The sequence below is a fragment of the Tuber melanosporum genome, assembly GCF_000151645.1.
Source record: "Tuber melanosporum whole genome shotgun sequence assembly, scaffold_31, strain Mel28".
In the NCBI taxonomy this organism is placed as follows: domain Eukaryota; kingdom Fungi; phylum Ascomycota; class Pezizomycetes; order Pezizales; family Tuberaceae; genus Tuber; species Tuber melanosporum.
In genome coordinates this window covers 611003-680317 of record NW_003298986.1, presented here as the reverse complement: position 1 = coordinate 680317, position 69315 = coordinate 611003, and the positions used below count along the sequence as shown (strand labels likewise).

General features: G+C 47.7%; 11 protein-coding genes; 5 read left to right on the top strand and 6 right to left on the bottom strand.

The window, feature by feature from the left end:
- Positions 1–14767: 14767 nt before the first annotated feature.
- GSTUM_00007088001 (uncharacterized protein) lies at positions 14768–16245 on the top strand (the record flags this gene model as incomplete). XM_002839155.2 has 2 exons in its annotated part: positions 14768–15427; positions 15534–16245. The coding sequence occupies exons 1-2, from the start codon at positions 15087–15089 to the stop codon at positions 16243–16245; spliced, it is 1053 nt and encodes a 350-aa protein (XP_002839201.1). The 5' UTR covers positions 14768–15086.
- Positions 16246–18214: 1969 nt separating this feature from the next.
- Positions 18215–19335, top strand: GSTUM_00007087001 (uncharacterized protein; the record flags this gene model as incomplete). Its single annotated transcript, XM_002839154.1, has 2 exons — positions 18215–18896; positions 18971–19335. The coding sequence occupies 2 exons, from the start codon at positions 18215–18217 to the stop codon at positions 19333–19335; spliced, it is 1047 nt and encodes a 348-aa protein (XP_002839200.1).
- A 768-nt stretch (positions 19336–20103) lies between these two features.
- Positions 20104–21488, top strand: GSTUM_00007085001 (uncharacterized protein). XM_002839153.2 has 4 exons: positions 20104–20350; positions 20422–20540; positions 20613–20797; positions 20859–21488. The coding sequence occupies exons 2-4, from the start codon at positions 20474–20476 to the stop codon at positions 21309–21311; spliced, it is 705 nt and encodes a 234-aa protein (XP_002839199.1). The 5' UTR covers positions 20104–20350; positions 20422–20473; the 3' UTR covers positions 21312–21488.
- Positions 21489–24174: 2686 nt separating this feature from the next.
- On the bottom strand, positions 24175–25962 carry GSTUM_00007084001 (uncharacterized protein; the record flags this gene model as incomplete). XM_002839152.2 has 3 exons in its annotated part: positions 24175–24550; positions 24612–24735; positions 24922–25962. The coding sequence occupies 3 exons, from the start codon at positions 25960–25962 to the stop codon at positions 24339–24341; spliced, it is 1377 nt and encodes a 458-aa protein (XP_002839198.1). The 3' UTR covers positions 24175–24338.
- A 4-nt stretch (positions 25963–25966) lies between these two features.
- Positions 25967–27744, bottom strand: GSTUM_00007083001 (uncharacterized protein; the record flags this gene model as incomplete). XM_002839151.2 has 7 exons in its annotated part: positions 27150–27744; positions 26958–27041; positions 26743–26904; positions 26222–26687; positions 26111–26175; positions 26050–26060; positions 25967–25990 (listed from the first exon to the last, which is right to left on the bottom strand). The coding sequence occupies exons 1-7, from the start codon at positions 27271–27273 to the stop codon at positions 25967–25969; spliced, it is 936 nt and encodes a 311-aa protein (XP_002839197.1). The 5' UTR covers positions 27274–27744.
- Positions 27745–38206: 10462 nt separating this feature from the next.
- On the bottom strand, positions 38207–39717 carry GSTUM_00007082001 (uncharacterized protein). XM_002839150.2 has 3 exons: positions 39291–39717; positions 38614–39236; positions 38207–38545 (listed from the first exon to the last, which is right to left on the bottom strand). Exons 2-3 carry the CDS (start codon positions 39069–39071, stop codon positions 38440–38442), a joined length of 564 nt encoding a protein of 187 aa, XP_002839196.1. The 5' UTR covers positions 39072–39236; positions 39291–39717; the 3' UTR covers positions 38207–38439.
- Positions 39718–39750: 33 nt separating this feature from the next.
- Positions 39751–41337, bottom strand: GSTUM_00007081001 (uncharacterized protein; the record flags this gene model as incomplete). XM_002839149.2 has 6 exons in its annotated part: positions 39751–40109; positions 40162–40289; positions 40352–40423; positions 40453–40575; positions 40610–40975; positions 41179–41337. The coding sequence occupies 6 exons, from the start codon at positions 41335–41337 to the stop codon at positions 40034–40036; spliced, it is 924 nt and encodes a 307-aa protein (XP_002839195.1). The 3' UTR covers positions 39751–40033.
- A 4-nt stretch (positions 41338–41341) lies between these two features.
- Positions 41342–42326, bottom strand: GSTUM_00007080001 (uncharacterized protein; the record flags this gene model as incomplete). XM_002839148.2 has 5 exons in its annotated part: positions 42037–42326; positions 41706–41941; positions 41574–41607; positions 41447–41502; positions 41342–41350 (listed from the first exon to the last, which is right to left on the bottom strand). Exons 2-5 carry the CDS (start codon positions 41937–41939, stop codon positions 41342–41344), a joined length of 333 nt encoding a protein of 110 aa, XP_002839194.1. The 5' UTR covers positions 41940–41941; positions 42037–42326.
- A 9251-nt stretch (positions 42327–51577) lies between these two features.
- GSTUM_00007079001 (uncharacterized protein) lies at positions 51578–52005 on the top strand (the record flags this gene model as incomplete). XM_002839147.2 has 1 exon in its annotated part: positions 51578–52005. The coding sequence occupies one exon, from the start codon at positions 51578–51580 to the stop codon at positions 51740–51742; it is 165 nt and encodes a 54-aa protein (XP_002839193.1). The 3' UTR covers positions 51743–52005.
- A 27-nt stretch (positions 52006–52032) lies between these two features.
- GSTUM_00007078001 (uncharacterized protein) lies at positions 52033–54062 on the bottom strand. XM_002839146.2 has 4 exons: positions 53855–54062; positions 53469–53740; positions 53303–53353; positions 52033–53238 (listed from the first exon to the last, which is right to left on the bottom strand). The coding sequence occupies exons 1-4, from the start codon at positions 53950–53952 to the stop codon at positions 52085–52087; spliced, it is 1575 nt and encodes a 524-aa protein (XP_002839192.1). The 5' UTR covers positions 53953–54062; the 3' UTR covers positions 52033–52084.
- Positions 54063–65986: 11924 nt separating this feature from the next.
- On the top strand, positions 65987–67638 carry GSTUM_00007076001 (uncharacterized protein). XM_002839145.2 has 7 exons: positions 65987–66170; positions 66238–66344; positions 66406–66667; positions 66739–66830; positions 66916–67050; positions 67113–67131; positions 67208–67638. Exons 1-7 carry the CDS (start codon positions 66098–66100, stop codon positions 67429–67431), a joined length of 912 nt encoding a protein of 303 aa, XP_002839191.1. The 5' UTR covers positions 65987–66097; the 3' UTR covers positions 67432–67638.
- Positions 67639–69315: the final 1677 nt, after the last annotated feature.

Here is a 69315-nt window from a genome sequence, read left to right as displayed (position 1 = left end):
AGAGTAAAGAACAAAAAAAAGAAAATAGAAATCAAAATATCGTCGCAAATAAGTTCGTCTTCGTCGCCATCCCCCCTTGACCACCTGAGGTGGGTTACTTTCTCGATAGGATTTCGCACTGGGAAAGTAGAATCCCGCATGTCCTAGTTGTTGGAATGGTTACTTCAATGTGACGGAAGCATGTTGAGTATGGCAAATTGAGACTTGGAGCACTGCATATAGAAACCTCTGATGGGTATAAGTATGGCCATCTCAGGCACTAGAGAAATAAACAAGAACGAAGTCAATTGCATTCGTAAGAAGCCACTGTCTTTATCTCCAACAGCCTCTCTGTCTCACAAGTCTTTACTTCTCTTCATTTCCACATTCTCAGTTACCTTCCTTGACCAACAACACTAGTCAGCAAGTGGATGGCGAGTGATATTTGATGTCGGTGAAGACCCACCTCTGTTGACCTGCCCATTCTGTATGTAAAAAGATTTGAGAATAAAACAGCACCCCAGAGGCAAACTGAGTCGATTCGCTCTCTCTTGAGCCGTCAGATAAATTCGTAATTTCCTTCCCCTCCCTTTGGTAACTCCTATTGCCAGCTGCCGACATCCCAACCCCGTGTTCATAGCGGAAGGGAAAGTCCCTTATGAACCCTCCGAATGGGTGTGGATGATTCCCAAGCCTCACGCTGCAGGGAAGACTTGTTTCTTGGGGGATTGACGGGGTGCCGGAAGGCATTCCAAAGTCCTTTTCTTCCGTCATGATGGCGGACCGACCGGCGAGATGATAGAAAGAAATTGCTATTTACAACGATATCCCTTGAGATGCTTTGGTTATGCGTCCGCTCTATTCCCGGAAACTCGGTTTTGCTCCCAAGATGCCTATATCTCTTCGTTTGGTGCGAACCCCGGTGGGCAATCATGGGTTCAGCCACCAACCCGTAAGTGTCCCACGGGCTGTGAAGAGAGTGGTCAGCCGGGAGACTGGTCGTTGAATGGTACAACATTCGAATTACACTAGCCCTCTAATGATGATAGAGATATATTCGGGGCTTCGGGGGTTTTGTGAATCTCGTTCTAGAGTATCATACTGGCGCCGGTAGATACCCGCAGCGCACTCTATTTCTTTCATGTTAAGGGAAGGCTGTGTGCGTAGGGGGCGATACACGCGGAGAGTAATCGCTGTCATGTCCTACAGGAGGGGTGGGATGGGCTTGCAGGAGTTACGGTATGCAATGGAGAAGGATTTGGTAGGTTACAGAGGTTGACGCCGTGGCAGGTCGGTCTGTGTAAACGTCCCGCTCAGTTGAGGATGGAGAAGTGAGTGAGTATGATAGTAATTCGGGTGATTCCTGCCACCCAAAACTTGCGCAAGGCTGCAGCTTTCCAATCGATTATGTCTCGCTGTCAAGACCTCCAACCAACCCCCCCCCCAAAAAAAAAAAAAAAAAAAACAACCCCTATATTATTCCCTTTAGTGTTCTCAATAATATAGAGGGGTTTTTTTTTTTTGAATTAATGTTATCGTGGCGGAGGCGTACAGTACAATCATTTAAAAATAGTATCGCCTCATGCAGGTTTGGATGGCACGAATCATGTTGAACCCACTTAACTATATTGTTCAGATCGCAATACCTATTTGTAATCCGCTGGAGGAAACGCAAAAAAAAAGAAAGGATCTAGGACACGGAAAATTAAGGGAAACTATGATATCATACAGGGAAAGGAAATCTATAACGCAAAAAACGAGGAAACAATCAACGAAATGCAATAAAAGCTCCAAGGGAAAGGATAAAACGGGAAAATAAACCCCCGTCTATAATACACTCAAAGAGCCAGAAGAAAACAAAAGGTTCTTCACCCGAAAAAACATCATTAAGGATCGGAATATTTCCAAACACACGACAAATGCTATGGAGAGAGATTTTCAAGTTCAGGAATAAGAATTAAAGTGGGCGGAAAGAAAAGAGCAAGTAAGGGAGGAGAGGGCTCCAGGGGCCTAGGAAAGAAGTAGAGGAGGGGGTGAAAACAAAGGTGTGAGGTGCAACTAGGGGCGCGATGCGAGGATATAATCGCGGTCAGAGGTTTGGAGGGGGGAAAGAATCCCATAACTCGTCAACAAGACCGAGGTTGGGGCTTCTAGGCCTGCAGTAATTCGCCACTCCTTCGCCACTCCTTCAGATCCATCGGTAGATGCATGAAAGAGTGGAAAGTGACCATATTTGTCCGGATGTAGGGGTTGGCATCCTACCACCTTAATAGTAGATTCACCATTATTAATATGATACGTGGCGCCCCGTCCCAGCAGCCAGGATCGCAGCCCAGGAAGAAGGATGAATTTCACGCGTGGTCTGGCTGTCAGGGTGGACGTCTTCCTATTCCAAAAGTTGCCCAACTACTAACACATGTCCCTTACTTGCGGCCCACGAGATTGGTGTCCTGCCCTCGCAGTACTTTTTCGATCCAAAAGCTGTCTAACCACTGACTCGTGCCCCCCAGCTACGGCCTTGGAGAGGGGTGTATATCCCTCGTTGTCTACCCCGTCGGGGTTAACGTCTTCCCGGCCCAAAAGCTTCTTAACCACTGATTCATGCCCTGTAATCGCGGCCCAGTGGAGGGGTGTACGGCCCTTGTTGTCTGGTTCGTCGGGGTTGACATCTGCACGGTCCAGGAGCTGCTTAACCACTGACTCGTGTCCACTATAGGCAGCGCCGGAGAGTGGTATATTGCCCTCGATGTCTGGCTTATTGGGGTTGACACCTTCACACCCCAGGAGCTGTTTAACCACAAACTCACGCCCACAAAGTGCAGCCCAGTGGAGGGACGTCCTACCCTCGCTGTCCGGCATATCGGGGTTGACGTCTTCTAGGTCCAAAAGTTGCTTAACCACTGGGTCGTGCCCATTAAATGCAGCGCCGGAGAGGGGTGTTTTGCCCTCATTGTCTTGTTTGTCGGGGTTGACGTCTTGCCGGTCCAAAAGTTGCTTAACCACTGAATCGTGCCCTGTTATCGCAGCACAGTGGAGGGGTGTACGGCCCTTGTTGTCTGGCTTGTCGGGGTTGACATCTGCACGGTCTAAAAGCTGCTTAACCACTGATTCGTGCCCTGTTATCGCAGCACAGTGGAGGGGTGTACGGCCCTTGTTGTCTGGCTTGTCGGGGTTGACATCTGCACAGTCCAGAAGTTGCTTAACCACTGGGTCGTGCCCATGAAATGCAGCGTCGGAGAGGGGTGTCTTGCCCTCGTTGTCTAGTTTGTCGGGGTTGACGTCTTGCCGGTCCAAAAGTTGCTTAACCACTGAATCGCGCCCTGTGATCGCGGCCCAGTGGAGGGGTGTACGGCCCTTGTTGTCTGGCTTGTCGGGGTTGACATCTACACTGTCCAAAAGTTGCTTTACCACTGACTCGTGCCCATTAAATGCAGCGTCGGAGAGGGATGTATGGCCCTCATTGTCTGGCTTATCGGGGTTGACGTCTTCCCGGCCCAAAAGTTGCTTAACCACTGGGTCGTGCCCATTAAATGCAGCGCCGGAGAGGGGTGTCTTGCCCTCGTTGTCTAGTTTGTCGGGGTTGACGTCTTGCCGGTCCAAAAGTTGCTTAACCACTGAATCGCGCCCTGTGATCGCGGCCCAGTGGAGGGGTGTACGGCCCTTGTTGTCTGGCTTGTCGGGGTTGACATCTACACTGTCCAAAAGTTGCTTTACCACTGACTCGTGCCCATTAAATGCAGCGTCGGAGAGGGATGTATGGCCCTCATTGTCTGGCTTATCGGGGTTGACGTCTTCCCGGCCCAAAAGTTGCTTAACCACGAACTCGTGCCCATTAAATGCAGCCCGGTGGAGGGGTGTCTTTCCCTCGTGGTCTAGCATGTTAGGGTTGACGCCTTTCCGGTCCAAGAGTTGCTTAACCACCGACTCGTGCCCTTTCATGGCGGCCCAACAGAGTGGTGTCTTTCCTTCGTTATCCGGGGTGTCGGGGTTGACGCCTTTCCGGTCCAAGAGTTGCTTAACTACCGACTCGTGCCCTTTCATGGCTGCCCAGCAGAGTGGTGTCTTTCCTTCGTTATCCGGCGTGTCGGGGTTGACGTCTTCCCGTTTTAAAAGTTGCTTAACGACTAAGTCTCGCCCTTCCATCGCCGCCCACAAAAGTGGTGTCGTGCCGCAGCAGTTTTGCTTGTCAGGGCTGATATCCCCCCGGTCCAAAAGTTGTCTGATCAGTGATTCGTGCCCCTCTGCTGCAGCCCACGAAAGTGGTGTGTCGCCGTCATTATCTGGCTTGTCGGGGTCGATGGATTCCTGCTCCAGTAACAGCTTCACCGCATCCTCATATCCACCCCTCACCGCCCATATGAGTGGCGTTATACCCGCAGAATCCCTTTGGTTAGTATCACAGCCATTTATTCCTAACAAACCAGCCATAATCTCAACAATCCCAAAGGATGATGTACAGTGCAATCCACTGAACAATGGAGGAGCATTGAGTTCAGCAGAATCATAGGGTCCCAATATCTGCTCAAAATGTGATTTAGCGGCTATATGGCTCTCATACTGGCCCAAGAGCCCCATTGCAAGCGATCTCGCGTGATCCGAAAGTTCTCTCTTTGCGTGGGTGCCCCAATATCTGGAACAATATTTAAGGAAAGGCGTGCTCGTGAGACCGGGCTGAGGCTCAGCGGAAAGGGACTTGATCTGGTCTGAATTCAGATAAGTCAAGCAAGTTTCCGCCATTACCGAGTGGGCTCGGGGGAAAAGGTGGCGAACAATGGAAAGGTACTCTCGAAGGGTGTGGTGGATTAACCGTACGGTTGAGGCTTCTTTATCCACAATGATCAGCCCTTGACAGCATGCGAGCAGTGTCTCTGTCGCAGGGACGTTGTCGCTATTGAAATCCGTAGATCCAATCTCCACAGCAAGCGCATGACACAGTTCATCTCCCCCTAATGGCCGCTCCGAATGACATATCCACATCAAGGTGGCCATGGCAAGTTTCGCTTTCTCCTCGTCTTGAGCCCCTATCCGCTCCAGAGTTGCCCCGTATGCATTTCCCAACCCTAGCCCATCCTTCATCCCATTGAGCCTCTTTCTCCTGCGATAGATTGTTGTTTCTCTCAGGATTGCCTCGACCTTGAGCGAAGCGAGAAGGAATCTAGATTTGCATTTGTCAGCAGATGGCTTACAAAAGGTTCCAGGATCTTCCGCCACTACATACGATTCTGAGATCTCTTCGGGAATGCCCCTCAGTATATCATCCTCCAACCCACGATCCATCACCTCCGGAGTTGTGTCCTTCCCCAGTCTTGCGCGCAGATATGTGACTATATCACCATCCCTGGGCTTTACCAATACACTTGTTGCTCTCTCACCCAGCTCCCTCTCCATCGCTCCTAGGATGTGTGATCTTCCGGTCATGAATATTCGAGTGTTTGGTGACCTCTGCAAAATCTGTCCCAATGCACCAAGAACTTCGTGTTGATACTTTGGAACACATTCATCAAGAGCGTCAACACATATAAATGAGCGTCGTAATGATGAAACAGTCGGGAACATGTTCACAATGTCGGGAAGTTGTAACTTTCGCCCACCAATCACCTTCTTCTGGCCCCGAAATTTTCGCGTGATTTCCACAGGAATTGCTTCCACCCCACTAAGAAGTTGTTTTAGTAGTGAGCCCAGCATATTTATCGGAGACTGCTCCTCCCGGGAAGCGAAGTCATAATAAAAACAGGCGACTGCCATATCTTGTTCCATGGCCTCGTCGCATAAATAGTCTACCACCACGGAACTACCATCACGACTTGTCAGCAGCCACCTTCCCCTCCCCCTCACTCGCGGTCCCTCATACCTCAGGTAGCTCTTGCCAACCCCCGGACCGCCATAACAGAAGAAGGCCGCATGGTCGGATTTTTCTTCTCCACTCCCATTATACCAGCTTTTGAACTCTTCAGTTTCCAGGAGCCAGTCTCCTACACTCTCTACCCGCTGATCGCAAATGTCTTGATGCCGCACCTGGGGCTCTAAGGGGGACAGCCAGGCCAGGAGTTTGGACTCATCATCGACAGTAGTAAAGGTAAAATTATTTGTATTTGACACGTTGAAAGAATTGATGTTGTCGGTAAAAGCTCTCGACATTTTCGCTTTCTCGTAGCTCGGAAGATTGTAGAAAAGAGATTGTTGAAGCGCAATAAGGTACTGTACCCGTACAAGCGAGTTTTCAAGATAAAAGCGGGGCTCCCCACCACGCCCCGCAGCCACCCAATCGCAACCCAATCAATCGACAAGGAATTTGTGAAACGGTAAATTCAGATATGAATTCGGGTGCTAGGTTTCCAGAATGCATGTTAGGGTTCTAATTGAACACCGTTTAGTGCTAACAGCCGAATACACACTCGAACATAAAGCCTTCGGTAAGACTCTAAGGGTACCAACTTATTGTGATCTCTTGCGCTGGCAGAGTAGCGCGGTAACCTCCCACTTACCATCAGCTACAGTAACATTCCCAGAGCTTTCCCCGCTATCTCAGGCAAAAGCTTCTGCAGTTGTTACTTCTAGCAGAGTCATTTCCTCCAACTCAAGGGCCAACTTTACTCGAGTATGATACCAGTATCATACATCCGCAAGGGCGGGCACCGGTGAGAGGGGGTAATTTACAGAAACCTGTGAAATCTCAGGGATGTGTGGAGAATACCCCACCCTACTGTAATCGTACCGTGCACTACACGAGTGCTCGTACAAGTACTGTACATCGATGATGCGAATTAATTCAACATGTTAGGGAGAATGGAAATTAGATTGAGGCGAGTCTCATAACAGGTAATCGAGCGCAGCTGGCAGGGCTACTCAAGTTAAATTACCCGAAATTTCACCACGTTGAGAGGTAAGTTAAATTCCACAACATCTTATTGCAACCGGAGAATCTAGACTATGCGTAATCCTGAATCCGCCCTAAATTAGAATGGTCCCCAATCCAACCCCGTGACCGGAGGTTCCTTCAGCATTTAGGCATTCCTGCTGAGCTAATCCAGGAGTACTATCAAACTCCCGGGAATAATCTGGAGCATAGAGTCATAAAGTACTATGGGAATGAAGACGCGGTTACTGCCTTTTATGCATACCATCATCAGCGCACCCTAGTCGTGCTCGAGTAGCTTAGATAGTTTCGTGAGTTGGCTGTTGTTAGAGGCGTTGGTGGAGGTGGTAGTTGCTGAGAGGAAAGTGTGTTTTTCCTCAGAACGACACCCCTATCGATGAGCAGGACGACTACCAACACCCCCCAGGAAAAGGGCCGCGGCGGGAATTGATTTTATTTCCCAATTCCTTGTGTATCCCCATGCCTGCGCGGACCGGTTCGATAGAAGAAGTTACTTATACGGTCGTGGACGTTTGATCGTGGACGTACGGGTGCACACCCAGCGACCGCTTTTTTCCGTTTCCGAACCCGGGTTTCCTTCTCTTAGTATGATATAATACTTAAAACTATTAGTACGTATGATACCCCTCCTCATCAAGAACAAAATACACCCGTCACCCTATTTGCGCATACTACTGTACACAGGCTATACAAGTACCACTTCCCGTCAAACTACAAATCACCACTTTTCGAGCTATCAACAAACTCTTGGCTCCGCGGGTTCATGGAATCATCATGGGTTGTCACTCTTCAAACTATCGCCTAACGGTAGATACATTCCTGCATCACCTATAATCAAATTCGTGGAACAAACCAGTTATGAGACTTGATTATGGAGGCAATAAGGGCTTGGAAATGTGGAGATAATAATAGGATACAGTGGAGGGACAATAACCGCGCAGGTATCCTATCTAACGAAGAGGTGAGAGAAGGGGCTTAAAAGAAGAATCCATCACTATCAGTGAATTTTTTTGTCGTCCCCGCCGTAGAAACTCTGTCGAGGAAATACGAGAGTTTTCTATGGTGATTCCTCAAGGCCCACAGAGAATACCAAACCTCCCTTCGACCTGCTCAGGCCTCCCAGGCCGTCCAGAGCACGTAATCAAGTGCCTACATGATGACAACTGATTCACTAATTAATGATAACCCATGCCGCTCCACTCCCGCGACATCGCACTGTTGTCTCGCCAGAATACACTCCGCACCATGAGGCAACAACGAAACATTTATGTTGACAAGGGATCATCCCCAACTCCTAACACCCCCATTCCGAATACCCAGACAAAAACAAACTAAAGAAACCAATAAACAAACTGAAACCACAGACCAAGTAAACCCCCAATTCATGGGAACGGCGATTAAACCTGCACGTCAAAATGGCCCCCCCCAAAACTCACAAGAGTCAGCCACAGCATATACAACCTTGACCCTAGCACCCATAGAAAGGGGGAGGGAAGAAGTGCTGTATGCAGGATTGCCGTAGATGTATCGCAGTTTTCTGAATGCCCATTGTGGATGTAAAATGGTTCGAGAACGAAATAGCATGCCTAGAACAAAATTGGGCCGGAAGCTCCACACTAACCTTTTTCCACCATTGCAATAAATAACCCGATACAGCCAAGACAGTTCAGGATGCATGAACACCGTCTATTATTTTTTTTCGCTCGGCCAGCTTGTCATTATTGATTTAGCCGTAGTCTTTCCCTTTACTATGTATTTCTTCTCCTTTCCTGTTACAACGCGTTCCCCCGAATCGCCAAATAAACTTGCATCTCGATTCCTACCCCCTCCCCGGTAGCTCAGGTTTCTGCCCCCTGCATCCCGACACCGTGTTCATATGAACGTGCCAGTTGAAAGTGGAGGGAATGCTGGTGTTGCAAAAGGAGGTAATGACCGGATTGGCGGTTTCACAATATAAAGGGAAGAGACTGTAGGGGAAGAGAATAAAGAGGTTGGATTGAGAGTAGAGATGTTTGCTTGATCTGTCTTAATGATTGTTCTTGAGAAGAAAAAGAAACGAAAGAAAGGCAACAAGGAAGGAAATTTATGAGGAAAAGGGTTTCAACGTTAGCGCACTCCACTAATCAGTACGGAGGTACAGCTGTATCATACCTCCGTACTTGTGTGTCCTAGTGAGGATACTTCCAACAGTGCTCTTGAATCCTCCGAGTGATAATCTATGATTTCAACGACTCACACAGCAGGGGAGACTTGTTTACTAGTGAGCAAACAACGTACCGGCAAGCATTCTAAAAGCCTTTGGTCCAATCACAGCAGCAAACCAACCAACCAACAAAATTATAAAAAACAATTGCTGTACCGGGTATTTCCATTAAGACTTCAATTATGCACCCAGTGTTCTATGATCTCATTTTTGTTCCTAGAATACCGGCACCTCTTAGTCTACTGTCGAATTCTGGCCCTCCATAGGCTCAGCCGGCAGCCGGCTTTAGCTCGTGATACAAATTCCAAGCAAATTAACTTATCAATATGATATTCCGCGCGCCAGGAAGAGAATAATAAGCTGAGAGGTCGAATTGTTGCAGAGTATGAAATCCAAAATTACCCTAGCCCCGATATAATTCAGGAAACATATTCGGGGGCTTCTAAAGCTTCGTGAGTGTTATTCCGGCGTATCATATGACATGATATCATACTGGGGTTAGTGTGTATGATACCGGTAACGGACCTTATTTTTATTTTATTTTTTTGAAGGGTTAAGGGATAGCTACTCACACTAGAAGCAATATACGGGGAGAGCAATCGCTGTAGTAGTTATGATAGCTAACGTGGAGAGCAGGGTGGGCTCACAGGAGTATCATACCAGCATGTGAACAAGAACAATTGGGTATGTTACAAAGATTGAAGGCGAAGTGGGCAAGCTTATATGAACACTCCGCCGAAAGGAGGGCAGAGATATAGATGAGTAGTAATTTGGGTTCTAAACCGACCTAAGTCTATTGTTCAAATAATAACATCTATCATTGGGAGGAGAAAACCGAGAAATAAATAATCGAAAACATATGAAAATCAAAAGATATATCACACATGAAAAGGAGAACTTGTAAGTTAAAATAGAAACAACGATTGATGAAACGGGGTAAAAGCAGTAAGGGCAAAAATAAAACAGGAAACCACCCCCCATCTCTATACTCTAACCTCCCGAAATAGATAATCAATTCTTTATTTGATCCCATCATCAAACATCCAAGAGGTTTCTAAGCCATACAGATACCCCACATTCTAAAGACACGACAAGTTGCGCGCGGGGATATTTTCTAGCTCAGAAATAAAAACTGAGAAGAACAGGAAAGAGTAAGTACTCTTGATATGGTTAAGAACCCGGATATCATCAAAACGCTGGTAAGTCCGAGATATCAAGGGAGCAAGAGAACATGCAAAAAATCAGCTTCTAGATTAGTTTGCAGTGTCTCAGTTACTTAGGAACCCGCCCCCCAAATCCTGGAAACCCTTTAAGAGGTTATGGATTTCATTGTCAAAGTCGCTTTTTTTGGCCATTTTTGGTTGCATCGCTCCAGGTGTCCGGTTTACTAATCTCCCCAGAAGTAAAGAAAGAGACGGCGGTAAGACCATATGGTTGACCCCAGAGGTGTAGGGAAGAAGTATAGAAGAGGGTGGAAACCAGAGAACAAAGTACGACTATAGGAATGATGCGGGGATAACGGATATCGGCAGCCAAACAATCGAAGAGGATGAAAGAAGCCCGTAGCCCGCGGATCCCAGAGAAGGCTGGGCTTAGGGGTTCCCAGGCTAGCATTAGATTCACCACTCCTTGGTGTCCATCAGTAGATGCATAGGGAAGTGGTATTTAACCGCATTTTTGTAGTATAATATTACAGGGGTTGACATCCTACCATCCAATAGTAGATTCACCTTTATTAATAATTATGATACACGGCGCCCCGGCCCAGCAGCCTAGCCTTCCAATGGTTCCAGGGTTTCTTGTGCTAGCTCGGGCCCTTAGTTGGACCCACGAGAGGCGGTCCCCACCCTTGTATGATAGTCTAGCTTGTCGGGGTTGGCATCTTCCTGGTCCAAAATTTGCTTGACCGCTCTCCCAGGCTATTAAATCGCAGTCCAAGAAAGTGGGGGCCTCCCCACGTTGTCAGGGATGTGGGGGTTGACGTCTTCCACCATAGACCCAAAGTTTACATCAAGCTTCCGCTAAAAGATCTAGAAATTACAGAAATGAGACCTCCTCTACTATGATAGCAAAATATTGTAATCTCGCCCGACATATGAAATATACTGTAATATCTTCTGCCAAAATGAGATGTGAGATATGCGAAGAGAACTGAGGGTATTGGACCATGACCGTATTTTAACACAGCACCCCCGATGCCCCCTCAACATGAAAAACACTCTGCGACCTATGTGTACGATATTTAGCACCATCTCTGCGCAGCTATCGGTGTGCGACAGCACTTGGAGCTCTAATAGTGTCGTCATATGAAGTCACTCGCCTACCTATTACCAGATTCGGGCCATTACCGGGGAGACCAGGATCGATAAACAAAACTCCAACCCAGCCAGAAGGAATTTCACATCATTGTGATACTATTGGACGTAGCGTGGACCTTTCCCTAGAACCCAATAGCGCATCACCTTCTACCCCAATACCCAACAAGACTCTAGCGTATGATACACCAGATCTCAAAGCTACAGTTTTTCTCCAGCTACTGCCATTCGGCATGAATAATGCAATACCGGTAACCTGCTCAAGTGCGGTGAGCCAGCAAAATACAGCAAGCCATGTTATCCTAGAAAGGCCCTCCAGACCTCTACCTCCGCAAGCCTGGCAAAGCCTACTGAGTCACTGTGACCAAGTGGTCCAACACATTTATCTTCCTAACCCAACCATCATTAATATCTACCTCCACGACCACTACCTCTCCAACCCCCGAAAGTTGGTATCCACAAAGCCCACACACTAAAAACCCCCATGTGAAGGATAACCGGCACACCACACAAATCCCCCACCCGGCGCTGTGGGACTCGTAAGCGCGTATATTAGGCCGCTTCTAAGACCTTACCGAGCAAACCCCTTCAGCGCAACACCCCGTGGCCCCCTTGCGCCCCAACCCCCGGACACCAAGAAAACCAATATCGATCGATGTATTGACCATTGCCATGCAGCCGGTTCCCGATCCACACAAGCGCAGGCACGATAACAAGCATATAGATTTGACCATTGTTGCATCAATTGGTAGGGTGGTGCAGACGGTTTGTGGTTGCCAACGATAGCGTGGTTTCATCGCGGGGCGAACAGGACTGGCGAGCTTTATACTGTACTCTGTGATTTGAGGAAGTTTTCCGAGTATGCACTTGGACGAAGGGCTGTTCTTGATGTGAATTTTAAGTTGGGGTTTGGGAGTTTCTGGGCTGAGATGAGTTGGGTAGGTTCTCCTTGTCCGTGAGAATTGCTGGTGTGAGGGGGCGAGCGGTCGATGTACTCCAGGCTCTGGGAATATCAGAGATCGCGGAGGTAATCCAGAGAATGTTGCCTTGATGGGGGAGGGTGCGGGTCGAGTTAGTCCCTTCCTATCCTCCACATATTGTCAAAGATATGGCACCAATTCCCCCAAACTCTCTACCCCCATATCCCTTTTTAAGCGTGCTATCCTCTTCCCCGGTCCCGCCAACTTCCTCCGTGTACCCGCCCAATACGAAGCCTCATCGTGCTATAAAAAAAGCCCCAATCGCACCCCCTGCCAAGCATGCTAAAAAGTTCCTAGAAACTCCAGTAGAGGAATTAGGCTAGCTCACCTCCGACACCGGAACGGCAAATACCAGCAACGGGCACACGATCTCCAAAACATTAACCCGCTACCGAACTGATGCAACAGTCCGCTAATAAGCAGTTATCGCGACGAACGGGCCATGACACAAAACGGCGGCTGGATAGAAAAGTACCAGCGCCGGGCAGAAACACTTCGGAAGCATCCTAGCAAGATACCGTCAGTCGGAGAGATAGACGAACTGTTCGGGGCACTCGAGATTAGCCCGCGAGAAAACAAGAACGATACTACCTGCAAATACCACGCTTTCGTAGGAACGTACTGGTCTCGTTTACCCGCATGGAGGCTCGTGGACTCCTGGGCTCGCGCGGGAAGAAGTGTTTATTTCGCACAATTCCATCATGCTATGGATGTTGTATTTGGACTGCGAAATTTCGACAGGTCCCCGCCCAGAGCTGGTGGATATGTTGCTCTAGGAAAGTTGGCAACCTCATGGTCGATGTATGATGTTATGCGTATGATATGATGAGGAGCCGAGGAACAGGGAAAAAGGAGTTGAGGGGATGGGTGAGCATGAGTGGGACGGATGTTTGTGGAGAGGGTGCGATAGGGCTGGATAGGGTTTGGGAGGCCGCGCAAGAACTCCTGGTGGGGACGAAGGCAGTGGAAGAGTGGTAGGTCGTGATGGGCTAGCTAGAGTTGGATGGACGAAGTATGATATGCGGAAACCATATAAAGCCACTTCAAAAAATTCCGCATCATGATAGTTTGTAAACCGGGAGCTATCATCTGGTTTTGGTTATGAAATCTAAAAACACAAAGTTCACCTACAACTCTATTCCCCCTGCACTTGAGAATAATTTGTATCCTATCAAGATATATAGCGATTGTGCCCGGAAAGAAGTGAAGAGCCCTGTGGATGTCCGGCCAAGCGAAGCTCGCTCCAGCACGTCAGAAAAAGTTCCACAGAATCAAAAACGTGACTAGAATATCCCACTGTCCCTGAACGCTAGCAGTAGATTCCGAATGATGATCACCTACCAGTATCGGTATAAGTTAATGCATTGAATGCCTATCTATTACGAGTACTTTCTGGATGAGATTGACACAAGCTAATAGCGGGTAGGCGCTGCAAACTGTACGAGTACTCGTATCATACTTGGAACGCAAGGGGCACTATGCGAGAGATGTCAGTGATGTTAGAGGGCTAGTGTTCCAAGGTTCTTTGGTCAGGTCTTCCCCCACCCCTCACCTCGCTTGGCTGCCCATCATGAAACGGCTCACTCTATCCGCGATCAGGACAGACAAAGAAGACAAACTAAATACAGGCGAGAGTAATGCCTCCACCTCTTTTATCCAACCTGAAGTGAGGTATTGAGCCTTTGGTTATCATACAGTATGAGAGTTTGTGAGAACCGGGGAGGCGGGTTGGAGGGATACTGTAGTGCTCACTCGGTTTTCTCCTTTGGGTAATTCCTCCACGACAGTTCCTGGCCTCGTACCCCTTGCCGGAGCTTGTGTAGGCTTGAGCTGACCTTACTTGTGCATGTTTTCAATTGCTATGTGCCGAACAGGGCCTACCACCGGTATCATATGTCAATGACAATTTCAGCCGCTGAACGATGGATATGGGTGAGAGTTACTCGTACAGCGCTCGTACTGTAGTGAAGTGAAGTCTACCGAAATCTGGTTGGCGTTTAATTAGGTTTATTATCTTGGTATGGGATGTAAGTTAACCACTATGGAAACGTGCTCCAACTACCGGTGCTCGAGTACTCGTACAGTAACTTCCGGTAGTGTAGAAGACTTTCTTCCTCCTCCACATTATCTCACAGCAACCCTTCCCAACCCCTCTCTCGTATCATGCCAAAACCCACACATCAATGAGAGTTTCGATTCAATCCATAAGTTACGTAGGCAAGTAACCTGGCTTGCCCTACAATTCCCTGATGGATGATTTATCCAACTCTCCAGCCTAAGGGAAGAAAAAGAAAGGGGAAAAAAGAAAAGATCGAAGAAGAAAAAGCAAAAGTGGGGGGGTACCTGGCAATTTATAAAGTGTCCGGACACCTCGGCTTTGGTGGGTACTGATCTTGGCACAAAGCGTCCGAATACTTTATAAATTGCCCAAGTATTGGCACAGCAAGGGGGTGAACAGACGATTGCTCCCATATCCCCGTGCGCATCAGAAGGTCAATCTCATCTCAACGAGCAACAGGATCCAACACAAAGACTAAAACCCATTCCACGCACCTACGATATCACCTAACTTCCCCCCCACATTATTCCCCCGCTCGACAGGAGGGCCCTTACATCACACACGGACCAGATCACATTCCATTCTTGCCTGTCTGGTCGGGTCCGTCCTGGCTTGCCTGAGTGCCTATCGTACCGTGCTATACGTTGGTGGTCCACCCCCCTGGTTCACTTAAATGGATTCAAGCTACCTACAGCCTTCGGGGTCCCCGTCGACCGGTGCTTCAACGTCAACAACGCCCACTCCTACTGCTGGCACCACCACCGCCACCACCACCGTTGTTGCTAACAAGACAGTTAGTGGAGCCACTGGTACAGGTGTTAAACGCGCGCATGCTTCGTCCAATGCCATCTCGAATAAATCTAGGTCTGCGGCGAATTACCCGAGGAAGAGGGCTGTGAGCGCGTGTCTGGTTTGTCGGGGGAGGAAGACGAAATGCGATAACCAGCGGCCGCAATGTGGATTTTGTAAGCAGACGGGGGCGGAATGTGTTTACGAGGCGGAAAAGTTGGCTACGTATGTTTTTTTCGTTTTTTTACTTTTTTTATTTAAATTTATTTAACTCCCCTTTTTAGTTCAGGAGAAGGAAGCAGGCTGATTATGGGAGATGATGGGGCGGTAGATTCGACGCCGCCTCATTGGCGATTCTGGATAAGCTCTCCAGGATAGAAGCAATGCTGGATTCAGACCGGGGCTCAAGCAATCAGCAGCACACGCCTACCAGTCACCCTTCCCCACACACCTCGGGTTCCACAACCAGCGGCGGCGCCGTGCAAATACCTTCCCTACCACCGCTCACCGCACGCGGTAGCTCGCCGAAGAGCGTGGGGAGCAAACCGCCCCCAGATGCCTCCGAGATATTCCCCGTCTCCGTCGCTACAGCCTCGGGATCCCGTGTCGAGGACCTCCTCCAATGGCCAATATTCAACGGACAATTCTGCGTGGAGGAGATCCTTGCACCAGTATTTGCGGATTCCCACGGTGAGGACGACGAGGACGAGGACGAGCGTGAGGGTTGGCAGGAGAGGAAAGGCATGGAAAAGAGCGAGCCGTTGGACGGGTACCAGGCACACGGTGGAAACCGCAGGGGAACTGGATTGTACGATTATGACGAAAAATTGCTGAGGCTGCCACCGGGAGAGATTGTGACGCTTGTGCAGAGATTCCTCAGGAATGTGCATACTAAGAACCCGATACTGGATTCGGCTGTGCTGGACAGTTATGTTTGTGAGATTGAGAAGCATGGGTTTGGGTGGTCGGGGAAGAGTTGTTTGGTCGTGAGTATTTTCGCATCTCTAGATGCGATGGGAAAGAGGGAGAGTGGCGCCGACTGACTAGTAAGGGGGCAGTTGCTCGTATGTGCTCTAGGCTCCGTATCGGCGCCGTATGACCCTTACATGTCGTCGTTGAAGGAAACACCGACAAAGTATCCTTCCTTCGAAATCAGCGCGCGGTATTTTTCGGCGGCAAAAAAGAGGCTAGGGATCGTCATGTCATCCAATAAGCTCATTGCCGTGCAATGCCTCTTCCTGGCGGGGATATACCACATGTACACCATGAACCAATTTGCAGCGTGGAAGATGTTCAATGCAGCATCGGTGTCGTGCGAGGGGTACCTGCATCGGAAGGAAAAGTCCGGAGTATCGGATACCGCTAACAGCGGGATGTTTTCTTCATGCTCGAACGAGCCTACTCGACATCTTGAGCAGCGGATATACTGGAGTTGTCTGAAATCTGAGCTGTACGCATCTTACCATTTGACACTATAAATTCCAAATGCGCTAACCAGACTGCGCAGAGAACTCTGCTCTCAACTAGCCACCTCCCACTCGGGCCTCAACGAGCTCGACTACCCGCACGCCTTCCCCTCTCCGCCCCGTGAAATTTCCACCTCGGTAGCCTTCCAATCCTCCAACTCCTTCTTCGAGCAGCCCCGCAGCGCACAAATCCTCTCCCCCCGCGCCAGCGCAACCACCGCTCCACCCCTCCCAGAAGACCGCCGAGAAGACGAACTAACCTGGTTCTACTACCTCGCCGAAATCGCTCTCCGCAAGGTCGAGCTCCGCATGTCGGAAACCTTCTCCCTCTCGCCACCCGCGCACGCTTCATCCATGAGAGCCTCTACACCCGCCGGCCTCGAAGACACGCACCGCCCCATCAAAACCGAAGACCTTCTCTCGAGCGCGTATGAGTTCGAACTCCAGTTAGACCTCTGGTACTCCTACCTGCCCAGCGTGTTAAAGTTCCCCGTAGACTCACGCCTTCCTTGTGAGGACGAGCGGTTGCAGTACCTCCGCATGCGCTACTGGTGGATCGTTTCCATGCTTTACAGACCCTTCCTATACCACCTCATACACCACCCCACCCTGACCCCACCGACCCAGGCAGAGAGAATGAACGCGTATGCGAGAAAAGGATTGGAAATCGACGCGAATTTTATCCTGAGCAATGTGATTACCCATCGGCACCATGGCGCTTGGTTGACGATTCGTGCGGTCACAGGGAATAGCCTTGTTCTAGGGGCGGCGAAGATGGCTGGAATGAAGATGCCGCAGGGGTGGAGGGATGCGATTACTGCTGCTAGGAATTATTTGGTGTATTGGGAGAGTGAGGTTAGGGACGCAGGGGCACTAAAGAAGGTTGTGGAGGCGGTGGAGAGGAAGATTTGAGTTTTTTGTTTTTGTTTTTATAGTGAGAAGTAATAATTATTGAGAGAGGGGGGGGGATTTGCCGCGTTTAGCAATAATATAGGAGGGTGGATATCGAATTATTGCCGGTTGCTTTTTTGAAGTGTGGTGTAGTGTCTTGGTGCGTTACAAGTACCGTACCGGTATGTTTGTGAACGAACGAATGTGTCAATGGGGGGGAGGTGATTGTTATGGTGACCGCCTTGCGGTCATAGCACAGTAGTGATTGGGGTACCGGTATACGGCAGTTTCGGAATGGCGACGATAAGCACCCCAAGAGACTATCTCCAGTCCCACAGTTCACACAATTTGGTATTGCTTCGAAAGATTGATCAAATATTTTAATGAATGGATGGCTTTAGATGAGCACGTACTGCGCGAGTGTCCATCTACAGTACCGGTACTCTACAGGTTCGGTATGGCAGATTCCCAGCTGTTTGTGCCATCATCAGGCCACAAAGACCTCTTTGTAAACAGGGTGAAGGGGGGTCGGGACTGGTCACACTGCGCTCGATCAATCCGATCCAATTCGATTCCTTTGTTTAAGGCATATTATATCACAAGAAGTGTCCAATGAATGCTCGAGTGCGATGCGATAGGAAACATTCAGGTCAACATGTCATTCAACCGAGAGCCACGACGAATGCGGCTCCCAATAAATCTCGGGCGCAACCGACTCTCGTGTACCCTCTCACCACCACAAGTCCCACCAGCGCCACGACGACAACGACCTTACCGCCCCGCTGAAATGCGACGCGCAATAAGTCTCAGACTCTCGTTGACACCCCCACCACGACAAGTCCCTCCACCACCCCGCCAATTCCGCTCCTTTCACGTAATAGATCCTCCCCGCCGTAGCCCCCTTCCGAGCCCCCTTCCCTCCTGCCCGCGACGAGCGCATCCAGGAGCACGCGAGATCACCAGTCTCTCCTCCGTAGAAGCCAGTAAGCGTGCGGCAGCGTACGCTGCAGTGGACGCGCACTTCAGCAATGCACCGGGGTATGTTGGCATCGGGTCTGGCAGTACGGTGTTCTATGTCGTTGATCGGATCCGGCAATTATCGGTCGGGAGGACTAGCAACACGGGCTTTGTACCGACGGGGCACCAGTCTCGGGAACTTCTGCGCAATGCCGGGCTTCGCATGGTGCGGCTGGAGGACGTGCCAGGGATGATCAGTGTTGCGTTCGATGGTGCTGACGAAGTGGACGGGTGGTTGAACTGCGTGAAGGGCGGTGGCGGGTGTCTGCTCTTGGAGAAACTTGTGGCGATTCGCTCGAAGGTTTTTATCGTTGTTGCCGGTTCGTGCATCACTTAACTCCCCTATTCAACTACGAGTAGCCTTTGGCGGAGACTAAAGGGCAGACGATAAAAGACCAAACGAAACTATCTCACGCCCTCCTAACCTCCTACCGCCACGGCATCCCGCTGGAAGTGTTCCCCAGCGCGGTGCCATACGTCCTCTCAGAGCTACGCTCGCTGGGTTCTACGGATCCACGAGTGCGAGATGGAGCGCCGGCGAAGCTGGGGCCGTGCGTCACGGATAACGGAAACTTTATTGTCGATGCGCCGTTTCCGCCACTCGCCACGAGTGGAGCTGTTGTCGAGCTCGCTGAGAGTTTGAAGGGGATTGTGGGCGTTGTGGAGCATGGTATTTTTTGGCGGGGGGATAGGAGGCCGGAGAAAGCGTTCTTTGGAGGGGCGGGGGGAGTGGTGAGAATGGAGGCTAGACCGGAGTGATGGGGTGGCTCGCGCCTGAGCCCCGGTAGATGAAGGGGGGGATACTTGTAAATGTGTGGTTTGTTATATATCCTTGGTTCAGGTGTTTGTGCTCCGCCGGTGGCATTGTAGAAGTGTATGGTACGGCACTTATTATATGGGTGGAAGGGTATTTTGTGGTGATGGGTATTCAACCCAGTGTTGGCATAGATACGGGTACAGTATGCGCAAGTATAGGTTGGGGCTTGACTTGAGCAGCTGGCTATCGCTATCATACTTGCGATGCATACTCGCTGTGATGGTGGGGACTCTGGATGGTTCCTTGTTCCAGTAGGCAATCGGCGATAAAGCGGGTGACTAGAGCTGTTGTATTCCACACCGCCGCCACAAGCAGTGGGCACTATGCTCAGAGTTTGTAAATAGAGATCGATTTAGTGAGGGCGAAAGCTCTTGTGTCTGCGCTGGGCAGGAAAGACTTCAATGCTATCATTGAAAGTGTGCTCGAACATCATTATTGTCGGTCAAGGGCTTCTTGAGAGCGCACTTCGGCCGAGGCCGGATGCCGACCGGCGATGTCCAATACCACAAGTCCACTGTATATCTAGCCGTACTGATCTGCCGTCCTCTGCGATCCATGATACGCGATGCTGCGTCAATGCTTCTCTCCGCCATGTCAAACTGGTGCGGCATTCATAAAAACTTGGCATCGCTGGCTCCTCGGTAGTCGTTAAATGAAGGAAGGAAGGATTGAAAAGGGCCCCACCATTCACCAATCACCCTCCTTAACACTAGGAATACCGGTACTGCTACCGCACCCTCTTTCACGTGCCGAGCACCTCCCTCATGATTGCTACTACCCTTTAACCTCTCATCCTTCATTCCTCTCCTCCTCCTCCTCCTCCTCTGTCTCCTCTCAATTTTTGCTCCTCTCACCTAACTTTTACAGCTCCTCTTCCCTGCTTGCTGTTTGCCTAGTCATCTGTTATACCCCTGACGAGATTCATACAGTCTGGACGTGCGACGGGTTCGCTGTACGGTAGGTGGACACCTTATTCTGTCCTTGTGCGGTACTTCTGATTTGTACCTAGATTAACTAGTTCCCGGTAGAAACCTACACCACCACCATCATAAGTCAACATCGTAAATCGCCACCGTCAAAATGGTTGCTGACAATCTCGTATACCATCCTACCGTTGCGCACTACCTTCGCTTCGTCGCAACCACCGGTAGGTTTTGACTGGATATCCGCATGTTTACTTCTCGGTTGGTGCCGTCATTCTAATACGTCGCTTGGGCAGTTGGTCGTGACAAGGCCCTGCGAACGCTACAGTTTATTGCTCGCTTCCTCTCCTTCTACTTGCTCCGCAAGGGATACAGTGCCTCGTCTATCGCTCCTTTCGAAGCTCTCAAGAAGCAATTTTCGCAGGCTAGAAGGGTCATGCGTCTTGGAAAGAACATTGAGCATCTCAAAGCCGCATCACTGGTAAACGACCCTAAGCCGTCTTAACTCGGCCCCTACTTCTCAGCTAACAGTTCCAATACAGGCAATGGATAACAAGTCGATGGATCCTGTGATCCGCTACTGCACTGTTGGGCGTCAACTCGGTTACTTTACTTATCTTACCCTTGATTCGATATGTTTCCTCGACTCTGCGGGAATCTACAAATTCAAAGCCAGCAAGAAAATGGCCTCCGAGGCCACAAGGGCATGGTTTTTGGGAATCTTGTTCTCTGTCATTGGTGGAACGTACACCATGTACAGGGTCAATGAGAAGGAGAAGCGTCTAACCAAGACCATTGCCGAAGGGAAGGTTGAGAGTGAGAAGCTTGTCAAAGAGAGGCAAGCCGCTGTCACTCAATTAATCTCCGATGTTTGTGACATAACGATCCCCGCGACTAGTTTGGGATACGTCAACTTCGACGAGGGAGCCCTGGGGTTGGCCGGGACTGTCAGCAGTTTGATCGGATTAAAGGCTGCGTGGAAGAAGACGGTTTAATAGGGCGGCAACGGCGAGGGAGGCTAACAAGTCATAGTAAGATATTAGGTGTTTGGAATGGAACTCTTTCTTTTCTTTGTGGTTTGCACGGCTATGGGGTGGTTGGGTTACTGGCGAACTTTGTATAGATAGAATAGGCAGTTTTTTGATAATTAGCCGTTAGCTCTGATTTCTGACTCTTAGCTCTCTGCATCTCAATGGTTATGTACCCTCTTCAAAGACCGACCTTTCCCCTTCTCTACAAGTACATTGTGTTACACAGACAGGAGAAATATGCGCAAGAGAGAAAATGAGAGAAAAAATTTGAAATTGAGAATTATTATAATAACTGCCAATGCTATAGCAATAGTTGATAGAGACTCTGCCAGGACAGTCACCTCTGATCGACACTTTTAATTTTCTTTAAAAAACCGGTTCATCCTCCCCCTATCCTATGAACTGACCAACATCTTCATCATAGGTTGTGAGTTTACATACATGTCCTATCGCAGAGTACTCATCGATTTGAAGTCTTTGAGATCTTAAGGATTTTAGAAGTAATATACCGTACTTGGTTTGCTTCCTACATCCTTGGTGCCGTCTAATGGGCTTGAAAAGGATTTGCAATATGAATGAAGTGCACTCGAGTAGTATCGCATGGCCTTTCCATGATTGGCCATAGACTTAGTTATAGTGTGGGCTGTTCACAGATTTTGAGCCTTAAATGTTTAACTCTGTTCTTTGTCATACTCGAGCAGACCCTGTTTCTCCTCTGTTATATGGTCCCTTGTGTTTATGACGTGTTCTATGCTCAATGCAACATGTAATACTCTCTCCTCTAAGAAACTAGCACTATACCCTGAAGCTCTTATATTTGAACCCTCTACTATGCTATTCCTAGAATGTTTTTTATCTGGTTTTCGCAACTTTAATTATCGTGTTATGGAAATACTAGACACGAGGAGAAAATATTTATTGTTAGACACATTCAGGTATGACACCCAGTATTTATTAATCATAATAAAAATTTATGAATAACCTATAATTGATTGTTAAGATATATTTTATGCCTGTTTAATATTCCTATTTGTAATAGGATAAGGAGAATTGGCTAGTTATATTTTCTCACTGAATTTGGCCTTGATCATGATATTGCAGGAAGTTGGAATACGAAAGAGTAAAATGTTTTAATAAGATATTATCCGTTGGCGTTATGAAAGTATGATGAATTATTATAAGCATATAGTGAGTGACAACTAATAGTTGAGTCAGGATAAAGTGCTACCGTAGTTTCTTAGAGAGTTGAGTATTACATGATGTATTGAGCATGCCAGCGGTATGATATATGTTATAAACGCAAGGTACCATAATATTATTGTTAGGTCGTCGTCGTACCATACTTAGGCCATCCCGATCAGCAAAATGGCCATTTTCCTCTTTCTCCTGCCGTTTTTTTGATTCTGTTCTCACTTTGCCGCTTGGTGGGATGGATCCGGTTCCTGGAGCGGTCTGTTCTACGAATATATGATGCGCCGGAGGGCGCATTGAGCGTTGGCGCGTAATTGCGGATCCAGATGGATAAAGCTTTGCTCAATTTTTTCCCTTTCTTTCTCGTCCATTTTTTCCCATGCATACACTCGACCAAAATCAGAGTCCACAAGCGAGGGTTCCCCTTGGAGTCAGATATCCGATGTTTGGTGGGGCTACCAAGAAGAGGGCTTCGCACAAGTCTTGAATATCGGCTGTGAGAAGCTCACCGTCTAGGTCGTCCTATTCCAAAGCATTGGTGGGTAGAGCCAATATGAGGTCTGTTTTCCGGCTTCCAGACTGCCGCCCCCCTAGTCATTAAAGCAGAGGTCAAGGAGTAGTGAAAGTTCTAATAATTCTGTAACTTTAGTGGATAAAAAGAAGTTGCTTAGGGCTGGTTCGAGTCATGGAGTGTGATCCTTCGTACTTGGTCTCACAGGCGAAGATATCCGAATATTGTATATATTCTTCAAAGAGGAAACAGACAGTCGGATGGATAGCAGGAAAGAAAAGAAAAGAAAAGAAACAACAGGCAAGATGGGCAAACTTGAGAGCTTGTCACAAGGTTATCAGCTCCACAGATGGTGAGATGGGCATGTAATCCCAATTGGTAGTTGGTGGGATACAGCGGGTATTTGGAAGTCATGGTGTCTGCTAGAGCGGTCATGACCGTGATTGCATGTGTTTTTCCTGTAATGAAGGTTCACCGCTATGGCGGTGTGTGTTTTCTCTTCCTGTCCAAAAGCAGGAACGAATCTGTCATGGACCACCTGTCTAACGCATCCACGCCCTCCCCTCTGCACAAGTCCCACCCACCAAGACCCGAAGGTTTGTTGGTTTTCAGAAGCTCGGTGGGCCGAACTCTGAATACTTGGAATTGGCGGGTTATAGTAACTCGAGTATCATACCTCAGAAACGATAGAGACCGAGTGATATCACGTGTTCAGACATGCCCACGCACCATCATACCCCCTCCCCCCAGTACCCCACACATTACAGCAGCGCAAACGCGTTCGGCTCCATTCAACTACACCCCACTCAGCAACCTGGCTATCGGCGTAATTTGTATAGGTGGGGTCGATCCCTTCACGGTCCGCAAGTGCCTTGGTTTCTCCCGCTGGGCAGGGCTACAGGTTGCGCTCGAGTACGATCTATTATGCTATGCTGCTGCAAAGCAATACACGTGATGCAAAAACAGTACCGGTACCAGTACCATCATCCAGGATATCGCATTGCGTGGCACACTGCATCACGTGGCATGGCGATTCGGGATATATTGTGGGCGAGGCACATTACCCACAAGCCTTCACATGCGCGACGTGCAACATCATTCGGTAGAAATTTGCTTTGGTCCCAATTAACGTCCCCCTGCTCAGAATGAATCTAATGTGTACGAAACGGTACACTATGATACAATACGCCCGACCGACCAAGAAGAAAAAATTACCTATGTACAAGAAGTTTACCACGCCCTTTTACTTTTTGCCTGCAATCCGTCCCGCTAGGGGTAAAGTAGTTGGTTTAATAGCCGTATCTGAGGTTTCCTCGAAGGTGGAATTTCCTCGAGCTCTGACCTATGCAAACGCCCAAACCTCCGGATGGGATGACCCAGTTTTGCTTAGTAACGTCCCAGTAACTCAGGTCGCGTCTAGTGAGCTTGAAGGTGACTGTCTTGCTCTCTCCAGGCTCGAGGAAGACCTTCTCAAAGCCACGGAGGACTCGTTCGGGGAATTCTGAATGCATTGTTAGTGCCAAATTACAATGTTATATATATAAGGGGCAATTGCTACTCACTAACAGTGTCCTTGGATCCGTAGTTGACGTAGAGCTGAGATACCTCCGCTCCGGCAACCTTTCCAGTGTTTTTGAGAGTGTGGGTGATGGTGTAGACTATCTCCCAGAGTGCTGGGTTGCCACCCTCGGCACCGCCGGCTTCGGATTTGTGGGCAGGAGTGGAGTAACCATCAGGGTATGGGTAGGGTCCAACAGTCACGTTGGTGTTAGTAAGGTAAGGGTAGATCATGCGGTTGATCTTGGTGAACCCAGGAGGGAATCCGACTTGAGAAGGATGAGGGAGCGTGGAATTGTAGGTTGGAGGAGTAACTTCGGGAGCAGGGCGAGGCTTAGGAAGAGGCTCCATCGATCCGGTGCGGACAATGTTGAGATCGCTGAACTCGAAGGTGGTATAAGACATGCCGAAACCAAACTCATAGCGAGGGGTGATATCCTTCTTATCGAAGTAGCGGTAGTCAATCAACAAACCTTCAGTGAAGTCCTGTTGTGGCGGGTTTCCGTTGGACTCGTAGAGGACACCTGCAGTTGGTCCGTAGTCTTCCAAGCTCTTTCCGATGGTGTACGGCAACTTTCCACTAGGGTTAACAGCACCCCATAGAACATCGACGAGTGAGTTTCCGCTTTCTTGGCCAGGCAAATGAGCCCAGAGGATACCGTCAACCTTGTGAGAGCGAACCCAGTCCTCCATGATGATAGGGCCGACGGAGTGAACCACAACGACAGTGGCCTTGCAAGCCTCGGCAACAGCTGAGATCAAATCATCTCCCCCAAGCTGGGTTTTGAGATTCGGCCTATCGCCGTTAACATCTTGCCATGAGATATAGCCTTCGCCGGCATCAGCGTTGACAAAAGCGAGACAGATATCCTGCTTCTTAGCATCGGCCTTGATCTCGTCAAGCTTAGTGTTGTTTAAGACTGAAGAGACTTGACCCCCATAGGTGCCAACCTGCTTTTCGATAGCTTCAAGAGGAGTGATCAAGTACTCAAAATCTGTGGCACCACTTCCCCACCCGACGGCAAGGGTGCCCTGATTGCATCCACGGTCGGGGCAAGCGTTAGGTCCGTCACCTGGACCAGCATCACTTCCATAAACGCCGACCTTCATTGGCTTCTGCAATGGGAGGACGTCCTCATTCTTCAACATGGCAATAGCCTCGGCAGCAATCTTGCGCGCGAGAGTCGCATGGTCACCGCGAGCCTCAACGTGTTTGTTGACGATGGCATATGGGGGCTCGTTTGATCCATAGTACAACAGACCGGTGGTGTTCTTGGTCCATGAACTAAAGTTGGGTTCTGGGTGGCCATCATCTTGGCCAAACTTATACCAGGTCGCAACAATACGAGTAACCATATCGTCAATTCTGTCCAAAGGTACGGAGCTATTCAGAGCAGCCGTAGTGAAATTTGGACCCATGAGAGAAAGCCGATCATCCCAAACCAGACCATCACCTGCATCAAGTTAGTAAAGCGTTCATTTCCGGGTGAATTCTTAAACATACCGGGCATTGTCATGTCCATTCCAGCCAAGACTGATGCAACGCCACTCATTTGCGCCAGCCAATCGCTACTGGAATCAGCTTCAAACTGGAAAAGAGAAGCTGTGAACGCACCTCATAATGAAACCCTGGAATCCCAATTCATCCTTCAAAATACCATTCTGCAGGTACGAGTTCTGGCATGCGGCGCTATTGTTGACACGGTTGTAAGAGCACATGACGGCACCAACACCCGCCTTGACGGAATCCTGGAAAGGCCAAAGATAAACCTCGTGAAGAGTTCTATCATCAATGTTCGATGAAATAGCACCGGGTCCCTGACGGAAATGCTCCTGCTCATTGGCAATGTAATGCTTAGCAGTAGCAACAACCCCCTGGCTCTGAATTCCCTTGATATGCTCCGCAGATGCGATTCCTTGGAGATAAGGATCCGATCCGAAGCCCTCCCAATTTCTTCCAGCAGCAGGCATACGACCAAGAGGGCCCATTGCGGGACCGAGAGCAATATGGACACCCTTTGCGCGGAACTCGGATCCGAGACCAACACCGCGCGCGTGGAAGAGCTCCTTATTCCAGGTCCCTACATAGATTTAGACTCCCTGAAATCAGAACAGTGAGAGGCAATCGAGAAATACCTCCAATAGTGATACCAGCGGGCCATGAAGTAATCTTATCGGCAAACCGAACGCCCAAAGGGCCATCGTGAAGACAGAGCGAGGGAAATCCAAGACGTGGTACTGGGCCGGTATTTCCTACACAGGGACCCATTGCCCAACCAGTTCCAGTCGTGATATTAACTAAAGCCCATCAGTCCAATCCAATCCACCTAGAATACCAAGGCTGTACAAACCCTTCTCTAACAGAGTCATCTGCAAGACGAGGGCCTGAGCTTTAGCGTACGCAGTCGCCCATGATGCAGCAGTTCCACCCTTAGCTGTTATTTTTCCCCAACATATCAGCAACCCAAAAAAGCTTCCAAATGTGACAGACAAAACGAAACAAAACAAAACCAAGCAAAACAACGAAGGGGGGGAAAACTCACGAGCAGGATACCAAGGAGGACTAGTAGTAGAAGCACCAGACTGTCTAATGTTCAATTCTGTAGGAGCAGCAGCAGCAAGACTAGCAGCGCCGACGAGCAGCAGAACACTCGTGAGCCCGACCATATTGAAAATTTATGTTCCGCGAGGTTTTACCAATTGGGATTCTCGATGTAATCGATGGAGAAATAAAAACGCCAGAAATAGCGGATATCTCAAGGTATTTATACAAAACCGAACTAACCCCTGAAACGTAAATCCAATAGCCAGCATGCAAATAAGCAAGACCCTGATCGTGACTTGGTGATTGCAAAAAGAAAGTACATGTAATCCAGCAGCACCCGGTGGCACTTCAATCCCCCCCCCCGCTCCTTCTCCCCTCCCTCCCCTTCTCATGACAACGGTACTATAATGGCGATACTTGAGTACAGTGCTCTTGAACTTGAATCCATACCACCATCCAGGAGGAACTCACTGGTGCCCCAACTCGATCCAATTCCAATCCCCTCTCTTCTCTCCTATTTCCCCTCTCCCGCGCACTCGTGGAATTCCTCGTGCAAAAACATGCATAAGAATTCCTCCCAAAAGAGACACTCCTCCGGACCTTTCGTCTCGGCAGAAATTTGTGGGGAGATGTAGGGGGCGTGTGTCTCTCTACCACAAAGACCTGGTAGAGTAAAAGCTAAAGGGGAATGATGACAAAAATAAAACTAGGGAAATTAAATTAAACGGTTGATCTAGAATTCCACTCGAGTCATGCGGACACTACTTGAAACTTTATCCGGTAATAATTTGGGGCTTGCCTCCTTGCTTACACCTTGCTTACTCCAGTACACGAATCCAATGGAAAAAGTAGCTGTATGATAGTGCCGGCTCCGACCCAGATGCACCACTTTGGAGGGGTGAGGAGGGGTTATTGCGAGGAACGTCCTTGACAGCAATGCTTTGCCAAGAAAATATAGGTCAACTTCCATCCCCAAAGGATTTTTAATAACCATTCCCACGAGAATTTACCTCAAGTCCTCATGAAGACACCTGGGTTTAAAAATGGGTTGAGCCTTCAGATGGAAGCAGAGAATGTCCGGGCATGTTAATTACCATGGATTTCCCAGGACAGACAGTTATTGCGCAATTGCCCAGGTGTTAATTAACCTGTATGAAGTCCGTCCTCGGAACATTCACATACTATTACCAAGCCTCAATGAATGTCCGCATGTTCTGTTTGCAGAGGACCCTCACCATACGAGTGCATAGGCTTACACCAGGAAATGGCCATTCCTCTTCTCTCCCTCGGCCTGAGCACCGAGACTCCGCGGCCGTTGGTTGAAATCTCTTGCAGAGGAGGGCGGGTTACTTGCACGCACACGCACCATACTTCTGTAGCAAATTTATGGACATTGTGGTGGGAATAGAACCACATCATACCATTCAACCTGGCCCACTGATAAGGCGTGAAGGTCTCAGCCAGACCTCCTCCTCTGTGGCACCCAGGGGCGTTGACACTTTGTCTGCTGCGATCCAGCTTATCCCAGCAATTCCAGCTATCACTTCCCCACCATTACAACACCGGATATGCCCACCAAAGTTGACATCTTGGCCATTGGCCTCGAGCACCAAACCCTGCGAGAAGATTAACAGCGAATTAAATGGATAGCCCGGGAAACCCCACCATTATCCGAGCTCCGCACAACCTGCGTTCCAGCACGATTAGCGATAAACTCTGCAAGTATCGGTAATGCCGTCTCTATTCCACAAGTACGATACAGTACAACACCCTCGCGCTCATGCATAGTACTGTACTCAAGTAGGTACTCGTACTAGTACAGGATGATACGGTAGTTTGAAGCACCTGTTACCAAATTTTTCGATTCTGTACTGTACTCGTACAAGTACAGTACCTGCGCTGGTGACACCAAATTACCTGTGCAATATAGATTCCCGTCTCCACCGCCGCCGTCGGTGCTATTCAGCATCGAATCATGCCTCCGCACGCTACTGTATTATCATACGCTGCCATGGCACCGCTCCGGGTACCCTCCCTCACCCGAGACACGGGAGGTGAGATGAGCTAGGTAAGGAGCAGCGCTCAACCGAAACTAAATTTGGTTTGCCGTCTCCGAGATGGCAAAAAGTAAATATTCTCCGATCTGAGACAGACCATGATCCTTTGAGGATATTACCGGATCGCGCACCCGTGCTTTCGCGGGAAGCTTACTCCTATCCTGCCGATATTTCTCGGAGAAATGCACGGTCTGGTATACTCGAGTACCGTACCTGGTAGGGCGACTTTGACTTTGTCGCGAGTCCCAATACGAGGTCCTCCTGATGATTCCCCGGACTCTTGTGATTTCATGCCTTTAGACAGAATCTCTCTTTATTTTTTATGAGTGATCCTCGTGACTGTGCCCCTCCGTGTTATGTCGTGTTGAGAAGGGGATGGTGCGGTGTCGCCTGAAAAGCATTGGTGTTGCTTTATAATACAAGTACCCTACCGCTGCCGGTACATGTAAATTTAAAGGTCAGCACTTCTTTGGTGATTATACGGTCATACGCCCGAAATACGAGAGCTGTGGTAAGTTAGAACCTTGCACTGTCATACCCTATTTCGACTCCCTCATCTCCTGGGAGTGGCTTTTCAGGACTGCAGGCCGCGCTCACGTCATTCATATTCCTCGCACGTGTGAGGACAGAGTAAATACTATCTCGACGTTTTCGCAGCAATCATCAACGGAGACGACAGATATTAGTTCAAGGAAAAGGCAAAAGAGCGCAATGAAAACCTTGATGATTCTTCCCATTCCTCACCCACAGGCCGTAGGTTTCAATAGACTACGATACGATACCGTACTCGGCTAAGTTACCTTATCTTCTCGGGAGAGCCCCTTGACGTTCACAGTGACCAAGCCAACCGGGGGGCAAAATGACCCCCAAATTGCCACACTTTAATCCAGCAGCAAAAGCAAATGAGCAGATCTCCCCAGGGCTACTCGTAACTCGACTTTTACAAGAAGATGTGGCATGATATAGCACTTCTATCAAAGAAGTACTTCACCGCTACCGCTATTTGCCCCCCAGAAGCACCCGTCCGACCCCCATGCGCACCAACTACTGTACCCGGGGTGAGATCACCTGTACCGTACTCGAGTAAATGTACCTTGATACGCTTTTGCCTGACACGCAACGTGAACATCGAGCCTGCCGCTAACAGAAGACCGCGAATCATTCTACCTAGGTCTCTGAGACCCCCCTTGAAGGCCACTTTGTCTTGCACGAATTGCCCAAAAGCATAGGCTGTCGTATTGGAGTCGCTTGTTTGCTGTTGAGATGTATCAACACCTAACCTCACCCCATATATCTAGGCAAAAGTTAGCATGCCTTATTCATAGGTCACCTCTTCACCACGAACGATATGGGGTGCTCAGGGATACACCACCGGAACTGCGCTGGCTCAACATTGAGTAAACAACAAAAAACGGAGCAGAAGGGCATCTTGGCTTTCAGATAAATCGCAGGTCTCGGACAACTATGTGGAGAGACGCCTGTCGGGTATAGTGATGAATTTTTCCCATTCCTTCAGTTCACTTGTTTGGGCTCCACGCAGGCTGGTGCCATCAAGGGATATTGTGGGAAGGGAGGGAAAGAATTGTGCAAGGAAGGACGGTACTGTACAAGTGCAGTTATCTTGCGTACAGCATCCCCATTCGGCACAAGACCAATATTTTGGAGCTATAATTGTTACCGCATGTTGGTACGGCAGAGTTCGAGCTCATTCGTTTGTATTCCCAGAATCTGTCCACGTGGTTCACCGCTACAAGCACGCCAGGGTCTGTACTTGTACTCCCCCCAAATATGCAGGATGCACTGCAGTCTCGGAAACGTGCAATATCCACGGTTCTGGCCGCGGGTAGTGATGCTGTTTCACCGTGACCCGTTTCCTAGATGGGGGTTTCATATCTAAGCGAAGAGAGAGCGACAGCACGGGGGCTTTGAATTCACATGGCCAGTTCTGGCTCAGGGACCCCTCGTGATATTTTTATTCTGTCCTGTGCACTGCGGAAATGACCGGAAAAGTTCTTCCAACGACACCAGGGATATATACCGCACCTGTCCCCCCAAGCCGGTATATGGATAGGGTAATAATGGCAAAGCCAAAGATACTATTATCCATCACCCTGGGAATATCTGCGGTCGCGTCGCCAATGCCGTCGAAGGAGGTACTGTCTAAGTGCAACAAGATTTCAGAACCAGAGGTGGCGGCAGTGGGAATCCGGTGTTTGTGAGGAGATTCGTCAAGAGTGGGATCAAGGTAGCGGAAATAGTGGTTGGAGTAGTGAGAAGAGAAGTGCGGGGGGTAGCTTCAGCAGAGATGAGAACATGAGGGGAGGAGAGGAGAGATAAGAGTCACATTTAGACGAAGAAGATCGTTTGTTTTGTTCAAAGGTAAAAAGTGGGAAACAAGATCGTTTTCCCTTAGGGTATTATTTCCTGAAGAAACCTTTCAAAGAACACAAGAAACCTGCTCCACCGGCAAAGCTGAGCGACATTGGGCCTATTTGGCAACGCTACAACCGTTCCGTTCTGTGACCATTTCCCATATAATATACATTGATTAACCATATAAAAAGACTCGTGCTTCCGTCTCGAAGCAGTCAATTTGTATGGTGTAACGGAATGGAACGGTTGTATCCAAACGGGCCCCAAGCAATAACCCCCTTTCTGCATGCAGCCTATTATATCCAACAAATGCCCTATTGTATCCTCTCTTGCTTGAGTTGTATTCACGAGTGAGTGGCTATGAATCCAGCTTTGTTAGCAACGCAGCTATCATGCCTAACTAGATGCTATGCTAGGGGAATTTAGTAGAAGACCTATACGTCACCGAGAATCCAGAGAGGAAAACAAAAAAACGGTACAATCGATAGGGATGATAGTCGATCCCCTGGTGAGGGACGTAGATCTATATTGGCGCCCGGGTAACTATGAGAGAGGATCCTAGGTCTCTACATAGTAGACGAGCCCGAGCAAGTGACAAACATCCCGGTGCCCAAGTGCCGATTTTCCTCGGTACGAAGTAAAGGCCCCCAAGTTTAGTCGCCATCAACATGGAAACAGGAGTATTGAAAAAACAAAACGGAACCCAAATATCGCAAGAGATAGAAGTCCACTGTAGATGCGAATGTAGATGGCTTGAGCCCTCGCAGTGCACAACCTGTGGTTGATTGCCCTTTCCCTTTTCGTTGCGGACTACCGTGATTTCCCCGTATTACTTCTACAGACCACCCACCACGCGGTATGGTTCTCTAGGCGGTTTTTATTGGAACAGGGTCATTCGGCCGCTTTCCACCGTGACGGCGCCTATATATACCATGTTGGTTTCCAGCGCAACACAAGGGTCCTCGAGGATAGCGGGTTCGGGCATCTGGCTAGGGGTATTTTTGAATCACAAGTTTGCCACCAATTAACAGGACGAGCGGCCGTGATAGAGGGGCAAAACTAGTGGAAAGGTATCTATTGTTGAGGTGTGAAGACTCCTGGTCGAAGTCCGGTCCGGGCAGGGATGGATTAGTGCGGGAGGGCAACTTGTAAGATAAGTGGATGAAGATTACCATGATACTCAGGAAGAGGATTAAGTTGTAAGGGTGGTGATGAATAGACATTTTAATATACTGCCAACACCCAACTTGAAAACTTGACGCAATGCCTGGAGAGAGGTTTTCACAAGTCACGAAGATCGAGAGTGTATTGTGCGGCAGTACTCTTTGTCATATTATGAATGTATCATCCGGTTCCTACAAACCTTAGGCGCGCTATGATATATCTACTCCGATAATGCATTCAATGTGTAACCAAAAATTTACCCTCAGACAAAAAATCCAACTCTTCCTACTGGCGGGGTAAGAACTCGCTCCTTCCAAAAACATTCAGTGAGATACCTCGCTGGCGAGAGCGCTAAGTAAGATGTCAAGAACTGATAAACCGCCGTGCAATTAGTAGGATCCCAGGAGCTGGACCCCCCCCCCTCCAAAAAATAATAATAATGCGCTATACCGAACAATCGATCACTGGAGCAGGATAATTAAGAAATCCTGCGCTATTGGAGCTGGGAGACCGAAGGTCTTAACCTTCCTGTCTAAGACTGTAGTCTATCCAAACCAAAACTGCTAGGAGGTGATAGAAGCTGAGTTCATATCCATACCCCCTTACCAAAATGTTGAGATCCGCTATCGGCTGTGCAAGCAGGATAGAAAGTGGGGGGGGGGGACGAAAAGTTCCGCCTCCTGTTATTTGCAACAGAAACTGCAATTCCTAAGTACAGATTCTAGTATTATAGTGAAACGTAATTTATGGAGAAACCAATCATCATAATTATGGTAATCAATCACCTATGCCAACCAGTCTAAAATCAATCTTACATTTGAGTATCTCTGTAAACAATAGACATATCATTCTAAAAATTAATCTATAAGTACTTTTAAATATGGAGAATGATAATATGTAGCTCTTATTTTATAATATTAAACTGTTACTCAGATATAGTGTTTTAAGGCTGGTTAATTGAAACAGAAAACTAATATTCTAAATAATATAAAAGTTGAAAAATATGTAAGGAATATTTCCTTGTATGAAGAAAGAGATTGGAAAACTGCTGTACTTCAATATTCAACTATTTTTATGCTAGTTTATAAGTATAATATGAAATCATAGTAGTTTGTAGGAAGTAAGTAAACTGTATACAAGCTTGACAGTTTTAGTACAAAATATCTAGTAGTAACTAAATTAACCTATCTAATTCTTTATTATTGACTTCATTATAACTATGTGACTAAGTTGGCAGGGTTTGGAGTCAAACAGGAATATTTTGAATGCTTTATACATGAGTTATCATTGCTAGTAATAATGAATTAATAAATATTTTAACTATAATACTGGAAAATCATTATAGCTGAGGATTGTACTATGATAGCTAATACAAAACTATTTAATAGCTTCTCTAGTACTATAAAACTAAGAAATACTACTTAGAATCCAATATCCTACTAAACTAAAGTTTAATTCTATAAATATAATATTTTAATTAATTATTAACTAGGTAATATACTACTTATATCTGACAATACTACAAACTATATACTTTATTCTCTTGATACCAGTATACCTATAAGATAATTATTAGTTAGTATAATAATCTATTTGCTGTAATTTCTTAAGTTTTTTATAATGATCATAGAGTAGAATATTCAAAACATCTCAGTTTGATTTCAGATATCATATACCTACTACTTACATTATTAGATTGAGGAGAAGAGCAAAGATTTGTATCTATAAGTTTTTTTAGTCATCAGATATCCTGTACTGAAATGGTCAAATTTGTATACAGTTTACTTACTTCCTACAAACCACCATGACCTCATGTCATACTTATAAACTAGCATAAAAATAGTTAAGTATTGAAGTACAGCAGTTTCTCAATCTCTTTCTTCATACAAGGAAATATTCCTTACATATTTTTCAACTTTTATATTATTTAAAATATTAGTTTTCTGTTTCAATTAACCAGCCTTAAAACACTATATCTGAGTAACAGTTTAATATTATAAAATAAGAGCTACATATTATCATTCTCCATATTTAAAAGTACTTATAGATTAATTTTTAGAGTGGTATGTCTATTGTTTACAGAGATACTCAAATGTAAGATTGATTTTACATTGGTTGCCACAGGTGATTGATTACCATAATTATGATGATTGGTTTCCCCGCATTTTCATGTTAACTTATACCCCACTCTCCCTTCGGGACAATCAAATGTTCAATCGCAACCATGAGGCTAACCCCCTCACGAAATAAGGAGCCCTACCATTAACATACGACTCTCTGTGAGGATCATGTCCCGAAGGCCAACACCGAGTCTAGAATGCGGTACAAGACTAGACTCGATTCACGCAAGAGCGGGCACGCAACAGACACCAGAAGAAGGAAGGAGCTTTCCACCCGTGGGACCCCCCACACCTACACATCCCCACCATTAATCTTCATCCTTCTTTTGCAGAAGAAAAAATCCCAAGTGGATGTCATCCGGAGTCATCACAGTCCATCTACCGGGCGCACTCGGGTTAAATTTCATCATCAACAGCAGCACATACTCCCCAAGTGGGTCCTCATGATCACACCCAGCGTTCTCCCCAGAAACACTCGGACCCCGGACACACACGGTGTGGAGCAATGACAACACCGAATCAGCACCTAAGCAATTACGCTGACAGAGAGCCCCACTTGTACAGTACAGTGTCCTTGCATGAGTGTGCAATTTTTAAAGCCGAGAGGTAACTGAACGCGCGTATGCCACCCTACCCGACTACCATCACCACACGGAGCACAAACTATTATGATATCCGGCACACTTTCCTATGGGGGTGGGAGGCTACGTACGTGAGCACTAGCACAGCGGGATCCCACCTTGACAGCACGAACACTTGCCCGCGGAAAACTCGACTCGAATGAGACTTGGCAGTGGGAACTTCCCTTTCCGTTCCTATCGAGTGCGATAGCAAGGACTTTCCTAAGGAATTCCGGCGGGGGCTGTGATTTATTTGCATGAGGTTTTTTTTCTACCCCGGCGCTTTCTTATTCAGGGTGGGACCTATACTACACTATACTATTATATCCTCTCCCAGAAGCGGACCTCTTCCTAAGCTAGGTAGGTTGTTGGGAGGCAGAACTAGTTTATCATAGCGGAGCTACCACACTTTAGTTATCATGTTGTGGAGTTTGTAAAAGGGTAGTGTGGTGGACCATATTCGGTAGACTTGATCGCTGCAATTCCATCGTATGAATCATCCTTGTTGTTCGGGATCGCGGGGAACGAACCTATTTACTTGTGCGACCCTATGAACTATAGCCGGTTGGAACGTAGACACCATTACTACACCACCTAAGTAGAATCCTCGGGGACCTTCCACTCCTGACAACCCTCTGCAACCTCCAGTCTTCAAAGGGCCGAGTGATTGGTCATGATGCGGCCTTCTACCGTAGAAACTCCAATAATCGACCCGTATGCCGTCATTGGATTTGCCTTCTCTGGTAGGATCTGGTGTTTTTTCTTTTCTTTACCTCTCTCAGAGGGGCTTATCAGCTCACCTTTTGCTGTGTTTTTCGCCCCTTTTCGGGAGGAGGGAATTTTCAACGACATAGCACACGTGCTGATTATTGGAGTTTCTACGGTACCTACTCTTCAGATCATGTACGGTGAGGGGGTGGAACGGTGGACAGTAGGGGAGGGGGGGGGTTCGGGAACGATTCCTGCGGGTGAAAAAAAAAGTATTCGGGGGAGCTGGCTTGGAAAGGAGGCAGAAGAGATTTTCTAGTTCTGCACGGGGTTTTCCGGGTCACATGTCCCAGCCCATCCAAACTTGCCTTTGGTGGGAAGTAAGATATGAAGAGAGATCTCCTCAGTCTATCATTGTCTCTCTCCACCTCATCCTGCATGAATCTTATAGGTGTCGAGATTTTTAGATACCATTCTGGATATTGAAATACGGTGTACTTGTACAACAAAGAAACCCACCCAGCACACAATAGTACTCCACTCACCACAAAGTATCACGACTTTTATGAGTGGGTTGGCTCTAAAAAATTAATATTTATTTGAACCTAAGACAGTGAATCCAAGCGTCCAGTGCATGGGTGGGTGCCCGGGACGGACGGGCATATTGGCGTCTGTCCAGACCACTGCCCAGGACTACAGCCCGCCAGGGCCCTGTAGGGCGCCCCGGACGGTTGAGAACACTGACCTAAGACCACATTTCAAATCTTAATTAATTACTACAATAATATTATCATAATAATATTATGGTTGCTGAAATGTCGAGAAATGAGTATTAGGACAAGAATAAAGATGAGAGCGAGAATAAGAATAAAGGTGAGGGTATGGGTGAGGGTAAAGATGACGATGAAGGTAAAGGCGAAGGTGAAGGTGAAGGCGTGGACAAGAACTCAGAATTAGTACCTATGGTTGTAAAAAAAGTATATTGTATAGTAATATCTACAAAATGCAATACTACTTGACAACTCAATGAGTAAGGTAGATGGACTTATGACTAACTTTATGAGGAATTCATCATTTTTATAAATAGTCTTTGTCATCTTATTATGGTACTAGTACCATCCAACAGCCTTCCTAGTAATATACTAATGAATACAAACTAGCTTTTACTACACTGATTAAATATCACCATTTTGAAACTGCAATAGTGGTTTCCTATAAATGCCATCTCCTATTGTCAGAAGTTGCTAAGCTTGCTGGTGTAGAGACTTTTAAGCACTCTCTATGATGAATTTTTCATAATCAAGACTATAGCTACTATTTTACTAGTTAATTTATTTTTTAATAACATGACAAAGTAGAAGTAATTTGATTGAGTACAGCAATTTAGTAACTAGAGTGAGTCCAATTGGAGTAAGGTGATTTTTTTGGATGAGGCTGCCTTCAGTTGTAGTTAATTATCAGGAATGGTTTGAGTCATCCATAAGCCTAGTATAAAATAAGGTGAAGACTGTTTGATACCTAAATTTAAAATGCTGCAACAGTTATGGTTTGGAAAGTTATTTGTAAAGGTCAGAAGTGACAACTGATTATTCAGGAAGTTGAAAATTGGATCAGAAAACTACATTCAACAAATTATTTTTCCTATGATCCTCTTTCCATGGTAGTAGCAGTTTTGCTATAAAGTGGGTCATACAGGATACATCTAATAGGATGGTATCTTTGCAAACTTGAACAGGGAGAAAAAAAGAGAGAAAAAAGTGTATTCAATGAGATTAATCTCAGTTCCCCGTCGTCCTCGATTTTTACTTCCATATCCGAGTACTGTACAATACAATACAAGAGTGCACGGTGCTGTACCGATCCTCGGACATAGCGCCACCTCGACAAACAGTAACACAACTAGCCCAATGATAGCAAATACCTAATCCACAACACTTTCAGTGAGGCTAGCACGCCACAAACTGCATCTCTAGTCACAGCCCCAAGCACTTCACAAATTAGATGGATGAAAGGCACAATTACACGTGATAGGATAAGGGTACAATTGAAAATCACTAAAGCCGCCCAAGAAAATCACCGGAAAACAAGACAGAACAAGACCCATGAAGATTTTTGATCAAGAAATATACGGTACCATCGACCGGCCTTCCCTAAACAAAAAAAGAGAAAAGAGTAGAGAGGGTGAAAAAGGCGATATACGGTAGAAGAGATTGAAGAAGAAAAAGTAAGACACGATGACATAAGTATCAATACCACCCCTTTCTCCTACTCCCGCTTCCCTTTGCGGGAGCTCTGCCAATGACCCAGACTCCACGGCGGTTATCGTCGATCATAGGTCTTCCATGCGAGAAACTGCCCAATTGTCATTAGCAAACATGCCCCCCCAAATCCAATCCAGAAAAGACAAGAAAAAAACATACTCAATCTCACTTCTAACCCTGCGAACGCCCTTGGCTTTCCCCTCATAAACTCTCATCTTCTCGAAGAAAACGTAACTCCCATAAAACATGCCACATTCCGCACCCGCAGTCTCACCCTTCTTCTCCATGAACCTCCTGTAGGTATTGGCGTTCACGTTACCAATGGCCTCACGAAACTTCTTTTGTGTGACCTTGGAGTACTTCGGGTTGCGGAAGAAGGCACGGATTTTGCGGCGGAGCTCATCACAGGAGTCATAGACTGGCACTGAATCCGTGGACTCTCCGGGGAGAGGGATCGATAGGAAGGGGAGGTCCGGATCCGCCGGCTCTTGCTCGTCGGTGTGGGCGGAGCGGTCCAGGTAGACGTTAGTGGAGATTGGGACCAGGGTTCTATCGACTGCGGGGTAGGAAGTGGCGGGGACGGGAGCCGGAAGGGCAGTGGCTGGATCCGGTACCATGGATGTGGTAGCGGTGGTGGTGGTAGCGGTGGCGGTGGAAGGTGTAGACTTCGTAGCACGAGCTCCACGGCCTTTCTTGGGCGGGACGCGCTGGAATGCCTCTGGGGCCATCTGCCCGAGGTCGATCATTCCACTGCTCATCCTGTTCTTGGGTAATTTGTGCCTCTTGTATCCCGTTAGTATGTTTGCTCTCGAAGATTGTACAGGCACGACACGTACAGGAATGATTGCTGTGTGGAGGAGATGTGGAATTGTGTTTGCGGGTGGAGAAGGGAAAAGAGGGGGGGGGAACAGGAGGAGGAGAGTACTTGGGTGCCAGTACAGGTTTTGAAAAAAAAAAAGAATGTCTGAAAATTAGGGTAGCCCAGGAGACGAGCGCTGAAGCTAGCGAGAGTTTAAGCACAAACTAGGATACGAGTCTGCCCCCATGACGCGGATCACGTGATTTTTACGTCATGACTCCGAGGAGAGGGTTGTGGATTGCAGCAAGGGAACAGTAAGGGGCCCAAACGACGAACCAGAATGACTTTTGGGGTCCTATCCACTCGAGCACGGTATCATAGCTGAAACACGTGTTGTGCCCTGTGCACGGAAAGCGAAAACGCGGCTCAGGAAGTGCCAGCACCATGGATCCATTGCAAAAAACTTGTACTCGTACCGTCGTAATTTGGTTTAAAATAGGGGAACTGCTAACAAACCTTCCGTGAAGATACCGGCACTCGAGCACCTGCTTCACCGAAAACACTACATACAAAGTAAAAGCATCCGTTTCCCTTCCCCTCATAACTAGAAAACCCAATCGTGATCCATTGAATCCATTCCTGTACCTTTTGAGGTCCTTAGTTGCCTATGATAAGGGTATGGAAAAACGAGCGATGCGCCATGGGAGACAATTAACAGCCGCAACAACCGACGAAAACCACCCCCCCCCCTATCTAACTTACCCCCCACTACCTAGAGATCTATGCTGTCAACTTCAAGAACCAATCCGCGAATAGAACAGTCAACATTGCGTGTGGTGCGATGCGAACGTAGTATCTATCAATTGTCAGATTCTAGTCGAAAATAAGGTACAACTGGTAAGACTTACGTTCCGAAACCTCTGTAAAATCTCAACAGTCCCTCCTCCTTAGCAACCTTCATGGCGCAGTCCAAGCTTCCCTTGTACGGGAGCTTTCCATCGGGACCCTTGGTTTGCTTCTGCAGTCTGGTTTTAACCTATCCCGTTGCTGTCTGTTAGCCTCCTATTGTTTGGCATCGTCAACGGATCTGAGACATACGAAATCGAACGGCAAGCTGAAAAAACTGGCGAAGAAGCCCGCAACCGCGCTGGCTGCAATTCCTCTCCCGACCTCTGCGTTTTTCCCCTTCCCAAGGACACTGTCGAATGCCTCGATCTTTGCGAATCGAGCTTTGCTCTCCGAATAGAAGGCCAATTGACCGAAATTGAGGGCCATAGCTCTAGCAACTGTGGGCAAGCAACCATTCCATAGTGCGGCAATGCCTTCCTCACCCGCAATCCTTCTGAGGGCATTCACAACGCTAGTGTAATTTTTTCTCTCCGCCAAGGGTCTCAGTCCATCGGATTGCATTCTGATAAGCGCCAAATCTGCCGGATTACCCAAGACTGCACCTAACCCACCGGCGGATAGTGCTGCCAGCGTTCTCTCGCCAAATGTTACGGGACGACCCTCAGCCTTGGCATTGGTGGTGATTTTATTCATAAACGTTGTGAAGAATCCCATTCGGGCTGTTGTATATACTGCTTGACGGAGAAGACCAGCGGAGAGACCGCTGTAGAGATCAAGGAATTTGCCTTGCTTGATTATGTCACCGGCTACTTTGAAAGCAGAGGGTCGGATGGCGTCCTTGCGAACACCTTCGCCAGCTAATTGAATACGGACCTACGGAATTCCATGTCAGAAGGGGTTTATTTAATCGTTTCCCGATATGATATTCGGAATTCGGGGTTTGCGTTGATTGAGAATTGGTATAGGGTTAGGGTTATATTTGAGCGGGAGCTTAATCGAGCTGAAGAGCTAAAGCTCATGAAAAGTTCCGCCCTCCCGCCAACCAGCAAACCTTTCCGAGAGGCGGGAAAACACACCTTGACCATGTCTACCGGCTGAATAACACTCGTTGCGATCATTCCTGCTGCTCCCCCGTTCAGGAAGGGAAGTACACTGCGAGTAATGGGGTGGTGCAAGAAGTCTGATTTGCCACCGCGACCGACGGAACGGCCTGGTGCCGCTGCTGCTGCCGACATGATTCTACCGTAGCTGTTGTCTTCCTTTAGCGGGCGGGGAATTGAAAGCGACTTCTAGATTTCACTAGGAGGGAGAGAAAGGGAGTGATGGAGAAGATGAAGGGCATACCTTTGAAAGGAGAAAATAGACCGGGGTTGGAAAGGTCAGAACCAGGACGTTGGGAGCTGGAAGAAGGATACAATGTTAGCCGGTTCCGTCGGCTCTGGTGCGGACGCGGTAAAGAAAGGGCCGGTACGAGTATGTATGTAGCGTAGCTGTGAAAAAAGTTTCTTAAGGGTGTCACTCACAGTGGTGGGGTGAGTAGAGGGGGGGAGGTGAGGAGGAAAAGAGGAGGAGGGTAATAAGTGAGGAAGAAAAGAGAAGCGACAGGCACAGGATAGATGATAGAATAGAGCAAAAAAAAATGAGGGGTATCTTGAGTTTTGCGCTTTCGCTCCCGCCGGGGTGCGTAGCACAGGTCATGTGTAGGTGCTCCGGATCCGTCAATCTTGACAGCAATCATTAATATCGCTTCCACAATCCCCCTCACATTTCGAAGCTCCACACCCGGTACCGGTAGACAATTCATTCCAACACCAAATGATAATGCCTCTCCCTCCATCCCTAAGTTATCACTCATGTGCCGGACCTCCGCGCCCATCACACCAGCAGCGGCTATGTTTGTTAATTCATTTTTTATTATTACCGGAATAACCTACAGCGAGCAGATAGCAATTCAGCAACTAGTGGGAGTATGCGCTCCCTTCACCCATCCATCCAACCCTTTCCTTCCCACTCCCAACAAAAAAAAGACTCTTTTCCCCGGTCTCTCCCTCCCCCATCCCTACGGTGGTAAGTTAACCGTAGATAATGGTATTAAGATAGCCAGCCTTGTTCCGAGGTAGATTCTTTCCCTCCGAGCGAGGCGAGAATGACTCGGGTTAGGAGGGTTACGTAAGATGACCCTCAACAACCGTACCTTTTCTCCGTTGAAGAAGGCATAGAGAGCATGGCAAGATCTCGAGAGAGAAAAGGTCAGAGGTGGGGGGCTTTATATCTGTTAGAAAGTAGCATGACATGTGGATTGATCTCTTTTTTTTATTTTCGCTATTTTTATTTTTATTTTTTTTTCATTTTCCCTCCGTAGTTTTCGCCCTGCACGATGCGATGTCACCACACTGGCTGTAAATTAATCTAACCCCCCCGGAGACAGCCTTTTTTTCTTTCGATTACTCTGCCATGTGAGGAAGGGACCGAGCCCGGAGGGGCATCACACTGTAATTGAATTTGTAAATTTACTGTCTTGTATTGTTTTTTGTTAGCTGCTTCTGATAAGACCGACACTTCTCAGATTGAGGGAGCTTCTTATCATGTTCGGTTAGGCTGACGCCCAGAGTGGGGGTGCGGGGTAACAAGCCTCGCATGCGTGGGAAACTAAAATCGTGGAATCTGGGGAAAAGCCTGGACAGAAAGTGAAGGCGCTGGAATGTAAATTACCATTATTCTAACTCCAATGCTTACCGGTGCGTGTACCTGTACAGTACTGTATAGCACCATATCTATCCTTCGAATCAGTAGAATAGTCTGACGGGATGAGGTGCTCGAATAGGTGTTTGGTGCACTTTGCTTCTTTATCTTGGGACCGCGATTGAAAATTGGGAGAAAAAAGTGATTGCCAGGTTTTATGCAAAGTTAAACGAGCAGCAGGAGATCAGTGGGGGACAGCGGCAGCTTACTGGTGGACCAACCAACTGCCGAGAATGATATCCCAACACCGGTTAGAAAGTGTAAACCATCAGAACCTATGATAACACGACCCGATTTTCATGAGTTGGTCGCAATAACTGGAATTTCCTCCCCGTCTTAGATTCTAACGTATTTTATGGTGTAACCGGTCACGACGGAGTAACCGACCACCTATCACACAACAATCCCCTTCTTTTGATCCTACTGCAGAAGCACAACCACGGCTCAGTATGCCAAAAGTGAAAGGCTGTACTAATTCTGCCTATGAGAGTTGCATTAGCAGTGCGCTTGCTGCTTTAAAAGAGAATGAAACTCTTAGTATTCAAGCTGCAAGCGAGAAATTTAGTGTTTCCCGTATAACCTTGCAAGACCGGCAGCTCAACAAAGTTAAACCTCACAATGAGGCTTATGAAAGACAGCAGTTGCTTACTGAAGAGGAGGAGAATGAGGTAGTACAGTGGGTTAAGCATTTAGATACCATTGGCATTCCACCAAGGCTTATACACTTACATGAAATGGCATATGCAATCTTAAAGCAGCACCCTGAGGGAGAACATAGGTCTGAAGGAAAGCATTGGATATCCAGGTTTCTGAACAGGTATCAGGAAATAGCAAGCCGATTTTCGAGCCAAATTGATTACTAGAGAGAGTCTACTGGGTGTCCAGAAGGAATTAAAAGCCTTTTTGACCATCTTGGGGAGGTAAAGTCCGGATATCACATTGGTCCAGACGATATTTGGAATGCAGACGAAAATGGATTTGCGATAGGGGTAGCAAAGAGGGGAAAGGTGTTGTGCTATTGCAAGCGACGAAATCTACGAGTATGGCATACAGGAAGTCATGAATGGGTTACCTTGATGGAAGCCATATCTGCTGCTGGGGAGTTACTCCCACCACCTTATATCTATGAAGGTGAAGTTCACCTAATGGGTAACCATGACTATGAGGAAAGAGATTTGGCTCATTTTGCAATTTCCAAAACTGGATGGACTAATGATGATATTAGTGTTTGGTGGTTGAGAGAGGTTTTTGAACCTAGAACAAAGAGTAGAAAATCATGACTTTTAATCCTCGATGGTCACTCTTCACATTTGACTGTTGAATTTATTGAATATGCGCAATCTCACGACATTCAGCTTCTCTGCTTTCTGAGTCACTCTACCCACATCTTATAGCTGCTAGATGTGGTTCTTTTTAGACCTCTTGCAACCTACTATAGCCATGAAGTAGATTCATGGTCTCGTGCTCATTCTTACCAAACTCTCAACAAGGGAGATTTCTTTCCACTTTGCCAAAAAGCCCGACAGGCAGCCTTCACGAAGCTAAATATCAAGTCCTCCTTCATTGCAACTAGAATTTATCTCTACCATTGTGCATGCGTTCTTGAAATTTTGCAACAAGTTATCCCATCCTCCACACAGCTGATTGAAGTTACTACTATCACTTCTACCCTCCACTCTCCTGCCAATAACCTTCCTCTAAAGATTACCTCAGCTACTCCTCCTACCAACCTCAAAGAAGTCACTCACCTTAAGAACTTATTACAGTCCTCAAATAATATTGAGGATATTAAGAAAGTTGGACTTGCCCTGGGTTCCACAGCCGGCACAGCCATGGCAGCAGCAACAATTGCTTAAGAGATGGTTAGACAAGTTGCAGCAGCCCTGAAGAAGAGCAAATCTGATCGATGTCATATTAGTAAAGCTAAACTAATATCATGACATGATCTTGATCAAGCCTGAAAGGATCGATTAGGGAAGGAGATCAAAGCTCAAAAGAGAAAGAAAGTAAGGAACACAAAGAAAATACTACAGTATAACCAAAGGAAAACACCCTCAGAAAACCCACCGAATGATAGAAGGCAGCATGCTTGTCCAACACCGGTGCTGATAAACGAATGCAGCATCCCTGGACCTATTATCCCATCTCCAACACTAGGTACTATTTCCACTGCACTTGGTCAATCCCACCACTCTCCTCTCAACAGAATCAGTGACAATGCTACATCTAGCAGAAGTTAAGCTAGCTCTCGGTCCTATTTCATGGTTAGTTTGCCCTACTTAATATCCTGATATTTGTATTGTTATCTAATGTCCCGCAGATTGAGATTTTTCCAGTACTACATTATCTATATACTCTGATTTATGACTTTTTTTTTTTCTTTTCTTTTTCTTCTCAGTTTGCCTTGCATCTTTGAACCTATCAGTATTACGGAAGTTTTTACTCAGATGTTTGTAGTTGTGTTATGTGCTTCGTTGTCTCCCTTATAGTGATTTTCTGGGGTGGTCGGTATCCCGGTCGTGGCCGGTTGCACCGTAAAATACGTTAACGCACCGACCTTGATGAGGGCACAGTGAGACGACTGGCCCGGGTTTCTGACTTCTGTGCTTATTTTTAGCGCACCTGTTCAGCGCCAAAGCATGGAGAAAATACAGGAGATAATCTTGATAGTCTACCCGAGTAGGGGCTTCAATATAGGGCATGGTTAGAGGCCCGGTTATAGAAATCGTTCTGAACGATTTCTGAAAGCGAAGGTCGAAACTTACAGTATCATAAGCCAAGACGCCAGGTCTCGATGTGCTTGAGTAATGGAGTGGGATTGCTTCAAATCTGTTAATCAGTGTTTGGTGCAGTTGATAAAGTATACCGATGTGGTATCGTGTCAGGGTACTGTACAGTATTCGTGAAAGCGCTTCCAATTTCAATGCTTTAATTGGAAGTGTTTGTTGTCCAGATTTGTAGTATGACAGTGCTGGTGGCTAAGCGGGATACTGTATGATACCGCAGGAATTTTGTATGTAAGGGAGAAACAGGGAGGTAGTATTGCATGGGACAATCACCACAATTGGTCTGCAGTCATCCTTTTTGGTCAGGCCCTTGGGTTTATTCTCAAATACAGGAAATCAATGGAAAACACCCTAAAGTATCTCCTGGAGGCTAAATAACATAAGAAACTTCAACTCCCTGTTTTAGAACAGGTAAATGACATATAAGTATCAAAATCGTAATGTCATACCGGTGGTTGGAAACAACCAAGGTCCTGGGACCCTAAGTTGGACCCTCTTGTGTAAGGAAAAACCTCCACTCACATGAATATAAGAAGAAAACTTTCAAACAAGCTCCCTTCCCCCTTTAATATATTTCCATTGGCTGATTATGGTTGTATGTTAAGCATCTCCGGGTCCTTCCCTTTCCCCTAGTAGCCCAAGGATAGACAGTTCACAATAGTTCACAATCGTACATAATATGGTAAGAGGTCTGGGCCACGGCCCCAGAGCGCTCACATAACAGGTCTCGATCCTCGCTTGACCGATCTGGTTGTATGATATCATACATTGAGGTGGCTTTTGTTGAACCTCATTTGGTGAATTCCGGAGGCCGTGAACTTAGGGCTACCGGCAATTTTAGCTGATGTAATATGAGGGCAAGGCGATGTAAGATACGACAATATCCTCCCCAAAGCTCTAGGACCTCATGCTTGCTACTATCAAACACTTTTCTCCCCCTATCACCATAAGCGTCCTAGAAAAGGCAGAAAATTTTCTACCCGAGCGTAATACTAGGCAGAGTATCATACGCCCGGGAAAGGTTTACCTCAGGGGGGAATTGGTTCGATATCCCTTCCCATGGTGGTGATGGCACTATGAAGGGTGAAATAAAGAACCACGGTTCAAGCCTTGTTACTGTGATACCTCCCTGGTGATTTGATGTGGGGGGTTACAGGTTCAACTGATACAGGAGACTCTACAGGAAGGCCAATGAATCCACGCGGGGATCCTTGGGGGTCAATAAACCGTCACTACCACGATCTGCTTAAACTGCTGTATCCAATTCACCAAGTAGTTCTGCGCACCCGGACCTAGAAATTGACCAGCAGGCCAATCACTTAAATGGGCACTCAATACCCTTACTCTCTGGTTGACAGGCACGTGAGCAAGACACAGCAGCTCCACTGGTAGTGGTCCCAAGCGGCTAGTCCGGCTATAGTTTTTAGGAGCCTGGGTCAGTCCGGTCGAAATTATCCACTGCCGCTAGATTCCTGGGCTAGGCCGGGCTTCGGTTTTGAAGGTCGCTGTTTTGTACGATACTGTATTGAACGGTGGCTGGTATCCTATGGGAAACACTAATACGAGGGCTATCGCTGATTCGGGGATCTGTTAGAATACCGTAGAGTCCAGTGGAACTCACCGTCTCCCAATTCAGAGACAAAGGCTCCTGAGAAGTACTAGCGTTTTTCTGACACAGTATAAGATCAGCCCCTAGACGCGTTGGACCCCATCAACTGGTGCTTGCAGTTCTATTGACTTGTCAAACTAAACCTACCCTGGGCAGGAGATAATAAGTTAGTGGTCTTCGCGGGGTTTTACGTTATTGTGGGACTTCTCTCGTGTTGGTGTGAATGGTCATCTAGTAGCGCTGGATCTAAAGACTTTCTCGGTCTGGATCGCATTGCACCTCGTCCGTTTTTTCACCCGAGCAGGGTTTTCGCCGCCATTCAGAAAAATTGGCTCCCTTCCCGCGATAAAAGCCTTTTTTCCACACCTTCCATCAGGTAGGCTGCCTGATTCCGCTTTCCTGTCTCTCATTTTCCCCTCTCCTTTTGTCCCCAAATATGTAGGTACGCTTGCTCACACGTCAGTCGCAAAATCAAGAGCGGAGTCATTCATCCAACCATTTCTCGCGAGTGATATCTCGTGAATCTGTTCAGCTACGTTTGTTGAACTTGCTAATATTGCTTATTGTTACAGTGAATGTGCGTAGGGTACGTACCGGGTGCTGCGTATGCGTTTCCGTAGTTAGATGATTTCCGGTGTTTTTCCCAGTGTTTGCTTTATGTAGTTCTACACCTTCTTTTTCTTTTCTCTCCACTCTTCTTCCGACAATAAAATTCATCGCTTTCTAAGATACAATTCGCAACACTTATGATATCATGCATGCTGGAGAATAGAGATACAGAGGGCTCTCACAATGTTTCAACCTTTGTGCTATATCCACAGGGGTGCTCGTAAAAACTCAATATCGTTCTAAAAACGGTGCTTATCATTGATAGGTAGATTCTAGTAGCCATGTGATCTATTTACTATAAGAATCCTAGGAAATGAGCACAAAGAGAGGCGTGAAACGCCAGAAACGCCAGAAAGGCGAAAGATAAAATGGGATGTGACTCACTTTGGCGATATTATATCCTAATATATTTGGCAGAAGGTGTTTGGGATGGCTCCCTTTGGTGTTTGGCACGATGCGGTTAGAAGCGAGCTGGACCTGCGGCTCGTTAGGGCCATGGTCGACTGGGTCCAAGCTCTCAAGGGGTCATGAATAGTCGCTCGAAATTGGTGAGGATTTCTATTGTTTGTAAGCTCCACTGAAATACAGAAGTTTCTCTGGTGATCTCTTGTATCTCCCCCCCACTTCAGATTCCCTATTTATATTTGATTCAACTCTCGTGCCATTTCTCATCCTTTATCACAAAATAAATTCACCACTAGGCTCAGTCCAAACGCCCTTCCGGTCCTCCCGATATAGCAGTATTGGCTTATCATAGTAAGTATTTTTTATTTTTATTTTTTCCACGTCTCGGTGCAATTAGCGCCCGAGCTTGCATCAGCTATCTGCTAGGCTTCGGAGGCTCACGCTGGGCCCGAGAAAAAATTTCAACATCCTGGAGCGAGCCATGCTGGTAGAAATTGGGATTGCGAGGTTCAAATTTGTTACTTTTTTTCCGTTTACTAATTGCCAACTCTTGATTCGTTCAGCCCACCAGAAAGGATCTCGACAGATTCACTCGACCCCCCCCCCTTCCCCCCCTGGCGGTGATCCTCTTAGTTGCTTTTTAGGACAAGGGGGGGGAGGGGATTGCTTTGCTCCATTATTACTGCTGCTGTGTTGGTCGTAAATCACACCTATGATGAATGGTGATTTTTATAGTAACGGGAGTCGCCCGAGAACATCCTGTGTATCATGGAGCTTCCCACGAGTCGGTTTTTTCATGCAGGTTTCCACAGCTGAGAACCTGGACTCATGTATTGCGAATCGGTCACTAGGGTGCGCTTCTTGGTTAACCGTGGGATGTCGATGAATGATATATGCCTGCGGCCATCTAGAAGGTACACCCATCGATATTTGTACGGGTAGGCGAGTGATTAAAAGTGATTATCCAGGTTGCTGCTACCGGGGAAAGGAGGGAAGAGCGGCTCGATGCTGGATCTCAGAGGTTTTAATAAATCCCCGGGAAGGTATGATATTCTATTACCACCTCCAATCGGGGGAAAAACGAGCTCGCAGAAAGGTGTCCATAAATACCGCCACACTTATTGCTGAGAAATACCACCCTATAGTACCAAGCTGTACCAATTGCATATAAACAGGGGATTTTTTTCTTCTTCATTTTTTCTTGTTTGCTTCGTTTTTGCAAGCAAATGTTCTCCTACAGCAGAGGGGATCAGTCAACCGACAGTGTCCGAAGGGCCAATCGCTTCTGAGCTAGGGTCCCTCGATATCCTTCCTTTTTTGCACTCGAACGAACGTAAACCCCTCAAGATTACAATGGTCAGGGAAGGATTGGTGGTACGAGCAGAGGTGCGGTGTCAATCCTGATCAAGAATTAATGTCTCGAAACCAAATCGCTCCACGGCTCAAAAGAACCAGAGGGGAAAAGAAAATAGACTCTCGATATATGCTAGCATTTTCTTAGAAGTGCCTAAGAGGGAATTGGGGTTTTCTTGGAGCCATGCTTATCCAGTGTATCACTACTATTGAGATTCTAGCGATGCACCATACCGTTATAAAATTCCTGTCCCTGATCCTCGGGCAGAGTAGATCACAAATCCGTGGGACCGTGCAGCACTAAAAAAAAAAGCACTCAGGATGGGTGCTGCGTTAAGCTACCGGTATGTGACGCTTCTATAAATAGAAAATTTCCCCACCATTAGCGACTCCGACGAGAGATACAGGCTCATAAGATAAAAGCACCCTTCTCAGAATGCCTGTCGTGATGTCAGTCAGGTCCGGTGGTGTTTGCGGATTTCGTATGGGAATTTGCACGAGTCGTTTGTTCCGTTATTTCCTAAGATCTACCGCCCGCTCTCAGTACTGTGAGTTACTCGAGTACTACTGTAAGAACTCGAATAGACAGACCATGTGCTAGACATCGTATCATAGTCCAAGATTTCCCCCTCTGGAAAAGGGGCGAAATACATACCAAGCAACATACCGGTAGTTTCTGGGACTGATAGGAAAAGAAAAAACACGAAACCTTACGGGGAGAGGGAACTCGAGCGTCCTGTCACATACCGGTAGTCCGGCATTAACTCATGTCCTGCCATTGTGCCGCAACAGCACAAAAGAGGTCTAACTTACCATCATCCGACTTGGCAAACACGCAGACGTGCTGGTACGAGTACGGCATCTAAGCTAAGATAGCAGTCTTCATCAAACGCCTATTCCTGCCTTGGTTCGAATCGGGAGCATGCGGTCCAGCGCAGCGTGTAACTTAACTCCAGAACCCCCTCCCCCGTTAACTCATATCTTACAGCGCATTTCTCGGATACTGGAGCATCGTTTCATTTATTTATTTTTCCTTTTTTTTTCTCCCGGTTATTTGACGGTAACTTACCGTACAGCGCTCTGCAGCAGGTCTAGAAGTGAGTACGGTATGTAATTACCGGTATACTTCCCGGGGCAGAAATTGCCCCACCAGGAAGTAACACCCCCCTGCCAGAACCTAGAGCATGGAACCTCCTGAGAGGATTCTACCGGTCTTCCTTTTATTCTGTGCATATGGCGAGTACGAGCTGCGTGCGGCTCCTGGTCTTTGAGTATTGCCTACTCGAGTATATTATACTCGGGGGGGGAGGGGAGGGTGTGGCATTCAAAATCGGAAACTAGCGCGGCCGAGGTGAAGTTGACAACATTTTGTGTGGGAATTTTATTATCGCAACGAGAGCGTATGGAATAGGGGTAACTTATTTCTGATCCTGATAAAAAAACATCATGATGTTGTTGTACGGTACCATACTTGGCAGCTGCTCCCGGTTGCTATTTGTCCCAAAAGACCTTTAGCTTCCAATCTTTGTTGTGTGTGGCCTGGTCCTGTGGTAGGGAGTTCGGGCGGTCGCTTTTTTCCGATTTTTAACGACTTCCTCGAGTACTCGAGTAATAATGGATGATTTGAATTATCCTCCTCGTCCAGTCCCCTTCATCCCCCCCCCCACCTCAGCCGTTATATATTAGAAAAAATACTGCAGAATAGTTCTGAAAGGGTCACGTACCGTATTTCTAAGGCTAGCATAACATACTGGTATGATAACTCCAAAAAAAAAGCGGGCAGTGAACAAATCTAGGTCGAAGCCCGCTGCAGGTCTCAGACCAAGGTTGTAATACCGGTGTCATATTATCGCTCTATAACCTGTCTGCACGAATAGGGTTTCCAGGTTTCGGCTGGGTGCGTGCTGAGATATGTCGCTTCGACGCTTCTCGAGTGATCTCACGTGAATCCCTTGCTTGGTTGCTTGCTTGATGCGTCTCACATGTAATGATCGACGGGGCGGGTGGCGGAAATGGGAAGTGGAGCTTTATCTGCGGGGGGGGGGAAGGGGGGGTTGGTGTAACGACGGAGGAGGGAGGCGGCTTTTGTCTCTCCCTGTCGGTTTGCTGTTGATGTCCAACTTACCATATTGCTAGTTCTTTCTTTTTTTTTTCCCCCGCTTCACTTTTTACTCCGCTTTTGTTCGGACGGAGGAAAGCAATCCCTGGTTCGAAAAGGTATATTTGATCTAGGCATAATTACATTTTTTATCCGTTGATGTTACCTTATATCATTTTACACCTCCGATAATCGTAGCGCAGAGCGAGAGAGTAAACAATAAGAAACAGATCCCTTCCCCTATCTTCCGACATGCACGTCCTCTACGGAACGCACCCGCTCGCTCATGGATTAAGCGGGGAAACAAAAAAAAAAAAAAAAAAAAACGTACAAAAAGGAAACTGGAAAACAAGAAACAAAAAACAAAAATTTATAATTCTTTAAACCTCGCCGTGACTGCCCTCAATGTGAGCAAGCCCGGCCTTTCCATCAGAGCCGTTTCCGGTGGCATGCATTTTTTCGTGGCTGTAAGTAATTGATGGAACGAACCCCTGGGAGTGCCATGCCTTGTCGACAGTCATGTAGAGCTGGTCGACGTCCTCGAGAGAGAGTCCCTTGGTCTCGTAGATGAAGAAGTAGACGAAAGCAATGCAGATGAAGCAGCATCCACCCCAGATGAAGAAGATATTGAGTCCAAGGTTGGCGTTGCCTTTGCCTTTGGCGACAAGGTAAGGGGTTGAGAAACCGATAGCCCAGTTGAGAAGCCAATTGGTTGCGGTGGAAATGGAAAGACATTTGGCACGGACCTTAAGGGGATAGATCTCACCGGTAACGACCCAGGTGCAAGGACCCCAAGAGCAGGCGAAGAAGAAGATGTAGAAGCAGACGAACGCGATGAGGACATTGTTTGCGACGGCGGTGAAAGAGGTAACACCCACGATTGCGACAATGAATTGGCAGAGGCACATACCGACGGCGCCGAAGAGAAGGAGATTGCGACGACCCATTTTCTCAACCATCCAAAGACCGGGAAAGGTGGAGATGACATTGACCAAGTTAGTGATGAGACCGATCAGGAAAGCGTTCTGGATACCAGAGTTCTTGAAGAATTGAGTTCCGTAATAGAAGATGAAGTTGATACCGGTCAATTGCTGGAGGGCCTGAAGTCCGCATCCGGTCAACAATCTCTTGATCATGTCGGGCTTCAAGCAGTCTGCATAAGTAGCATTTCCGACACCCAATGACATCTCGTAGTCGTGGATAGCCTTGATTTCGTTCAACTCCTCGACGATGGCAGGGTGGTCGGTTGGGAGAGAGCGGAGACGACTCATACTCTTTGCAGCAGCCTGCATGTTGTCCTTCTTGATATAGTAGCGGGGAGTCTCCGGAAGGATGTACATGCCGCCGGCCAAGATGGCAGCCCAGATGAACTGAATGGCTAGTGGGATACGGTAGGAACTGGCATCATTGCGGGCGTGAGTTCCCTGGTTGGCGCAAGCGGCGAGGAGGAGACCAATGGTGATGGCCAATTGGTAACAACCGACGATGGTTCCTCGGATCCACTTTGGCGCTGACTCAGATTGGTATAAAGGTACTTTGAGGGGAGGTCATGTTAGCCGATGGCAAGCGGGGGAAGTTTTCGGCGATAGGAAACATACCTAGTGCGGAAACTAGACCGACACCGAAACCAGCGACAACACGACCGGCGGCTGGCATTAAGCGAACATTAGCTCGTGCACCAAAAAGGAAAACTCGAGCGGGAGAAAAAAGGAAATTGGAGCAAAAAAAATAAAAAAGATAATGCAAAGACAAGTTGTCACATACCCATCAGAGGAATGGTGGTGGAAGCGACCTGGAAGGCAACACCGATGGAGAAGATCACGCAAGAAGCAATAAGGCCCATACGACGACCCAAGATGTCACCGAAGGGAGAGGCAGTGAGAGCTCCAAAGAAGGTACCAGCGGATAAGATAGAGACAATTAACGAGGTTTGACTCGAGGTCAGTGCCAATACACCCTGATCGTTCTTCTCTGTAGCGAACTCGGCCTGGAAGTAGTCCATGGCGAGGATACCATTGATGGTACCAGTATCATATCTAATTCATTGTCAGCTCTCAAGTACTGACACCGAGGATCCTTCCACGATCCCCTTCCGCCTCACTCATCCCCGAGAGAATTGGGAATTGAGAGGGAGAGTAGAAATAACATACCCGAAAAGGATACCACCAAAGGCGACGAAGACACCAATGACAATAGCAGGCACAGCCTTGCCGGCCTCGTTCTCTGGTTTCTTGATTAGGAAACCCATTGCTGATACTTGAGTTGAATTGACTTGAACGTTGAAGTAGGAAAAGTGAGATTGTTGGAAAATTAGATCCCCAGGGAATTCCCTCTCAACCTGTGACTGCAAAAACTTGGAGAGATGTTTGGGGAGAGGAGGATGGGAGGGGGTTAATATATGGGGGAAGGGGCGGAAGAGAAGAGCACCAAGAACCACACTTTCCTCCAAACATTTCTCTTCGGTGGAGTTCCCCCAGTGGGGGAAGAGTGCTGGGAAAGAAGCTAGGCCGGGGTTAATCTTTCCAGGTTTCCCATCTCGCGGGGACCCCGCTTATCCCCCCTGTGAATCACTTGTGACCGGATCATTAGCCCATCATTTCTCCCCTTGCGGGGAGCGCGTAATTTTTGGTTTTTAATTTTTAATTTCTGCGTTTCTGTTGGCCTACTTTCTCTGCAAGAACAAGAACCCCGAGGTCCGGTTCTTGGGAGCGCTCTCATTGCTTCTCTCTCATGTCCGTTTGCCATCGACCCCCAAATAGTCGTCGGTGCTGGAATCACTTGGGAACCTTTTTTATTTTTCACCTCTCTCTTAGAGAGTGGATCTGAACCTCTGCAATAGAGTCAACGGAGAGAAAATATTGAGGGAATTGAAGGACTGACAAACCGACCACCTTCGAGAAACGATAATAAGGCTTGATGGTGGCAGGTGGGGGAGCATCTGACGGTTGACAGGATCGGGTTCGTATGTAAATGGATGCATGAGACTCTGCCTGTCATGGAATGATATCATGGTTTACTTTAGGGACCTGGATCTAAGACACGCGACAATGGGCGCATTTGTTTGAATGATTTCTTTTTCCCGGAAAGGTAAGGTTAGCAGCTAAACGGATCCCAGTGGATCTCCTACCTGACTCCAGTAACATTGTATCAGCACTGGCAATTCAGGGATCAAGTTGGCTAGTTTAGTCGCCACCAATAGGCGAGAGCATTGTACAGGTACGTACTGTACTGGTACTCGGTAGAAGCACAGCACAACTCTTCCATGAAAGAACGGTAGCTTTAGACGCCATCCTCAGTTAGTAGACGGTGGAGCTATAGAAAAGTTCCTGGTAGACGGGAAATGTAGCATCATCATCATTATGGGACTTAAAAAATCTTTGACAGAACTTGAGCACCTCCACAGTACAATACAGTGCTCGAGTACAATACAAGGTTGCGAAAGGTTTTGGTAAGTTCAGTCACCAGCAAAGTTATGAAGTAGGGACATGGATTCTACCCTGGTGGCAACCAGGGAATACCTTTTCGCAACTATTACGCTCTGGTCGTACAACCTGCACACGGCCTACCGTGCCTGCAAACAAACGATGCTGTTTCATCGCCAGATGCACATAGTCTAGGTTGATATAGATAGAGAGAAAAACTCCCAATTACCCGCCACAGGAACTAACCGGACAAAGCTTGCTCGAGGTGTGATTTGCTGAGCTAAATCAAAGTGCCCTAAATCAAAGGACCCTGGAAGCGTCCTATCTAGGGGTGAGAATGAAATGTCCTTTCGTAGCCAATTCCTTTGAATCCTATTGTATCGCAGTTCCCATACCTTATTCCGACCAATACGGGCAGGAGATTCGGGTCCAAAAACGGCTCCAGCTTCAACTTAATGTAGCTTTAACACCGTAATTTAATTGTTTCTCCCTTGATGGGCCGGGTCAACGCTGTTGCCTGCTGACATGATGCAAAAATGAAAGCAAGGCAAAGTAATGACCGTTGAGACAAGAGCCCCGAAGGTGGGAGCTTTGTGATGTGACACCGCATGAAAACAAGCTCCGCCATGCACAATTATGTCTACCGAGGCATTACCACTCGATTTCACAACCCCTAGCGACCACAACTTGAGCTGCCGGCAGGGAGCGCGGTACGGCATACTCGGGGTGAATGCCAAGTGGGTTAAAGTTGTAAATTCCCTCCACTGAAAGAAAAAAAAAAAAAAAAAAATCCTCCTATGGTACTTGTACGAGCACCATGCCATACCCTACGATATTAATTACGGTAAACAGACCTAGCGCCGCACCCGTGATGCCGTGGAAAATACCCATTAGAGCCTTAGGGGCAAGTACGGGGACAAGTATTTTCTCCCCCACGACCCACCTCCCACCCCTTCCTCCTTTCCTTGCTTCCCCGAGGGCGATGAGCCGCCCTTCACTCACTCCCCCCCCCTCGGGCCACTGTGAAGGGCTTTTCTCCGACTTCACGTCGCTGAGATATCATACTGGGTCATCTCGAGTTTGGTCCCAATCTCTCACTCATTCCTCGAAACTCGAGACCCACAACAACTTTTAATTCAGGATTTAAAAATTTTCAGCGTTTCGTGTGACAGACTAAACCGAACATTGGCTCTTGGCATCCTTCTTCGATTCGATTTTGATTTTCACTGCGGACTATGATATTGTACCTAGGCAAGTGCGCAGGCAGGGCAACAGGATAGTGGCAGGCTTAGGTATGGCTTGCAGACTGCAAGTAAGAGAAGACGAACTCCTCAACATAATTCTACAAGAGAAATTTACCTCATATAATATTATACATACCCGACCTGTCTACCCCATCACCGACTGGTCGGTCGGTCATCCATGCAGATACCTGGCTAGCATGCTTGCCAATTCGTTGAGGGGTACGGTATCTGTAGTCCATGGTAGTTTCATGAAGAGATCTAGAAAGCCCTCGGGGTGAGTTGACAACCTCCACGTTTTTACGGCGCCAATTTTGCATTTGCAAGCACCCTGCACGACACGGGTACCTGAGGAAAAGATGTCCAATTGACTATTGTGCTAGGGGTGGGCAATAATGGTCAACACTATGGTGACCCATATCGATGCAAAGGATCAATAGTTAAGTGTCACCTCATTATTATAGTCTACCTCTGATTTTTCCATTGAGTGAAGTTTGCATATAGTTATTCTAACGAGCCCTCTTTACTCTTACACCGAACCTAAAGGATTAAAGTTGTTCGAATGTTGATTTTTTTAGATAGGAAATAGGTGTTCTTCTAGAATTTGGAGGCGCTGCTGTTTGCATTGTTGCATCGTATGGTGTTGTACTATTTTTGTTAGCCCCTGGTGTATGAGTACGGTACTGTACTACTAGCACAGTGCATCTATAACTAGTCCTTCTTATCCTCTTCCTCTTCCTCTAGGCGGGGCCTGACCTCTGCGGAACTACTGGTTCCTGGCGGGTGTGCTGCTGTGCTCTGTATACTTGTGCGGGTACTGTACGAGTACACTGCATTGTACAAGTATGCTACTCGAAGAAATCATATCCTAGACATTAGGATTCGGTATTATCTAGTGGCATATTAAAATCGGGCCAGTTATTTCTCTGTCGGTATACCGGTTACGGCCTCACTTTTTTCCGTGGGCAAAACAAGATAAGGACCATCGCAGGGGATAAAAAAAAACATAGTCTACCCACTCCTCCCAGGAACAGATCTCACACAACATGACATACCGGTAGCACGAACTCAACAATTTGAGACAATGTCATTCCCCACCATCAGCACCATCCACCATCGACCCCACAACCACTCCTTCCCAATCCAACCCCCTCTTACCTGGAGGCGGATATTATACTGCCTCACGCATCTGCAAACAAGGGAATAAACCACACATCAGCAGCCACCGACGACTACTGTTTTTTTTCCTTCGCCTCCGCAAAATAACAAGATCAGAAGGGATTAGCAAAAATACCGGTAAGGTAGAGAAAGAAAGAAAGAAAGAAGAAAAAGAAAATAGGGATGCGTCCTGTTCGCGCACACCTTCATCGTCAGGATGGATGGATGTCCGCACATATGCCCGACCAGCGCAGACCAAGAAGGTAAGAATGTCCGACCCAAACCACACTAAATCCACATCCTAGCCACCAACGAGATCAAACAAATGTAGCCGCAAAGGAAGGAAAGGGGAAGAAAAAAAGCGCAAGAAATAGTTGTCAGATCAAGCGAAATGAGGGCATGAGTGGGATAATCCAAGAGAAAGCAGAGGACAACCCCATCAATCCCCAGGTATGGTGACTAGATACGGCACAGTTGAAGTCTAATATTATGATAACGGGGTAGCACGCAACCCACAAACCCCAAGTCTCATAATTCCCCGCATCAACTCCACCACAACCACAGCGAAAACCCCAACCGCCGGGGCGAAGTGAGTGAGTGAGTAAACATGAATTCCTAGCTGCTAGAAGACAAGTGATATTCATCGAAGATCTCACACCACTGCGCGGTTATCATACCGCTACTATGATACCCTATAAGCTTTCGACATTGCCGGGAAGCGTGCCCACACTATCTGCTAGTCTAAGACCCTACTCGAGTACGATACGGTACCATAACTTCCCACACTCTCACCGCGCCGGAAAATTATCTTCTCCAACTAAACCACTCCTTCGCCCGCCACGGTATCCCCGCCGGTCACTTAACGGGAGCGCCTAGGCAATAGGGGGAATAAGATAAGACAAGAGGGTGGTTAAAACTTCAACTAGTCCTAATCACGGTCTCGGTCCGTTGTCGCAGCGCGGGAGAGGAAAATATCGTGAGGTTCGAGAACCGCCACCGGCAATCTCGCCACGAGCAGTTTTGGCACTGGTCACATCTGTGACGGGATTTAGTTACACGAGCTCCGAAACCCTGGAAAAGTGCAAAAAAAAAAAAAAAACACCCCTACCGCACTGGATGATGCCCCGTAGCAGGGGTGTTGTCCAACTTATCCGTCCGACCAATGGAAGAGTAAGTGCGGAGAAATATTTTTCCCTACCGGGGTTGAGGTGGTTGGTGTGACGATAGTCTATGTCTGGTATCCTGGACTGGGGTTCAGGACTGACATGTATTATCGTAATCGTGCCGACTCTCCCCGCTGATCGCGAAGCTGAGACCTGTGGTGTAAGTTAATGGTGTATAGCGCTGCTTCACCCCGCGGAGGGTGTTATATAATTATTTACTATTTGTTATGTATGATGTTTTTATGAACCTCCTCGGTTGATCCCGAATTTCACAGCTTTCAGGCGTGCGGGAAGGTACCAGTACTCCAGTATTCGAGAAGGACCGCGGGTAGGCGGGTGTGGGAGGGAAAAGAGCGTTCGAGTAGTCTACTGGAATAACACGAGTCACGGACTACGGGGGTAGTTTAGATTTTTGACTTCCGAGGAGCCTAGTTAAGAACTTAGGCACATTTCATTCTCCGGTATGATTCTCTAGATAGCGCAGACCGCGAAATCGAAGGAGGGGGGATACTCGTGCCTGCATCTCGTTTTACTGACGCGGCCGAGTTGAAGTCAGGCGCTTTGTTTGATAAATTTATGGGAATTGCCACCTTGGTGTCCAACTTCAACTTGGTCACACCAATATGCGCGCCGCTATTGCTATTTGCTAGGTTTCTTAGTTTATAAGGATTAGAGAGCTGGTTGCGTATCGCGCTATGGGAATCCCGATTGCGGTGAGTTATTATATTAGGCAGGGAAGAAGAAGGCCTTAGGAAAGGAAGAAGGAAATCCTTGTGCAGTAGCGCCTTGAGTGACACCTAAGATCCCCCCATTCTTTTACCCCTCCCACCACCCCCTCTACTCCCTCTGCGTTCTCCACTCCCTACCCGTCCCCACCCCGCACCTTCTCTCACTTTTAGACCATCAATCTTGGCTCTCCCACAATGCCCGAATTCCCCCACAGCGTTCCGTATCCGAATTTCACTTCGCCCCTAACCTACCGGTACTGGCTGTCCCTCTAACCAAGATCGCAACTTCAAATGAAAGAGCTGACCTGAAAAAGGATTGCTTGTCCGAACCACGAATGACCGCCCTGTGTACCTGCAGATTTTGTCAATTTCATGCTCTCCCTAGAACCCCAAGAAACTGGATTCATTTCGGCTACCGGAATAATATCCCTCCTAACATACCCCCCGCGCTTCCTTGGATTAGTTAGGATATTTTACTCCGTGCAAACGTAGTTGCTGTTTATAAGGGATTTCTGACTAATTTGGCGGGGTTGGAGTGAGGGAGAGTGGAGTGCGTGGTATCAGTACTGTACCCAGTCTACGAGGCGCGGTGACATTGTGGGGATACCATTGGACTTTGCTGAAGCCGGGCTGTAGCGCTTTATGTGAAGGAGGGTATCGTTTCTGGCTCAAATGCTATCAGACAAGTACAGTACTCGTACAATAGCTTACGAATTATTATGTATTGCTGTCTACGCAATATACCGGCATGGGAAATTCTGGGCTGGATCTAGATTTGGTGGCTTGGGGTAGCGGTACCTGAAATTAAGGCATTCTAGAACTGGGCCAGGTGGAGAAACCCGCGGTGGCTCCTTCAACCCAAGATATCAGGTCTGCGCTTTTTTTTTACCCCACGGGCACCTCACCGCTCATTCCGGTGTGCTCTGTTAATAGTACAGAGTGCCCCTATCTATGATACTTAGCTACAGTATATTCTATTCATGTCGTAGGACTGAGGTATCTCCCTTTTTGGTGGTGATGCACGAAAAAAAAGCACAACTCGTACAACAAATCCTAGTAGACAACCCCCACGCAGTTACCTATAAGAAATACCCGGGTCTCCTCCTCAAACGTATCGCCTTACTGCCGACTTCTACCGACTCTCCCACACTCTCATGATTCCTCCCTCCCTGTCCACAATTCTTTTCCGCGTACTACAATCCCCAGACCACGGAACCGCACTCCCAAACGCCAACCTACTGCCAACTACTTGTAAATGACATCACATGAAAAGAGCGTTGGCTCATGTCCCCTTCACTCATTAGCGCATATGACTAACTATCCGGCGATCTAAATCCTGGATAAGCCCTACGTTGGGATAACTTCTCTTCTCTTCCCATCCTGCCTCTCCTAAACTTACTACTCAAACCTCCCTGCTTCCCTCTGCACCGCTGCCGATCAGGGAGTATCCCGGCCCGAGTATTCGGGAAACGCACACCAACCGGGCCACCACATATGGTACAGTATCCTGCACACGTGAACCCAGGACCAAAAGACGATCAAATAAATTGAAAAATTAATACCGTATCTAGCAAGTATCCACCGTTCACCGTTAGAAAGGCATGCGTGGCGTATGTATGCGGATCGCTGCAGCCAAGCACCGAGCTATGGAGCATGCCACGGAGAGTGGACCATGTATTTGCACCGGTAACTTATCATAAGCTCACAAGCATAAGATGGGAAGGTTTTGTCCTGATTGATGTCGCTGTGGGGAAGTAGAGAGAAGGGAATTGTTATATATTCACTCGCTCCTCTTTCTTCCCTTCTTCCTCCTTCTTCTCCCCCCTCCCACCCAAAAAAAAACTCCTCTCATACTACGTTCTTTCTACGTTTATATACCCTACGATTCGAGAGTGGAAGGGATTCATGGTATATCACTCGGAGGCCTCTAGTTTTGGGTTTTAGTGGTTGTTGGGAGGATTGTTGCTAAGGTTCTTACGCTGAGCGATGCTGTGCCACGATCCACAGTGATGGACACATCAATGCTATACGTATTCATCACCTTCGTTCTTGGTCCACTATACCTTTATCCACAGGATATAGCAATCGACACCCCGCCATCCTCCATCCCTCGTCGCTATTACCATTAGTGGCATTGACCCCGGGGTCGAAAATGCGTTTTTCGACTGCTAGGTTTTGAGTGGGTCCGTCAGATTTGAGTGCAAAAGAATGCATCACAACACCAAAGTTCTTGAACTCGAAAAGCTTGCATAAGCGTTTTTCAATCCTGGGGCTGAATGCCTCTATCCTAATCGCCATTGCCATCAATAGTACCTCTTACTCGACCGCCAAGCCGCCCCGCGAGATACGAAGCTAACTACGTTAAGTTAAATAACTATCCAAAAACAACACGACGACCACAAACGTGTCCGGTAACTCTCACGACATAGCCAGCGACAAAGTCACCATGACGTCTCCAAACCCTCGACTCGACTTTCCCTCGCTCACTCGCTCACACATCCTGACCCAGGCGGGTGTCGTGAGGATTACGCTTCCGTCGCACAACGTTGCATCCACGGTTCACAATTCACGATTCGAAAGAGAATGATGCGCGACTCACTTCGTCAATAGGATGGGATTTGGGTGGGTTAGGGATGGATTTTTGCCACCGGTGCTCCCACCCTCCAATCAAACCTAACCCATCTGTCCAGACGGCGTTCTCGTTGGATGGATCCGAGCCAAATATCAGTTCATGTATTTTATAACCACGAACAGCATGAATATTGAGTGTCGGGTGTCACAGATTGGGCTGTGATTCTACAAGCTATGATAGAGTTGATTTGCATGATGGAATGGTTGACAAGGACTGGAGGCGCTTAAAGTGTTGTACCCTACCATACCAGTGAAGTTGCTAGGATAGGTTAGGGTTTTTGTGGTACCTGGAGCATGTTGGTTGGTTGGCTTGCGATTCTCATTATTTGCCGTTCGTCCTGGTCGACCAGCCGGCCGACTAAGTACCGGTATCACCAACGGTTGGACCAAGAGTGGAGATGGTGGGGTGTGGGGGAGGGGGTTGTGGCGTCTGACGTTATCCTGATAGGAGACCTCTACTCTTCTCCTGCGCAAAGTAATATGGGAGTAAGCGAACGAGCAGGTGCAAACGGAAGACATGTTCCGGGTGAAAGGGAGCTTGTGTGTGCATGGTCTGTGTTACGCGGGAGTAGGCTTCACGAATCCATGAGTGTCACTCACAATCAGGTATGATAGATACCGGTAGACAACATTTTCGCAGAACTCTGTTCGGGCGCTCTATCATACCAAGATGGAAGGTAGACATCAAGGATGCGCCGAGAAGCTTTGATAGCCCCCCCACCAACCCAGTCATTTTATCTCTCTGGCTCCTTCCTATTCTCCACTTCACTCGACTTTACAGTAAACCAGCAACCCACCATTATTCCAGCTTCCAGTTCCCCTATTCCACCACACGCTCTGCGAACTCGAATACCTACTCAAGTACATAGACTAGCTGGAGCTGGAGAATAGAAAAGATTTACAATTAATTGGCGAGGTCTTGTTAAGGCTGTCATAACTTGAACAATGACATCACTAGAGCAATGACACTAACCTTTCCAGATGTGCGCAAGTATTCTGCGGCTCAACGTTGCTCTGTCTTATGTAGTCGAGCTGACTCCAGCTCTTATTAGAGACAATTTAGTTCAGTCCTAGGATTGAAAAACATTGATGCAGGTATTCTGAGTTGACGGGCTTTGGTGTATGTAATGCCGTTTTCGCATAAGAATCTCTGGACGCTCGAAATTTGGCACTCGAAAAACGCTTTCTCTCCCCGTTGCTGAATCCTTCGAATAAAGCGGCCATGGGGTAATAGAATCGACTTTTGTTTGCACCAGAATTTGGTACCAGTACCTTAATGGCACATTTGCGACACATACCCAGTCTTGCATCGTGCTTAACTTACCAAAGCTTCAGACATCTGGTCTTGCTGCGATACACCTACAACAGGCACAGCTCAAATCCACAGTCTTCCCCAAAAAGCCTCCGTATTTGCCATTGAGCGCCTACAATTATTTTTTATTCGAGAAGCCCAAATTCAGAGTTGAAATCTCGCCTCTCGGAGTGCACGGACATAATTTAAGGAGAGTGGCGATTCGAAACTCGGGATTTTTCGAATGAAAATAAAAAAAAAAATAAAAAAAAAGAAACATGTGCCAAATGACCGTTTTATCGACATGGGCCCTCCCCGCCCCCTTCTCCCTCCCCCGCCCACAATCCTAATCCGATATCCAACCCACATCTGACCTCCGATACCCGGTGAGTTTCCCGTTTATGGTACCTATAATACCATAATATTATTACAGCGCGGTACTTGCACTACTCGTATAGTAGGCGTCGCAACCTTCCGTGTTCTCCGTTTGCCCCAATTCGGGTTTCCCCCGCATTCTCCTTCTTGCGGTTTTTGTGGTTCGTGGTGGGTGTCGTAGGGATGTGGGAGGGAGAAGCGGAGGAGGAGGAGGGCGTTTCTGTTATCTGTGCGACATGGTATTAGGGCCTTACCGGTACTCGTTCTCTCAAAGGGGTGTCCACGAAGACCGTTTGAGGTCAAATGGTGGTATGTCGTTGGAGTTGCCTCCTCTGGTAAGGTTTTGGTGCTTTTCTTTTCTTTTTTCTTTTTTCTCTATGGCTCTCGGAGAGGCGGGATTAGTCGTAATTGGGCCTCGCGCTGAGACGTCTAGAATTTCCCCCTTTGGATTAGGGGGAGAACAAGGGTGGAAAAATACTCGTAGTCTTTCAGCCCTCGGTTGAGACAAATAAAAAGAAAAATGAGACCGACTTTACTAGGAGAGGCAATATTTGTGTGTATTCAAGTTACTGCGATGGGCGGATTTAGTCGGAGGAGGGAGGATTATTTTTTTCAGGATTCCGGACTTGGGACGAGGGGATGGAATCCACAGGATTTGGGGTAGTTTCCGGAGATTGGGATTTTAGCTGCAGTGGATCCCTCAAGTCTTCCATTCCTTCATCATTCCTAGTCTACATGCATCCATACCGCAGAGCCGATCACCCCAACTTAACGGCAATAGACCATCCCTCCTGTGATGTATTCGGTTATCGCGCTCAAACCTTTGCCCCTCGCAATAACCTCTGTGTTTTTCCTTCGATTCAATTCATCAAACCTTTTGTAAAATGGCTTAACCAGGACGCTCCGGTCTTGCTCCCCCTATGTCGAGACTTGGGGTACCCAAGTACGAGTACCGGTACATGATACTGGAGTCCACGTGCACGAGAGGGGCGCCAGTACTAGTATAGTACCGAACTGTTTTCCCGGCCGCCCGGCCGGCAATGCTTGATCGTTGTGTGCGCGAAGGTTAGTGATTGGCTCGCAACGATGTCTGGCACCTGCCCTTCATGAATGATGCAACCCAACATCTCGTGTCACTCGATCGGGGATTCGGGGGGGGGGGGGCTCGAGGAGGTGGCGGAAAAAAAAAACGGTTTTTTGTTTTTATTCGAGCGCGAGCAGCAGCCCGGACCATTGAGTTGGGAAGGCTCGTTCCTTCCTTTTCCTTACTTTTCCTTATCGGTGGATTTGCTTTTGCTCGCGGAGAGTCGGGATTGAATCATGGCGTTTTCTCCTTTTTCTGCCCTGTACTCGAGATACTCATACCATGGAATACTGGTGCCGGTATCGAATTCGGTACCGCGCGTGATGCATTGGTTTTTGGTCTAGTACCTGGCGCTCGACTACAGCACTTGTATCGTACCTGTGGTGTCGCTGTACAGCGCTAGAGGGTTACAATAGTGTTTGAAGAGTTGCGACTGGGCTGATAACTGGTCAAGTAGTCATACCGGTATGAATTCCAACGTGCTACCTATTGCCCGAGCCGTAAGGTTAATCTCCACGAAAGTTAGACTAAGTTGTACGAGTAACTTAACACGATGGTCAAAAAAGTAGAATGTGCGAGACCTGAGAGAGACCTAGTTAGTGCAAGTAACTAAAACCGAGAAAGGGGTAAACAGAGTTCACAGCTGAACTCACAATGACGAAATATGAAATGAGAATATTCCGGAGACAATATTTGAAAAGCCTAGAGGGAAAATATAAGGGGCCCAATGGAACAGTGTCCTATTATAACGGACTCCTACCGTTTGTAAATACAATGCTAATCCGCCGTGCTCGTCGATTCTACTCGAGTACCAGTACAGCCAATGCTCGAGCGAAATAAATTAGTACCCCGTGCTGCCTAAATCACGGGAAATCCCACTGATGCAAGTGCAAGTGCCGCAGACAATTCTTCCGTTTGCCATTACAGTAGTGCACCCGGTACTTGCAGCTTGCAGTGCCCCCGCGGCCGAGTTGAAATTGGACACTCCCATAAAAGGTGACCAACTTCAACTCGGCCGCGGGAGTCCTCGAGTAGTCTACAGTACAACTTGTGTACTCGTACAAGGAGTCCAGAAAACTAGGCAATACACGGCTATCTACGGACATAATAAACGGGCGCCGGGAATCACACCACCTAACTTATATCGCGATACGGTGCGGGGAAGACTTGGTGAAAAGGTACTCGTACAGTGCTCGAGGAAGGCATCGTCATTGACAAAAACCTTCCACCAAAACGCAGTCCCGTGAGGATAAACGGATCATAGCTTTGCGCTGCAGCGTGGCGTCAACGACTCGTTACAATGTCAGAAGTTCAAGCGAGCACGCTTTTCTCGGCGAAAGGTTTGGTGGCTGTGGTCACGGGTGGGGGCACAGGTGTGTTCAGCAACACTGCGGGCATTTCGACAAATGAGCCGTGACTAAGGGACGGAATTGGTATCAGGAATCGGCTTGATGATCGCAACCGCCCTGGAGCATAATGGTGCGACAAAAGTCTATATCGTCGGCCGTCGCAAGGACGTTTTGGAAAACGCGGCGAAAGTGCACTCCGTATGTATTCCCGTCCTCATATCAAAACTCCAAACTCTGATGTCGCGGCGTTGGCTTCCAGAAACACGGCAATATAATCCCCCTCGTGGGGGAAGTCACTTCGAAAGAATCGCTGGCGGCTATCGTCAAGACTATCGAGAGTGATGTCGGATATGTCAACTTACTAGTCAACAATGCCGGTATGTGCGGTAGAAGGCACAACGTCCTTCCCAGGCCACCGCCGCTCGAAAACCTCCCGGAGGCGGAAAAGTATAAGAGTATAGAGGATGTGCAAAAGTTCTTGTGGGAGGATTCCATGGAGGAGTGGGAGGATACCTTTAGGGGTATGTGTGCTGGTGACTCCCTTGGGAGGGGGGGTTTCGTATGATGCTGATCCAAGGGAGGAGGGCAATAGTTAATGTCACTGGCGCATGGTTTACCAGCATCGCATTCTTGGGATTGCTGGACCAAGGCAACAAACTTGGGGCTGTGGAGCAGAGTAGCCAGGTACAGCACCGCCTTCCGTTCACCCTTCCCTCGATTACAATATCGGATCCACTGCACAGGGAATTCATCTTCTCACTTCCGGCAGATCATAACCGTAACTTCGATCGCTAGCTTCCTCAGAAATATAAGCTCTTGTTACTCCTATCACGCCAGTAAAGCCGCGGCGACACACGTTGCTAAAATGCTCGCGACTCACTTCCCGCAGTATGGGATTCGCTCCGTATTACCCCTCATATATATCTTCAATCGCTCTCTGGACCCTAGCTAATCCGTATCCAAAAGAACGTGATCGCCCCAGGGTGTACCCTCCCCCTCTCTTGAACCATATCAAGTAGAAGATCCATCCGCATGTGACGATTGCTAACTACCCAAGACAGTATTCCCCTCAGAAATTACCGCAGGACAAGGGACTATGGACTCGGGAAATAAGAATAAACTGGGAGATTACCCGCCCGGGGAAATCCCGTTGAAGAGGCCGGAGAATGATAATGATATGGCTGGCGCGGTACTGTACCTGGCTGGAAGAGCTGGAGCATACTTGAATGGGAACGTGGTGGTTGTTGATGGAGGCAGGACATCGATCATGCCGGCCACATATTAGTCTCCGAGATTGACAGCTGCCAGTGGATGAAGGTTCCAGATCCGTAGCTTCGGGCGGGGAGAGGGCTACAAGATTCATGGGTTATCCCGCTACCTCGAGATTGAAGAATGAAGGGTTTTATTGCTCCTTGGATGGGCTAGTGTTATCAGCCTGTATATGATAATTCATGTGTCTAAATTATCCAGAAAAAAGAAACAATCAACTCGACGTCCCAGATTATCCGGGCTGAGCAGACAAGTCCGGTTAACGTTACAATGTGTGCAGCAGTAGACACCCTTAATTGCCATATATCGGGGTCACCGAAAGAGCCACTATACTCGCACTACCCAGAGTAACTAATTTACAAACCTCACCCCTCCCTCGGATACCAATAAACAAGGTATACTTCACCCTTGAGCTGGGGCGATCAATCTAGTACAGAAAGCTGTCGAGCGGCTCTTCGGATCGTTAGATATCTGCGCTCTAATAACCTTATCATGAGATCACTGGATTACCAAATATCGGATTAAGAGTGGTCACAACCCAATACTCGTGCATCACAAACCCCCATTCCCTGGAGGCTGCGCAGGCCAGCACAGGGGGTAATGGCCCCGGTCGGGTCCTCCGCAAGGCAACTGGCAACTGATATTGTTTGATACTGACAGTATAATCTCCAAGCACGGACCCTCCACTACTCTCTTTCATTCGCAAGTCTCGCTCCTACGCTCTTCGCTCGACTACACCGTACCGCTCAATCTAGAGGAGTCCAGCCTTCCACATCCCTCTCACTTACATCACGTAGGCTGCTGTCTTCTAATAAGAGACCCAGGTACAATTCCGCTCTTGGAATCATTGCAGTAAAATGTGGCCCAACATGACCGCCTAAACTGGGGGGATTCACACCAGCGTCTTTGTGGGGCAGCAACGCTCCCACAATCTCTTCCTGGGAGCTAGAGCGGGGAGTGGAGCGGGGCGTACCCCCGGGCCCCAGGCTCCGCGCAAGAGACTCCGCCTTTCTGATATGTGCTCTAGTTCATAATGATGTGCCTCATGGGCCGTTAGTCCTACTGTCTTCCCCGAACCACCGAAGAGCAAAAGCGCGCCAATAATATGAGCGCTTCTGTGTTGACGGTATGGTTAAGGAGCGCGTTACTAGTAGTTTTGGACGGAGCGTCCGGGGGAGGCTTGGTGTGATACTCTACTCTCGTGATGTCTCCACCTTGGACTGCGGAGTAAATAGCTCGGACGCCGTACGTTTCGGAGCGGTGCTGAAGGTGTGTTTTATCAAGGTGGGCATAAAAGGCATTGCGGATCCATGGCTGATGAATTCGAGGGAGGACGGCACCGGTGGCAGGATGCTTGAAGCTTCGGGAACCTACAAGATGATCTCGTTTGGTAAATGCTTCAGAGACATGATTACTTCTGCGTTAGATTATAAGTCAGGCGGGGGTGAGGAAAATATTTAGTTGTAAGGTCAATGCTGACTCCACCGTGGGCCAAGAGAGTGTCATCAGAATTTTTCGGGGGTGCCTGGATTTGTTAGATGTAGTACGATATCACAACCGTTTTTTTGTATCATAAGATCTGACTCGTTAGATATATCTATTGTAACTTTATTGAGAGCGCGGGAATGTTTGCTATCATGCAGGAGACATCCTCTCCACCCCCTTGTGACCCACCCCCACTGAGAGAGGCACAGGTACCCTCCTTGACCTACTACCGTAACTTATACCACACCATTCCGGAAACTTAAAAAGTGTCGAGTACATAGACTGTTGGTGCGGCTGTTGCATGAACACCAGAAGCGTATGCAGCGGGTAGCGCAGCGCAATGTATCTCTAGGGATCCCACGTTGCTTTCGAAAAGGCCCAGCATAATATCTATTCTATCGGGGGTGTGCGTTCC

Coding starts and splice junctions, on each gene's coding strand:
- GSTUM_00007085001 (XM_002839153.2), top strand. CDS start 20,474: ATGGTTGCTGACAATCTCGTATACCATCCTACCGTTGCGCACTACCTT. Junction 20,541..20,612: donor TCGCTTCGTCGCAACCACCG/GTAGGTTTTGAC, acceptor TCGCTTGGGCAG/TTGGTCGTGACAAGGCCCTG. Junction 20,798..20,858: donor ATCTCAAAGCCGCATCACTG/GTAAACGACCCT, acceptor GTTCCAATACAG/GCAATGGATAACAAGTCGAT.
- GSTUM_00007082001 (XM_002839150.2), bottom strand. CDS start 39,071: ATGGTACCGGATCCAGCCACTGCCCTTCCGGCTCCCGTCCCCGCCACT. Junction 38,546..38,613: donor AGGGTTAGAAGTGAGATTGA/GTATGTTTTTTT, acceptor ACAATTGGGCAG/TTTCTCGCATGGAAGACCTA.
- GSTUM_00007078001 (XM_002839146.2), bottom strand. CDS start 53,952: ATGGGTTTCCTAATCAAGAAACCAGAGAACGAGGCCGGCAAGGCTGTG. Junction 53,741..53,854: donor TTTGGTGGTATCCTTTTCGG/GTATGTTATTTC, acceptor ACAATGAATTAG/ATATGATACTGGTACCATCA. Junction 53,239..53,302: donor CGGTCTAGTTTCCGCACTAG/GTATGTTTCCTA, acceptor CTCCCCTCAAAG/TACCTTTATACCAATCTGAG.
- GSTUM_00007076001 (XM_002839145.2), top strand. CDS start 66,098: ATGTCAGAAGTTCAAGCGAGCACGCTTTTCTCGGCGAAAGGTTTGGTG. Junction 66,668..66,738: donor GTGGGAGGATACCTTTAGGG/GTATGTGTGCTG, acceptor GGAGGGCAATAG/TTAATGTCACTGGCGCATGG. Junction 66,831..66,915: donor CTGTGGAGCAGAGTAGCCAG/GTACAGCACCGC, acceptor CACTTCCGGCAG/ATCATAACCGTAACTTCGAT.